Source organism: Vipera berus (assembly GCF_964194415.1).
Source record: "Vipera berus genome assembly, chromosome: 2".
Classification (NCBI taxonomy): domain Eukaryota; kingdom Metazoa; phylum Chordata; class Lepidosauria; order Squamata; family Viperidae; genus Vipera; species Vipera berus.
The window spans coordinates 55,236,040-55,296,987 of record NC_138203.1 but is presented as its reverse complement, the minus strand read 5'-3'; the positions used below and the strand labels follow the sequence as shown (position 1 = coordinate 55,296,987).

The following is a 60,948-nucleotide window of genomic DNA, read 5'->3' as shown; positions in this document are numbered from 1 at the left end:
ACATACTGTAATGTTGTTACTAAAATGCTGAAATGTAACCTTTTGGAATGCTGTATCAAAGTCTATTTCTTGGATGGTACTTATAGAAGACAAATTGGACTAAAGATCAAAGTCACAGAGCAGTACAACATGGCATTATCAGGATTATGATGACAGAAGTGCATCTTCACAACTGACCAAGGTTTTTTTTTTCCTATTCAGTGGTAATTCTACCAAAGCAATGCAGCTAAAGAGGCGCATTTAACTATGAACAAAGAAATACTGTATAGGATCAGACCAAAGACTATAAGCAAGACATGAGAGAAAGAACACTTGCCCATCCTGCCCATAGCAACTAATATAAAAAGGGGAGTTGTGCATACTATATGAAGTACACCCAAAGGTGCTTTTTTCTTCAAAAGGCAACTGGACTGTTTTTTTTTCCTTGAGGAAGAAGAAAATGTTTCATTTCTCATCTAAGAAGCATCATCGGTTCTGATGGATCATTTGAGACTGGATAGTGGGGGGATGGAAGGATAGGTTTCAATAGGAGGGGGAGGGGGAAGGATTATATTTCTTTGCAGTCATCTTCATTTGCACTTTTTTAGAGCTGTTGAGGCCACTTAGGGGTTTATCTGCACCCTCAGGTTCACCTGAATTGGTGCAATTGGTTGTGGAATTTTTTTTGGAACTGCTGCAAAGGCTACATTGTAAACTAGAGATCAGTGGTCTCTTATTCTCTCCCTATTTTGAGGGAGGGGTGTTCAATTCTAACATAGATTGATTCTTTTACCTCTCTTTCAAACCAATGGTCCTCTCTATCCAAAATGAGGACTTCGCTTTTTTTCAAAAGAGTGACTTTCTGACTTGCTATATTTTTGGGTTTAAAGTGTACATGTATGTTGTATTAGGGTTTTATCCTTGGGGTCGACAAGCTTCTGCCTTAGTGTATTCTTTAAACCAAGAATACAGTAAGGCAGAAGCTTGTCCATACCAAGGATAAAACACCCAGACTCCAACTGAGCAATTTGATATATGTAATACAACACAGTGAGACTTGTACAGATCTGTACATTGGTGAAACAAAACAATCACTTCACAAGTGTGTGGCACAACATAGGAGATCAAACTCATCAGGACAAGATTCAGCGGTTCATCTGCATTTGAAAGACAGCGGCCACTCTCGAAGCCAGCAAAGTCCAATTCTTAAAAGCAGCTGCATTTGGTGGAGATCTTTTCAACATCTATGAGGCTCAGAAGTGACAAACGGAACAAATTATTTGACAGCAGAAGGATTGTACCACTTTTGAAACACAGCAAGCAGAAAAGCCAACAATATAATTCTTTTTACCATTTCTAGAAATGGTTTTTTTTCTTTAAGTTTGAAACTGAAGAGGCAAAATGATGTACTCATTATTGGCCAGCAGAAACACCAGTTAGAAACACTACTTGTCCATTGGCAGGAATGGCAAGTTGTCACCAACCATTGATTCTTTATGAGTGAAATAAACTCAGTAAAGAAAACAAGCCCACTCTGATTATTTTTTAAACAATCAGGACAGCTTGCTGAAGTTATATTTTATTTCACAGGGCTGAGAAGACTGGCCTGAAGTCATCCGATGAGCTTCAGGGGCTGAGGGTTCCTGGTTCTTAACCTACGCCATCGTGAATCAGCTATTACCTATTTTCAAACGAACAGGTAAAGATATTTTAGTGATACTGTAATATGGGTTACATGGTAGTGAAAACCTTATAATAACACTTTGCAGATGTCTTGGATAGCTAAAGTAACCTGGTATAGAGCACTTGGCTACTTTTGCAAGTGAGACATAAGAGAGGATATGATATCGGGCCTCTGGGGGAATGACTAAACCTTGAAGAACCACAAGAAAGAGAATCAGCAGCAGTCCAATGAAAGTATTGGAGCTATAAGCTAAGTATACATTCTTCTGTTCTGCATCTTCTACAGGAAATGGTTTATACGTATTTTCAAGATTTTTATGATAGAACTCACCAGGAAAATGGGTCAAGCAAATAAGTTAATAAAGATTTCCCAGTTAATGTGGTTATCATGGCAGGGGGGGAAAAGAGTATTCAGTGAATTAAAGTCTAACAACATATCATTTGTAATTATATGAATGTATGGCATAATTAATTTCCCAAAGAAACGCATGCTGTATGCTTCACTCAACAAATTTTAAATATTTCATTTAACGTTTACTATTAAATTTATTCTTATAATGCAACTGATAATTTGTAATATGTGAAAATACTAAAGTTCTGCTTTCCTTTTTCAGCCTCCTTGACAAGTTAAGGGGAAATGAGGCTTGGAGCACACGATGTAAATAAAACATGCTGCTGACTGATCAGTTTGATTTTTACATGATAAATGAATAGTTCCACTACTAAATGGCTAGCTGACTATTATTAATTTGTGCAGGATAAACACAAAAGTAGCAACATGATTTTTATGTAGGCATAATTATTTTTTGGAGGAAAAGAAGAATTGATTCACCGTTCATATTCCTGCCAGCAGTTGCAAAACAAACAAACATTAATTATTTTAGTAATGTGAATGATTTGCAAAATATGCTTCATATATTTTATGGTCCATAAAGTCCAAAAGCTATTTTGCCCTTTATAGTTAAACTCCAGCATTTATTTATAAAGAAATAATAACATTTCAATTTTGACAAAAGTATGCTCCTGGGCTTTGTTTTGAAATTTATAATTAATTATGGTGCATAAGGAACTGGCCTTAACCAAGCTTTTGGTGATGATGAGGTATCAAAATACCATACCAGCAAATTCTCAAAGAAACACCTACTGGGAAAAATGAAACAGCAGCCAAAACAACTTCATAGAAATCAGGCACCAGAGAGCATTCTTTCCAAGTATACTTGATTATTTCCTTATCAAGATCTTCTGAAGCAGAAATACTTTACAAGAGATCATACATGAGAAACATGCTAAATCAATAAAAGCCTTTAGAAACATTTCAAAGGCAAGGTATTTTATGCCCCATACAGGAAAGTCCATAATCTAGAATTGGTCCAGATAGGAGTTTGGTTCAGTGGTATGTTGCTATTCCCCAAGAAAAACTACTTGCTGGCTGGACCCATAAATCACATTATGCCATAACCCAGTTTGTCTGGTTTTTACCTTACCTTAGCCAATATGATGTGTAAATCATAGTTTTTATCAATTTTTTGCCTTTGGGGGCTTCTGTTTTTATTTGTATTCTATTTCTCTTGCTATTAAGGCATATCTCAAAGATATTGTGTGTTCAATTCCAGTCCCCTACAATAAAGCAAATTGCAATAAAGTGAGTAACACATTTTTCTTTGGTTCCCAATAAATATAAAAGTTATGCTTACACTATACTATAGACCAGACATGTCATACTCATGACATCGCGCGATGTATCAGAGCTTTTTCTCCACTGCCGGCAATGGGGTGGGCACGGATTCCTGGTGATGCATCCGGCCCACGGGCCGGCAGTTTGACATCCCTGCTATAGACTATTCAGTGTGCAATAATATTGTGCTTAAAAATGTATATACCTTAATTAAAGTTAAAAATGGTAGTCATCATCTGGGCCTTCACTGAGTCATAATCTTTTTGCTGATAGAGGATCTTTTGAAAAATTAAAGTGATATGTGTGAAGCACAACAAAGGAAATGCAATAAAATGAAGAATGCCAGTATATTTTCATTTTTCATTGTTTTTCTACTACTATATGTAACTATATCACCCAGTGAGCCTCATAGTTGCATGTGTGTATTTCCTACTACTATATATTTCAACTACTAAATACATACACAGAAAGATGTGTGTGTGAGAGTGTGTGTATACATACATAGAGTGTACAGGTTTTTATAGTAAACTGGCTATGGTTTAATCAATAAACCATGATTAAAAATGAATTGCTTGTTATGGTTTCATATAACAAGCTTTTTTTGTTTCTTTTAACTCCTTCAATGGGGTGGAATCAGGGTGATTGCATGGAGTTGAGTGTTTACTGGCTGGATGCCCTTCTTCACACTTACGTGGAGTTCACAGCAGACAATTTACTCATGCCCAGAGAGAGAAATATCTGCCACTACCTAAAATCAAACTTACAACCTCCTGATTGTGAGGTGAGAACTCCACCACTAGGCCACTACACTGCTCACATAACAAGCATCATTAATGCCAACAAAACAGTGATGAACATCCCAAGAAGAGCAACAGTGCAATGTATAGGATTCATCTTTAATATAGGAAAGAGAAATGCTACCTAAGCCCCATACAGTAAATAGTTGTGACTATCAGGTTTAAAGCAGCAGTAAATCAATCAGGCCTATCTCAACTTCATAAATTCAGTCCACATTTCAGGCACACCTATCAGGCTCATCAGACGTGAATAAATTTGAAGGATGAGCAAGGGAAAATAACTGAGGGAAATGGTAGCTAGGAATTATAAGGCAAGAATCAGTAAGGTTTTCACAGAACACCATTGCTGATTCCAGGTTGTTTTCTAAATAATTGCTTCTTATCCTACCTGATCACAGCTGGCTCAGGCCTGGCTTCTTTGAGCAACTTACTGCAATGGAGCCTTGCCAGGTTTGCCTGAAGGCCAAACATTCCTGTGTCACCTTTTGATGCCTTCTATTTGGGGCTGGCAGTCTTAAGGACTGGGGGGAGGAGGAGATGGTGGTTCCTGGCCTGGGTCATTTTCCACTGAGTCCAGAGCCAGAATGATGAAGCTAATTGCGGATTCAACATTTGTATGACCTCAATTTTCACACTGAACAGAATGGCAGGTGTTCCTACTCCCCAAATAGCACATTCTGGGTCTACTTTCCTATTGTTTTTCAGAAGCCCTACCAAGAAGCTTCCTCAGATAAAAGAAATTATCTGACTAATAATAATCTGAAATATCCAAATAATTTCTATACCTTGGAAATTCCTTTGAAGGGAGAACTCAAGGTCTGCTTTTTCCCCCAAAGAAAAGTGCAAGAAAAAGCTCAATTGTCGCCAAAGGAGACAAAATGTCTGCTTTAAATAAACTAGGAGCCTTATTACTCAATCTGTATTACAGTAATTGGACCCTGAAACAAAAAAAATGGAAATACAGCTTTGTTTCCTTGTAAAATGAAATAAAGATGTTTTGTTGTGGGCAACAAATTGGCCACACACTGATATGTTTTTGCTAAAAGCATTAACATCTATAATATCTAAATATTTAAACCAATGGGTAATTATCCCAATGTAACTTAAGTGCGTTTTACAAAGTCTTGGATGACATGCCACAGAATAATAATGCAGGGCTTACATTTATATTTATTTATATTTTTCACTAAGAAAAAAAATAATTAGAACAACTTCAATAAAAGAATGCACAAATATATGACTGAATATACATTTCAAATTACATAATGAAAAAGAGTTTGGGGTACGTGGAACTTAAATCAGCTTCTTCAGTAATACAATTTAATCTGAGAATAATAGAAAGAAAACAAGGAATAACATAAGAATAGCCAAAAATATACAGAGACCACCTAATTAGCTCTTGAGACATTTTTTTTTCAAAGGTAGATATCCTTGAGCTGACTTTGATTCCCCTTGACTGCATGAATTACAACAATATGAAAATATTTTGCCATTCAATTTTTTAATTTCACTGTCTCATCTAAAATATTAAAAAGCATGAAATAGGAAAAAAACAGACAAAATACTTTTCTATAATAGGCATTTTATCATAAATACCGTATACATGTTATTGGAAAAATTGCAGAGAGTTTAACTTTGAGTTAGTGCTGCTAGTTATATTATACCAAAATGATGGGAAAGTTAAGCAAGTAATATTTTATTTTCCCTTCTTTGGCATTGTATCATTCCCTCGCTGTTTACCAGCTTTTCTCTCAACTTTCTGCAGAAACTGTTAGGATGTCTTTGTGCACTTGCACCATTACAATGTTATAGAATTCAACCGGGCATGCAATCATCTTTCTTGGCTCCCTGCTTTCTCTGACCTTTAACCAGATAAATAATGTTACATTTTAAAAGTGGAATAGTGGCATGCTTTAAAGCAAAATGCCAGCTTTCTGCATTATTAAAGCACTCTTCTAAAAGGGAAAATGGTGGGTGTTTGCACTCCAGTATTTCCTTTGGAAGTGTGGCCATAAACCTTTCTCTCCGCCCAAAAAAATCCAAAACAACTGATTTGAGTAAAATACAGTTAAAAGTATGCTGAAAGTAGGACGAAGCTTTCTGAAGAACATGGAAATGATGATAGGAATCAGATTGTGATTGGCTTTCCAAATTTTATCTGTCTCAGAGGTCCATATGAAAGGTTTTCCCAGCATGAAAATATAAGGAAAGCTTAATGTTACACATCTACCTGCCATTAAGTTGTTGAAAACAGGCTAGAATTGCAATTGAAACTGAAATCTTCAGTAGTTTTTCCATACTAAGGTCATGTCACATAATTAACAGGAAGAGTCAAATAATGCAAATATAGACGGTTGGTGTGTGTTCATTTAATTACTGGTAGAGATACATATACATATATTCTGGTTATGAATTTATAAATTTAAAAATAAATAGCTCATCCCAAGGAGGGTTTCTCTGCAATAAGGATCTACAACACTAAATAGAAAGATAATGTAAACACATTAGAGACTGAGTGAGGCACTTGGCTTCATTTCTGAAGATCGCTGAAGCTAAAAATAGCCTTCCCAGTAATCTTAAAGAAGAAAAGATGTTAAACCAAGAGGAAGGATTATTCCCTCCACCCTTCCAGAATTATATAGGGAGACGTAATGTGATTTGTTTGAGATGAGACCAAACTGGGGGGAAAGGGGGAAAACCTTTCAGAAGACTGTTACATATGGTATGTTTGTGGGGGGGAAAAGATGACTTATGTGAGACCGCCCAAACCAAGAGGGTGCTCCGTCGATTAAGTCTAAGTTATCACCCACACATTTGAAAATGGCAAAGCGGCTGAAAAGGAGACAATTTGGAGTAAAACCTTGGAGGGTGGGTGGATCCGACAGCTAGTACGGATGACCAAGGAATCTTCCGCAGAAAGTAAGCAGAGATCCCATTAAGGGATTTCAAGAAAGCATTGGAGAAACACCCTCGCCGCCCACTTGCAATGAAAATAATTATTTGTACACCTCTGTCGGAGAGGATGAGAAGGGCTTTAATAAAGCCCAAATGACCGGGAAGTTCACTTGCGCTGATTAAGCTTTTGGTTTTAATCCTTCCTTCAGCTCCCCACCCCGGTAGCCGTTTCGGCCATCTGGTTTTGGATGGACGTGCAGCTCCTTTGTTCACTTTGGTTAGCTGTGCGGGGAGTCCGGTTGCTAATTCGCATGTAAGCTGAGGACACCCACAGCTGTTCAAAACCGAAACGTATCCCTTCCCTGTGCGGAGACCAAATCGCACCTGCTGCTGCTTTTCGGGCAGGGCTCCCTTTCAGGATCTTTCCCGCCGCTCCAGTAAGTGGCGCTGTGGCTCTTCGCTCCGAAGACAAGAGACCGAGAGACGGAAGTGAAGCAAACAGGCTGGGCCGGCGGCGCTGCTTCTTCCCTCGGCTTCTGGGTCTTGCGTTCCGGGCATGCCCTCTCCTTACTCCTCCCGGTTGCTAAGCGGCGTCTGACTTGAAAACGAGTCGGAGGCGCGAAAGAGCTTCGGGCCGGCGGGACTGGAGGAGAGAGGCTCTTGGCGTCCGATATAGGAAGCCAAGCTTCGGACGTTACCAGCCGTGCTTTCTTCTGGAGCGAATAAGCCGTGAGCCAGCCAGTCTTGGCTCGGTAGCTGCCCGACCCGAATGAATATGGGCTCTAAGTCTGACCAGCTCCTCATTGTGGTCTCTATCTTGGAAGGTAATGTTTAAAGCAGTTCTCGGAGGATCAGCTCACCGAGTGTGTATCTGGGAGAGGAATTGGTGGGAAAAGCGATCGCACCCCTTTCTCTTGCCTGTGAATACCACCTAAATCAGGGGTCTTCAAACTTGGCCCTTTTATGACTTGTGGACTTTAACTCCCAGAATTCCTCAGCCAGCAAAGCTGGCTGAGGAATTCTGGGAGTTGAAGTCCACAAGTCATAAAAGGGCCAAGTTTGAAGACCCCTGACCTAAATCAACCCGGTCACTTTCAGATTTTAAACACTTATTGGCTCCTGGGGTTGAAGCAGACTTTTGGAGGAAATTATGAACCATCTTGGGTTTGGGGAGCGTTCAGGCATTAAATCTGAACAGCAAAGAGTAGTAGCAGAAACCACAATTGGTGCCGCTGCAGTGGCAGCAATAGGTGTTTCTTTTCTGAAGTGTATAGAAGTTTTCCAGTGCAATGAAATATTTTGAGGAAGCATGTGTGCCAACTGCAGATACTCCATATTTTTGCGCAGGTGGTAAGATCTTATCTCATCTGAATAAGCCAAGTACATTCTAAAGAATTATTCCTTGAGCTCAGTACCATCCTGAAGTATGTGTTATGTGAGGTCTTTATTTTACCCAGTCATTACAGGGTTGGGCTTAAATATTTAATAAAATAACCATTAATTTCCTACATAGCTCCTATGAGAATAATCTTTCCTTTCTCATATTTGTTCTGGAAGTTGTGAAATGGTTTCCAATGGTTAAAATTGTCCTCACATTTTCCACTTAAGGACACATTTCTGGTTAGTGAGTTTCTGGCCAAAAGAATGTGTACTATAAAAATAAGCCCAGGGTTAGGGTACATTGGGGGGGGGGGGAAATCCTACGAAAACACAATAAAGAATGAAGAATACATATAGTGTTGTTTTCAGATTATTATTTCTAGGGTAGCAAGAATTATGGGTCGGGTTACATTGTTCACACTGTAATTTTCTATTTCAGAGCTGATAAAATTGATGTCCTTGATTTATGGGAGATTATTCTGAAACAGACAAACTTTACTCAAAGCAATACATTGATTTTGTCATTGTATAAGCATGCTTTGAGGTCACACTATTTAAAATTTTAGGCATATATTTATTTGTCCAATTTTAGTTTAGTTTCTACAATAGAATTAAGCATCAGGAATTTTGGTTACATTATGGGTTGCTACAATCTGGTAAATTCATGCTTCACATTGTAGTTTTTGTAATAGCAAATGGTTTACAAATTTTCTGGTTATTACTCAAATTTTGTTGGTGGGTTAATCTGTAATGCAGTTATTTACAGTAGAGCTGAATCTGATTTTACATTGCATAGTATTTAAAATTTGAAATGTAACTATTGGAAAAAACCAAAACACAACTACAAGTTAATCTTCATACTATATGAAGATTATGAAGTATATTTGGTGTTAACTACATTTTGTCCTTGGCTTTAATTTCATTTACTAGCAGGTCACACGTGCATTGGAATAAACAATCTATCCATATTTACTTGCAAATAATTTTTGGAGCCCTAAATATATATAGGATTGCAACCATAGTATGTTTATTTGATCATATCATTTCAGAATTTCATAGTTTATGAAACTTGGCGGATGGTTTGGAATGCGAAAAGAATCTGTCTGATCTGTTTTAGTACATGTGTTCTACAGAATGAGAGCTGATGAGTAGAATAGTTGTAGCAAAAGGGCACCTTTTGACCAGAGAGAGAATTCCTCTTTCCTCTGCTCCGTAGATTACGTGCAGCCTGAAGATGTGTGCTGCCTTGCTTCCCAGCTTTGGTTGGCAGCTGATAAAACAGGAGAGAAATTTTAACCATTTTCTTGATTGACATGTCGGAAGCCCCATACCAGATAGATAGAATACCATGTTTACATTGGTTATTCTTATAGTTCTGTTGTCCTAAAATATATTATGAGGCAAGACTTATATTCTAGAGCACAGGTCTGCAACCTGCGGCTCCAGAGCCGCCTGCGGCTCTTTCAGCTGTCTCCTGCGGCTCCCAGTCCTCTGCCATGTGCAGTCCAAAAAAAAAAAGTGGGACTAAAAAAGTTCAACCAATCAATTCAAATATGCAGGGTAGGTGCATATCTTGCCTTGGCTCCACTCTTCAGTCAAACCCTGTTCTGCGTATGCTTGCGTGTATGCGCATGCGCACATATTTTTTGCGGCTCCCAGTTTTTCATTTTGTGAGGGAACCGGTTCCGAGTGGCTCTTTCACTGTTTCAGGTTGCTGACCCCTGTTCTAGAGTAAGCAAAAATAGACTGATGCTTTTCTCCTGCACGAACCTTAAGAGACTGTAGGACAATGAAGGTGAACTTTTTGGGCTCAGGGTATCAAAAATTTGGAAAATGCCTAACTTGACTCTGCTGGCATGTCCCATCCATGGGGAGAAACAGGCTTCGTCTCAATCCTGCCAAGACTGAGTGGCTGTGCATACCGGCATCTCGGGTCAACCAGACTATTCCATCTCTAACGATGGGGGGGTGAGGTGTTACCCCCCGTTGATAGGGCTCACAACTTGGGCGTCCTCCTGGATTCGCAGCTCACTTTTGAAGACCATATAGGAGCTGTGACCAGGGGGGCTTTTGCCCAGGTTCGCCTGATGCGCCAGTTGCGACCCTACCTGGACCGAGATGCCCTACGCACAGTCACTCAAGCGCTCGTGACCTCCCATTTAGACTACTGCAACGCTCTCTACATGGGGCTGCCCTTGAGGACCACCCGGAGGCTTCAACTGGTGCAGAATGCAGCCGCGCGAGTCGTGATGGGGGTCTCCCGATACTCCCATGTAACACCTCTACTCCGCGAGCTGCATTGGCTTCCGGTTGCCCTTCGGGTGAGATTCAAGGTGCTGGTGATGACCTATAAAGCCCTAAATGGCGAGGGCCCGGGATATTTGAGGGAACACCTGCTGCCAGCATCAAGTTCCCTTCGTCCAGTGCGCTCCCACAGGGAGGGTCTCCTCAGGGTGCCGCCGGTTAAAGATTGCCGGCGGGTAACACCCAGGGGTAGGGCCTTCTCAGTGGGTGCGCCTGCCCTGTGGAACCAGCTGCCTGCGGAGCTTAGGACTGCCCCCACCCTCCGTTCTTTCCGCCGGGACCTGAAGACCTGGCTCTTCGAGCTCTCGGGCCCAGGCTGAGAATATTTTTAATTGTAATTTTAACTGGGTTTTTAATTTTCTCAGGGTTCTATTTAATCTCTTTTAATTTGTTTTAATCTTTGTATTGACTGTTTTTTAAATGCCCTGTAAACCGCCCTGAGTCCTTCGGGAAAGGGCGGTATATAAATCTAAATAAAATAAATAAATAAATAAAATCCAATCCCCAAACAAAAGAAACCATTTTCTCTCTCTTCCCACCATTTAGGCCACCCTGAACAGTGGCATCCAAGGCTAGGCCTGAAGTAGATGTCTTTGACTTCTGTCCTGATGCCACTGCAGCTTCTCAGGCCACATCGTGCCCTTTGCCATGGCTCATGAGCTGTGTATCACCCTCAGGCAGTATTTACTTTCTGTTGAAAGGCCCACACTGCCCTACCTTAGGCTAATCTGGGTTGCATGAGGTCTTTCTTGAAGCAGCTTTGGAGAGTGCTGTTCTTCAGTCTCTGCACCCTGTTCTTGTGCAGTTTTCAAAGGCTGTGCCATTCCTCTGCACCCTTTGAAAATTGCATGAGAATGAGTGTGATTTCACAAATAGTTGTGTGTTGATGAACACTGACGCATCACCCAAAATATTGTGGCATATGACCTTTGATATGTGTGTCATATGTTTGCCATTACTGCTATAGAATATGAGTATGGGCTAGTCTAGCTGAGGGATTGGGGAGTACAGCCACATACATGCATTGGTTTTGATATATTGTGAAACACTCCATACTGTAAATTTTGTCAATATTTTCCTTAACAGGGAGTGGTTTTCTTTTTCTTTGTAGTGGCCATTTCTCTTAGAGTGTAATCTGGAGCCTTTAAGTATGTGACTGCTATAAACCTGGTCCTAATTGTATTTGTACTTCATTCTTAATTAGAATTCTGGCTTACTGTGAATGAATTTGATCTCTCCCACTTCTGCTAGCGTTAGTAAAGAAATGACCCATGAAAGCTTTGTGGTTCTTGTAGCAATATGCACAAACTGGAAAGATGAAAACCAGAAACTCCTTTTATTTGATAAAACAAACGAGGCAGCATTTCCTGTTAACATGTTATGCTAAACAAAATACATGAATTTCTGTGTTAGCTCAGCAGTAATAGAGAAATGGATTGTTTATGCTGTATGCTATAGCATGCTACCTACCTGTTCCCTTTAAGCCAGAATTTGGCTTAGCAGAATATGTAAATGCAAGCATTACACTTTTGAAGAAATCATCTGAGTTACCGTCCATTGCAGACACAATCAAGTTTTTTCTATAATTGGGATAAGCTGTTCTTAATTTATTTGAAACCAGTCAATGGAAGATGCAGTTATGCAGCGGTTAAGAATAGTTTTTGAATATTTGAATTAGCTTTGGCAATACATTTTGTGATTGATGAAATAAGTTTTCAGTTTTTCTATTTAAGAGCTTTTTAATTGTATTTTCCTTTTTTTCCCCCTAGGGCGATATTTTCCAAAACGTCCAAAGCGTATGCTGGTGGTAGAAGCAAAGTTTGATGGCGAACATTTAGCTACAGATCCTGTGGAACATACTGATCAACCAGAATTTGCCACAGAGTTAGCTTGGGAAATTGATAGGAAAGCACTTCATCGACACAGGTTATTACTCAAAAAGTTGTGGATTTGTAAATTACATTGACTTGCTTTACGTTCCTGAATTTGTTTTAATAATTATTATAGTGAGTTGATCTGTGATAGTGCTGTAAAATTCAAAGACACAAGAGATAAAAACCAGTTGTTGCCTACAGTTATTTTTTCAAAATACCTACACAATGAAAGAAATAAATGTAATGAAATATGTGATAGTCAACTATTATATTTATCTAAAATGAAAATAAGAGTTTCCACTCCGTTTTATTTTTCTTTTATTGGGAAGATTATCTTAGATTTGCCCAGAAAAAGTAATACAGGGATCTGTTCTCTTATAATTATCCTTTGGGGAAAGATTTTTAAATACTAGATTGTATTTCTTGTGAATAAAAAGTTTTTTTCTGAGAGAATACTTTTAATTAGTATAGTTTCTGAAATATGTAACATATTAAGATAATTGCATTCAAATTCACAAAAGAAAAAATCAAAATCATATATATATATATATATATATATATATATATATATATATATATATATATATATATATATATATATATATATATATATATATATATATATATGTAAATATATATGAGCTGTCCGGTGTGACTACTGCCTGTTCGATGGCCTTCAAGATAGGCTGAAACAGGAAATAAAGATTTGCCCCATGTTTGGGGCCTAGCAAGGTAATCTAAATAGTTAAGTATTTCTCTCTCTCTCTCTCTCTCACACACACACACACACACATGCATATGCATATGCATATGCATGTATGTATGTATGTATACGTATATGTATATGTATATATGTTGTTGTTGTTAGCTGCGAAGTCATGTCCAACCCATCACGACCCCACGGACAACGTTCCTCCAGGCCTTCCTTTCCTCTACCATTTCTGGAGTCCATTTAGGCTCACGCCTACTGCTTCAGTGACTCCATCCAGCCACCTCATTCTCTGTTGTCCCCTTCTTCTCTTGCCCTCAATCTTTCCCAGCATTAGGCTCTTCTCCAGTGAGTCCTTTCTTCTCATTAGGTGGCCAAAGTATTTGAGTTTGAACTTCAGGATCTGGCCTTCTAAAGAGCAGTCAGGGTTGATCTCCTCTAGGACTGCCATATATATGTTCTTGCATGTGATTTATATTTTATACAGATTACAGCGTACACCTGTCAAGTTGCAGTGCTTTGCTTTGGATTCTCTATCTGCAGCTAAAGAGATGATAGGTTATATTGTGCTAGATTTAAGAACTGCTCAAGAGAAAAAGCAGGTATTTGTAATTTTGTATCTAATGATAAAATAGGTTCATTTTTGTGTATTCCAGATTAATTTGTTTTAATTTGGATTAATAATGTATCAGACATAACTTTGAATGTATATGTTTGGATTACACCATTTCAGATTACTGGTGAGCTTTCAAATAATTGTTAATCCTTCATAAAGGGAAAAAAATGTAGACACAGGAAAGAATGTGTCTTGACTTTCTATCATTTAGCTTTTGTGTGGTAGAAACTTTCTCAGTGCAGGAGTTTGGGATTCCACCTGCAGTTATATAGCAGTCTAGGAAAGATACTGTTTTATTCTTCAGTGAAACTGGGCCTTATATTAACTAAATTACATAATGTACATGTTCATACAATATGTTACATAGTGGTTTAACCAGAGTTTATTGAAGCCCATAGCCAGCTATGTTCCACAATATCATAATAATATCTTTACGTTGCTTAATTGTTTTTGGCTTTGGGAAATTGAACTAAAAACTGATAGTACATAAAATAGATAAATATCTGCCGGTATACTGTACATCTGATGTTTTTTTTTGTTATGCAGTTATTATAATGAAAAGGGTTTGGCCACTTAGAAGTATTTGTTAATTTTATTTTTTGAACTCTTAAATATTTGTGCTTAACTGCTAATTTATCTTGCTGCACCTCAAATGTATTCTTTTATTGGCTGCTCATTATTGATTCTTTATTGTAAGCATATTATTTATCTCTTTTTTAAATAAAATGACTACAGCCACCAAAATGGTATCCTTTACTCAGCAATAGATACACAAAATTTAAGCCTCAATTGCAACTAAATCTGATGTTAGAAACTGACACCAAAGCATCCATCAATGGCTTTAAAGCAAGGGAAGCTCCTCCCAGAGAAATGGCAGGTTAGTAGTAAAATAAATGCTTCTTTTTTCATAGAAAACAGTAGAAATTTTGTGAATTGTGATAAATTATGAATATTTCTAGGTCCAGAAATGGTTGACAAATTTGCCATACAAATGTCTTATAAACTTGTTTATTATTTCTAGTGAACACATTATTTTGTGCCTAAAATGAACTCGTCAGCTTCATGTAGTAGCACTCTATTTTATTCATTTTAAATATATGTCCAATTTTATTATTCATTTGATTTTATTTAAATGCTGCTGGTGGACCTCCAGGTTAGTTTTTTAAGTAGACCCATTAAGCCAGAAGTCTGCTCAGTCCTATTGGAAAAGTTTGAGACCTTATTTCTGACTCTTTTCTGTTTATAAGTGTACAGTATTATATATCCAGAAAATCTTGCTTAATAACTTTTATTTAAAAGTTTATATACAGTTATATGTCTTTCCAAAATATGTTAAACATATATTTAACTTGTAAATTTATTTCATTTTTAATAATGTTGGTTCAAACACAAAATAGATTCCATGCCATCTCTTTTAAGGCTGGTTCTGATTGTCTCCTCCTATATGTCAATATCATGTTGTTGTTGTTGTTAGTTGTGAAGTGTCTGACCCATCGCGACCCTATGGACAACGTTCCTCCAGGCCTTCCTGTCCTCTACCATCTTCTGGAGTCCATTTAAGCTCACGCCTACTGCTTCAGTGACTCCATCCAGCCACCTCATTCTCTGTCGTCCCCTTCTTCTATTGCCCTCAATCTTTCCCAGCATTAGGCTCTTCTCCAGTGAGTCCTTCCTTCTCATTAGGTGACCAAAGTATTTGAGTTTTAGCTTCAGGATCTGGCCTTCTAAAGAGCAGTCAGGGTTGATCTCCTCTAGGACTGACCAGTTTGATCGCCTTGCAGTCCAAGGGACTCGCAGGAGTCTTCTCCAGCACCATAGTTCAAAGGCTTCAATTCTTTGGTGCTCAGCCTTTCTTATGGTCCAACTTTCACTGCCATACATTGCAACTGGGAAGACCATAGCCTTGACTATAAACACTTTTATTGACAGGGTGATGTCTCTGCTTTTTAGTGTGCTGTCTAGATTTGCCATGGCTTTCCTCCCGAGGAGCAAGCGTCTTTTAATTTCTTGGCTACAGTCCCCATCTGCAGTGATCTTGGAGCCCAGGAAAATAAAATCTGTCACTACCTCCATTTCTTCCCCATCTATTTGCCAGGAATTGAGAGGGCCGGATGCCATGATCTTGGTTTTCTTAATGTTTAGTTTCAACCCAAGTTTTGCACTCTCCTTCTTCACTCGCAACAAGAGGCTCTTTAGTTCCTCTTCACTTTCTGCCATTAGAGTGGTATCATCTGCATATCTTAGGTTGTTGATGTTTCTTCCGGCAATCTTAATTCCAACTTTTGATTCATCTAGCCCTGCCTTTCTCATGATGTGCTCCGCATATAAGTTAAATAGGCAAGGCGACAGTATACAGCCTTGCCGGACTCCTTTCCCAATTTTGAACCAATCAGTGGTTCCGTGTCCAGTTCTCACTGTTGCTTCTTGGTCTGCATATAGGTTTCTCAAGAAACAAATAAGATGGTCTGGTACGCCCATCTCTTTAAGGACTTGCCACAGTTTGTTATGATCCACACAATCAAAGGCTTTAGCATAGTCAATGAAGCAGAAGTAGATGTTTTTCTGGAACTCTCTAGCTTTCTCCATGATCCAGCATATGTTAGCAATTTGATCTCTAGTTCCTCTGCCTCTTCGAAATCCTGCCTGTACTTCTGGTAGTTTTCGATCCACATACTGCTGAAGTCTAGCTTGTAGGATTTTAAGCATAACTTTACTAGCATGTGAAATGAGTGCAATGGTGCGATAGTTTGAACATTCTTTGGCACTGCCTTTCTTTGGAATTGGAATGTAAACTGATCTTTTCCAATCCTGTGGCCACTGTTGAGTTTTCCAAATTTGCTGGCAAATTGAGTGTAGCACTTTTACTGCATCGTCTTTTATGATTTTGAATAGCTCAGCTGGAATACTGTCACCTCCACTAGCTTTGTTGCTTAGCTTTTCTAAGGCCCACTTCACTTCACATTCTAGGATGTCTGGCTCAAGGTCAGTGACCAACTCATTGTGATTATCAGGGACGTTAAGCTCATTCTTGTATAGTTCTTCTGTGTAATTTTGCCACCTCTTCTTAATCTCTTCTGCCTCTGTTAGGTCCCTGCCATTTTGGTCCTTTATCATGCCCATTTTTGCATGAAACGTTCCTTTCATCTCTCCAATTTTCTTGAAAAGATCTCTGGTCCTCCCTATTCTATTGTTTTCTTCTATTTCTTTGCATTGTTCATTTAAGAAGGCATTCTTATCTCTTCTAGCTATTCTTTGGAATTCTGCATTTAATTGGCCATATCTTTCTTTTTCTCCCTTGCCTTTCGCTTCCCTCCTTTCCTCAGCTATTTGCAAAGCTTCCTCAGACAGCCATTTTGCTTTCTTGCATTTCTTTTTCTTTGGGATGATTTTGGTTGCTACCTGTTGTACAATGTTGTGAACCTCTGTCCATAGTTCTTCAGGCACTCTGTCTATCAGATCTAATTCCTTAAATTTATTTGTCACCTCTACTGTATATTGAACAGGGATATGATTTAATTCATACCTGACTGGCCTAGTGCTTTTCCCTACTTTCTTTAATTTAAGCCTAAACTTTGCAACAAGAAGCTCATGGTCTGAGCCACAGTCAGCTCCTGGTCTTGTTTTTACTGACTGTATAGAGCTTCTCCATCTTTGGCTGCAGAGCATATAGTCAATCTGATTTCTGTGTTGACTGTCTGGTGATGTCCATGTGTAGAGCCGTCTCTTGGGTTGTTGGGAAAGAGTGTTTGCTATGACCATCGTATTCTCTTGACAAAATTCTATCAGCCTGTGCCCTGCTTCATTTTGTACTCCAAGGCCAAACTTGCCTGTTATTCCGGTTATCTTTTGGCTTCCTACTTTAGCATTCCAATCCCCCATGATGATAAGGACATCATTTTTTGGTGTTAGTTCTATAAGGTACTGTAGGGCTTCATAGAACCGGTCAATTTCATCCTCGTCAGCACCGGTGGTTGGGGCATAGACTTGGACTACTGTGATATTGAATGGTTTGCCTTGGATTCGAACTGAGATCATTCTGTCATTTTGAGGATTGTATCCCAGTATTGCTTTTCCTACTCTTTTATTATTGACTATGAAGGCTACTCCATTTCTTCTGAGGGATTCTTGCCCGCAGTAGTATACCTGCTGGTCATCTGAATTAAATTCAACCATTCCTGTCCATTTTAGTTCGCTGATACCTAAGATGTCGATGTTTAGTCTTGTAAATCTTGTTTGACCACGTCCAGCTTTCCTTGATTCATGGATCTTACATTCCAGGTTCCTATGGAGAAAAAATCTTTACAGCATCGGACTTTCCTTTCACCACCAGACATATCCACAGCTGAGCGTCCTTTCAGCTTTGGCCCAGTCGCTTCATTCTTTCTGGCGCTACTAGTACTAGCCCTCTGCTCTTCCCCAGTAGCATATTGGACGCCTTCCGACCTGAGGGGCTCATCTTCCAGCATCATATCGTTTTGCCTTTTGGTACTGTCCATAGGGTTTTCATGGCAAAGATACTGGAGTGGTTTGCCATTTCCTTCTCCAGTGGATCACGTTTTGTCAGAACTCTCTGCTATGAGCTTTCCGTCTTGGGTGGCCCTGCACGGCATAGCTCATAGCTTCATTGAATTACGCAAGCCCCTTCGCCACGACAAGGCAGTAATCCATATCATACTCAGACTAATTTACTTTAACAATTAAGACGTTAATCACACTTTAGAAGTATAAACTGGATTGCATATCTATTTTCCCTGCGTTGGAATTTTAATTTTTTGTTTTCATTACATTTTGTAATACTTATTGTTTCTCTAAATTAATCATTCTTACTACTGTTTTTTTAATCACTTTTCAGCATGTGATACTCTACTTAAACTTTATTCAACATTATGGTTTTACTCTTCATACTTTTAAATTCTTTGTCCTAAAGCTTTTTTATATTCTGTTGTAAATTTATGCAGAGTATAAACTTAACATGTACTGTATGTCATATGGTGGAATTTCTTTTCATCCGTATGCTTCATAACATTTTCTTGCAGCCTTTGTGTTAAATTTGTTTGATTTATAGACAGTTTGTATAACATAATAAAGCCAGTTTATTTAAACCCAGGCATTGTGCCCACTGTCTATGAACAGTGCTATAATATCTGTTTGTACTAATGATCTTCAGTTAAACTGGTATACTTTATTGCAGTCCTCCTCGGTAGTACACAGGAATAAATATATGGAAATGCTTTACAATATAAAAAATGTGATATTTAGGAATCACTTTCAATACCAAATTATGCTAGATTGTTCCAAGTTGATAAAGAATTGACCGATTCATATTTATTAAAAGATAGGTTTAAAAATTTTGTGTGTAAATGTGTGTTTACCTACCTATCAAAGAATACACACACACGTGTGCGCGCGCACACACACACACACACACACACACACATAAATATATACATAAATGTGTAATAAATTTATACAGTTTTATATCTACTAGGAAATGTTTTAGTTTTCTTGAGGCACAACTTTTATAAACTGCAGTGATCAAATTGGCATTGGTATTCACAGCATAAAAATCTATTACGTAATACTTCTGTTATCTACCCAACTTTTGGATCATTTTTTTTCAGAAAGTCCAAGTCAAATTTCTTCTTTTTTAAAGTATCTTTTCAGTTTCCTGGATTGGACCCCAAAAATCTTGTACCTGTGCTGAATGAAGAGGAAGGATATCATCAAATTGGACCAGCAGAATATTGTCGTGACTATTTTGTTTTGTCAGTTACTATTGCATTTGCTACACAGTTAGAACAGGTAATAATATTGATTCATGTTTTTAAATGGCTAAGTTCTTGTAGTGAATGCAAATTCATATTTGGTTACCATGTACAAGATTTTATAAAGCATGATCTTCACAGTGCATGATGACTTTGTAATATTATCAAACCTGGAATTGCATATACTCTTTAAAATTATTAGAAAGAAATATTTTGAACCTTTTATTTTTAATCCAATTTATATCCCGCCCTTTTCTGAAGACTCAGGGCAGCTTACAATCTAAGAAGCACAAATCAATGTGCTTAGCAATAGCCTTCATTCTATGTATATGCCTGCTTATTAGGGCTTTCGCCCGCCCCCCCAAGCAGCATTTTTTACAAAGTCAGCTTATTGCCCCCAACAATCTGGGTCCTCATTTTACCTACCTTGGAAGGCTGAGTCAACCTTGAGCCTGGTGGGACTCGAACCTGCACTAATTGCAGGCAACTGGTGTTACTTAAGGAGGCATTAGCCCACTGCTCCACCAAGGCTTTTTATTGCATAGCACCCATCTCTGCTCATTAAAGCTGTCCATATTTTTTTTCAGCTGTGACTGCTTTGTGTTTCATTAACTTTAATTGCTTCTTTCAGTGGGTCACATCACTTGCACAGAAACCTGGAATTAGACAAGCTTTGTTAATGAGTATTAGTGAGGGACTGGATTATGCAAGTTCTGAATCACTTCAAATTATATTTGCATTATGCATGGTCCTGTTATCTCTCTCTCTTTTTATTTCTTGCTCTAAAAACTAAAAATCTAAATTAACTGTATTCTGTCCTGATGAGAGTAGCTAAAAAAATGAGCAGGAGCTAATAGTTACTCTTATCTTCAAATCCTCTGATTTTATATTTGCTAAATATTTAAGTGCCTAAATAAATTTAGTATAATGTGGAAGAATCTTTATAGTGGAAATGCAGGTGAATGCTCATAGATCCAAATGATCAGTCTGAGGATGCATAGTCTGTTTTGTGTTTTCCTCTACATTCACAATAGTTAATACCTACCACAGTGAAAATTCCAGAACGACAGCCTGAATTCTTCTTTTACTATTCACTCCTTGGTAATGATGTTACCAATGAACCATTTACCGACCTGATGAATCCAAACTTTGAACCAGAAAGAGCATCTGTTAGAATACGCAGCAGCATTGAAGTTCTAAGAGCTTATTTTTTTGCTCACTCAAAGTTGCAGGTAAGCAGTTTTATCATTTTTGTTCGACAGTTTAAACCTTAATAGTTTGTTCTAGAATCTGAGATAATCCTGTGGACTAATCACAGTCCAGTCTGGCATGTGCACAAAGGTTTTGGCCCTACAGAAAAGCAATATAATTCAATAGGCTCATGCATCAGCAAAATTGGAGATATTCTTGTTATACTTTAATGGCAGGCAGCATTTCCCTCGGCTTGTGAGGTGTTTAAGTAGAAATGATCTAACATCTACATGTAATGATGAAGTCTCTGCACGGTTTAGTAGTACAATTAATCTCTGGATCAGTTTTGCTGTCCTTGTTTGGGTTGTGAGTTGTGACTCATGTCCTGTAATATGTTTATTTGAAGCTGCTGCTAAATTGTGACTTGAAGTATTAGGGATTTTGAGAAATACGATAATCTGAGGAAAATCAAAATTCTGGGGAATCCTTGCTTCCATAAGAAGTTAATCTATGATTCATTATGAATATTTGTGTATCATCTTTAGTGCTTGCATTTGGAGGTGATTGTGTAAGTTCTTGAAATATGACTAATCAGTATGATCTATTTGTTTACTTTTTTTCCCTAATAATGCTCTTCTGAATTCTAGATTCATCTTTGTTGTGGGGACCAATCTCTTGGAAGCACTGAAATTCTTTTAACTAGCTTATTAAAGAATGGAAGTACCGAAATTTGCCAGCATCCAGTAGCTATAGAAGGAGCATTTATTCTTGTTCCACCTAATAGAGCTCGGCAGAAACTGCCACCCTTGCCTTTGGATATGGCACCTACTGTTGGAGTATCGGTATCACTTCAGAAGGATGGCAGAGTTTGTCAGGTGCAGCTCATTTTTTGTTACTTAGTTTTTGTTACTATTTAAAGTGCAGAATACAATAAAAATATACTGATGATCATTTTTACATGAAAATGAAATTAATGCTAGTCATAAACATTGCTTTCTGTTTGTTCAGCCTATAATCCAATCAGCTGCAAAGGCTGAGACTGAAAATGTGAAAAAAGGTTTGTCCCCAACACATGATAAAGAAGTGAGACCTGAAAATGACTCCCAAGATATTCTACCTCAGACACAACATTCTCCCCCCATAAAAGAGGATGCTACAGAAAGTGAAGTAGAAAGTATTCAATATGACAAAAATCCAAAATTACAGAAAAAAGGTAATAATTGGACAGAACCTATATCTCATAACCCAAACTTATTCTTTCCTTGTATCTTTTTTATAGCAGCCTCATAGAATTTTTTTTTTACTCTGCACAATGATTTGATTTAATTTAAAACATTCTAAAAGCTCTGAATAGATGGAATTCCTACCTATGGAATTCCTTTATGTTTAGTTTGAGAGCATCATCTGTTTATGGTTGTAGGTTTCATATTTCATTTTAAAATAAACTGCTAGTATAAAAACACCAGTTTTTATACCAGAGGTCTCCAACCTTTCTCGGTTGGTGGACCGGAGAGAAAAAGAGGAGAAAGGATTTTACATGCTCACACACACAAATGGGGCTGCGAGCAGACATGATGCAAACGGGGCGGTGCTAGCCCCCGTGTGACACTCACTAGCGGCACCCTGTTTTCAGCTCACAGCGGCCCATTTTCGGCCCATGGCACCTCGTTTTCACAGTGGCACCCTGTTTTTGTCACATGGCGTTCAGGGTTCCCCATTTGCATGGCAGCGGCGCTAGCACGAGTAGGCGTGAGTACACGCACACGTGTGCGCGTTGGCCAGCCTAACCCGTTGCCCACAGGTTGGCGACCCCTGCTTTATATGGTTTTGTTTTTATATGGAAGCCTCTTGAAATGTGAAAATATATTTTGTAAATACTAATCTGCCAGAAATATTATCCTGAATATTTGTCTTCAAGATGCCACATGGAATATTTTTTATGAACCTATAATAATAGATATATACATATGGTTGAGAATTGTGTTTTTAACAAATAAAACTAGAGTAATAATGGAAAAAGTTTCCTCTGTCCAGTCAAATCTGACTCTAGGGGGCAGTGTTCAACTCCATTTCTTAGGCAAGGGAGCCAGCATGGCCAACGACACTTCAATGGTCTTGTGATGATTATATGCTGAGGTGCACAGAATGCTGTTACTTCCCCACCGAAATGGTACCTATTTATCTAATTGCACTTGCATCCTTTCCTACTGCTAGGTTGGCAGGATCTGGGGCAAATAATGGGAGCTCATCCTGTCATGTAGCACTCAGATCTCGAATCCGGCTGTCAGCTTTCCAGCTGACAAGTTCAGCATCTTTAATCACTGAGCCATCACACCACCTTAGAGTAATAGTAACTTACACTTATTTAAAACTATTGCTACTCTATATGGAGAAGCTTTTATTGGAAAAAAAGCTTAACACTTTTTAAAAAGTTAATTTTGTGTTTATATTTGCAGCTTTGAAAAGCAAACACCCTGCTTCTCAGACTCAACATCCCAGTACTTCTGAATCTACTACAGGACAAAAAATTGCTGTTCCTGCATCATCCCATCATTTTTGTTTTTCGGTAGATTTAAGAGCTGTACATAATCTGGATGCTGGATTTCCTGTTAATTGTATGTTAAGGTATGAAAGCTTTACATTGTAATGCATTGGGAAGGCATGATTTATTTTTGCTATGTAAAACAATGTAAAATCTTAAGATACAGGTCTAGATCTTAAATAAACACTGTGAAAAAACTATTTTATGGCATTTACTTTGGAGGATATTTTCTTGTTAATAAATACAAAAATCTTAAATACATTGTTTTCTCCTAGAAATGTTGAGATTCTTCGCACTCGTTCCTTTCTGATATATTGTAACAAATTATTATTTTTGAATACCAGTGTATCTTTTCTGGGATTCCAGACATTTTGAGATAAAAAGCAATAAATTGGCTAACCAGGATGCTAAATTGGAGATTTCCTGCTTAACAATGGAATGATATATAAGGAAAATAAAATAGTAATGTTTTAAGGTAAAGGTAAAGGTTCCCCCGCACATGCGTGCTAGTCGTTTCTGACTCTAGGGGGCGGTGCTCATCTCCGTTTCAAAGCCGAAGAGCCAGCGCTTGTCCGAGGACGTCTCCGTGGTCATGTGGCCGGCATGACTAGACGCCAAAGGCACACAGAACGCTGTTACCTTCCCACCGTAGTGGTCCCTATTTTTCTACTTGCATTTTTACGTGCTTTCGAACTGCTAGGTTGGCAGAAGCTGGGACGAGTAACAGGTGCTCACTCTGTTACGCGGCACTCGGGATTCGACCCGCTTTGGATTTGTCATACTATGGCAGAGTTTATTAAGCTAAATCATGATGTGCTTTTCTAGATTCTATTCTAGAATATTATATGTGGCATTATTAGTAGCAAAGTATAATTTATAGCTTAACTTAGTTTAGTTACTAATCTATGGGCGGCTTGTGGATTATTTAGTAAATTTGGTTTAAAGTAAATTATGGTTTAATATACTATGTGAATACAAGTGGTATTTATGTAAAAGTACCTATTAAAGAATGCAGATATTTTAGTTTCTTTTTGTAAACAGTTTTCCTGAAAGTTCCTCTTATTTTGTGTACTTTTTACAATTGAAAATACTGCTGTAGCCACTTAGTTTCTAGGTAGGGCATCACTAAGTAGTAATGGAAGCATTTAATTTTTGTCTGGACCTCTTTTAGTATTCTGTCGTACATGATGTGATTTGGAATATGATCATTCTATTAGACATTAAATACCCCTTGGGATACAAATACAGGGAAGAATGTTTTTATAGGAGAGAAGAAAAGTCCAAATGAAATATATCTCCCCTGAAGTAATAATAATAATAATAATAATAATAATAATAATAATAATAATAATAATAAGAAGAAGAAGTTGGAAGGGACCTTGGAGGTCATCTAGTCCAACCCCCTGCTAAGGCAGGAAACCCTATACCATTTCAGACAAATGGCTGTCCAGTCTCTTCTTAAAAACTTCCAGTGTTGGAGCATTCACCACTTCTGGAGGCAGGTTGTTCCACTGGTTAGTTGTTCTAACTGTCAGGAAGTTTCTCCTTAGTTCTAGGTTGCTTCTCTCCTTGACTAGTTTCCATCCATTGCTTCTTGTCCTGCTTTCAGGTGCTTTGGAGAATAGCTTGGCTCCCTCTTCTTTGTGGCGGCCCCTGAGATATTGGAACACTGCTATCGTGTCACCCCTCACCCTTCTCTTCATTAAACTACACATACCCAATTCCAGCAACTGTTCCCTATATGTTTTAGCCTCCAGTCCCCCAATCATATTTGTTGCTCTTCTCTGTACTCTTTCTAGAGTCTTTAATATTAGACCGAATTGTGATATGCACATTCAAAACTTCACTATATATTTCCTGTACAGACTTAAATTTGATCTTGTTTTCAACCTGATAGAAAATCCACTACAGATGGTGATGCCATCAGATGCTGTTCTAGATTTAATATGTTAATGTTTTAGAAATAGCCATCAGCAGCAAAAATAAGTCTTTAGTACGAACTAAATAATCCTTTTTAGGAGTCCCGTCCCATTCATGTTGGAAAAACTGAGGCACTTCTGGGTTGAAAGGATTAGCCACTGACATCACCGTCGCCCAGGGGATGCCCAGTTGAGGGCTTCTTTTAATGTCCCTGTTAATGAGCCCCATTTAATTGGTACCTATTTATCTACTTGCACTTGCATACTTCCAAACTGCTAGGTGGGCAGGAACTGGAGACTTTTTAGGAGTGAGAGGCTTTAATCCCACTCTTTTATAGGGAGATAACATCCCTTCAAAATACTGCCAAAGATCACTTTTATGTAGACTGATTTTATATGTCTGATTCCACCATGGTTTGTTGAATAAACCACAATTGGTTAGTTTTATCAACAACTCATAAACCTTGCTATGTTTGATTGAAAGATCACATCAGATCAAAATCAGATAAACTGCATGGCTTGGCATGATGTCAGCCAAAACATTCTCCTAATCATGTCTCTTCTGATAAATCATCTATTCCCAGTTCTCCTCTGCCTTTCAGTGTCTCTCATATGCACACACATATTCCCCTATTTGGACTGGACTATAACTACAAAAAGTATTTGTATATTTTTAGCCTATTCCACAGAAGCAGAAGACCTTTGCTTGATTAGTAGAAGCAGTTTTATTAGTTCCGTGGGCAATATTTTGAGATAATTTAAATTATTTTCATTTGAAATTGTATTAGGCATGAGGTTATTTTGATGGTATTAAATATAAGTTTCCACTTTTGTCTTATAAAAAATGATCTGGGACTGTTAAGATAATACACAAGATAGGCCTGTTCATTTGAGGGGAGGGGAGGAGATCACTGCTGAAAATAAGCTGCAAAAACTTAATTATTCAGTGATCTTTGGGAAAACTGTGTCCCTGGTAGAATGTAGACTTCCCTTTTCCTCCTCTTTTCTCCTTTTCCTTTCATTAGTTTTTCTTACCCTTATTCAGATAAATTTAAAAAACTATCCCAAGTTTTTTTTTGTTTGCGATATCAAGGAATCCCCATTTCATAAATAGAATTCTGCTCAATCTTCTCTGGATGTATTGCAATAAAATGAGACCTACAGATGTGTAGTGAGATTACTATTACTTCAGTCTCCCTGACAGATTTTATAATTAATACTGCACTTTGCAATTTTCAAGTTCAAAGATGTTATTAAGCTATTAGTACTTTGAATTTAAATTATATTTCCTGAAATTTGCTTAAAATTACTGATGGCCAGATTGATTTGATATTATTTTTTTCTTCCTCCATAGGTATTCATATCCATTTTTTGGCAGCGCTGCACCCATTATGACAAATCCTCCTGTGGAAGTAAGAAAAAACATGGAAGTATTTCTTCCACAATCTTACTGTGCATTTGATTTTGCAACTATGCCCCATCAGCTTCAAGATACCTTTTGCAGGTAACTGATGTTCTGAGATATTGTTTTAATAATGGATACATTAATATGTTCACATCTATGTAAACTACCTTTCCTGTACTAAGATGTTTACCGTTTAAATTTGTTCTAAATCACTTTTTTGTTCAAATAGCAAATGTATCTTGTCCCTACGTTTGTACAATGTTTTTTAAAAAAGAAGTTCTGGTTGTTTTAAAAGTATGTGATCCTACCTTTTTATGAGGAGTAGAATTTACAACTTTGAATTGACCTATACAAATCATAAGGGACGTGGTGGCTCAGTGGGTTAGGACGCTGAGCTTGTCGATCAGAAGGTCGGCAGTTTGGTGGGTCGAATCCCGAGTGCCACGTAACAGAGTGAGCGCCTGTTACTGGTCCCAGCTTCTGCCAACCTAGCAGTTCGAAAGCACGTAAAAATGCAAGTAGAAAAATAGGGTCCACTACGGTGGGAAGGTAACAGCGTTCCGTGCGCCTTTGGCGTCTAGTCATGCCGGCCACATGACCACGGAGACGTCCTCGGACAAGCACTGGCTCTTCAGCTTTGAAACGGAGATGAGCCCCTAGAGTCAGAAATGACTAGCACGCATGTGCGGTGGAACCTTTACCTTTACCTTTATACAAATCATAGATTAACAAGCAGAAAAAAATAGATCAAATTGTCATCATAATTGCCTCAGAAATTTGTGATATTACTTTTAAAACTAAGAACATATATGCCACTGCAGGAACTAATAGAGGTTGTTAGTTTTGTAATGCTACAGTGAAAATGCAGAACAAGTATTGAATTTAATAATTGCATTTATTTATTTGCTAAATTTATAGACTACCCATCTAACCTAAGTGACTCTGGACAGTTTACACTATTGTAATAAAACCATATAAATACATGAATAAAAGCATAAATTAAAAACAATGAAAAACAGGTAAAATTTCCCAAGCACAGATCAAATCAAGGTACAAAATTCAATTGCACCAGCTGAAGCTTCTGAATGTTTTTCAAGGGCAGCCCCCTATAGAGCATGTTACAATAATCTATTCTGAAGATGGCCCGGGTATGAGTGACTGTAAGTAGAGCTTCACATTCCAGGAAGGATCACAAGTGATACTTAACACGAAGCTGTGCAAAGTAGGAGTTGTGAGTCTAGAAGAAACCTGTGTTGCACACTAGATCCCTCTGGGGCAGTGTGCCACTTCATCCAGTACCAAAGATGGTAACATCCCAGAAGCAGAAAGCCCCCAAATCCAGAACCACACAGACTTGCCAGATTTCAGCTGAAGCTCCCCATACAAACCCCTTCAAGTTCCCACTCTGGGACAAAATGTCAACCACATCACTCCACCACAGGTAGAGATATATAACCGAGTATTGTCAGCATTCCTCACCTCATGGCAACAGATTATTTCACTCAGCTTCATGTAGATGTTAAAAAGGACTAGAGAGACTACTACCAAACTCTGCAGAACTCTACATAGCTATGGACCTCTGACTTCCAATTAAAAGTATCATTAGTATGCGTCTCTTAGCATTGTTCCAGTAGGCAGGATCAAATAATTTTCCTTTGTATCACTTAGGAGGCAGTAGAGAACAATGTCCTAGCCAGTTTTTACTCTTCACTAAATTTACACTTTCTTATTTTTTTCTATATCCATAATTTAAATATCAATTTCTCTTCTTTGTGGGTCTGTATGGACCTCTTGACAATCCAGGAAGTCCCTGACTTTCTGATCAGATCAGAACAGTCTTAAATGGCTAGAATTGCTATTTCTGTTAAGTCCTTCAAGCACAGCCTTATTGATAAACATTATCCACTTTATTCCTCATACTCATGCCAAGAAGTTTTTTTGTCAATTGCCTAGGAGGAGGCAGGAGCCACGTGGGCTACTACCTCTGATTGATAATGTTAAACCAAATAATCTGATGAATCGTAGCAGCATAGTGGAGAATATTTCCCTCAGCATGAGATTGGTGGGACCACCGTCCATCTGTATTTCTGTTGCTAAATCAGACAAGTAATCTTCACCGAATCTCCCTCTGATCCCAGTATTCTTTCCCTGGGAATCTGAAAGGCAATTCTTTTTTCTTCTCTGAAAGCCGTACATGTTAGGCAGATGATTGAACAGGACATAGGTTCAACATGAATCTTGGAGAGCAGATCCTCCAAGGCTACTGTGATCACCATGAATGTGTCAGACTTTAAATAGACCTCTTTGCATTGCTAATCAGCTGCAAGTTGCCCTAATTCATTTCCTGATTCTTCAAAAAAGAAGCATTAGCCTAGGATGCTCTAAACATAAATTAGCAAAATATCTACACATCTTCTCATCACTCCCCTTTCTAAAATATCTGGAGAAGGTAGAAATCGTCCTGGTGGCTTCCAAGTGGCCCAGAAGACTTTTATATTTAATTACAGCAGCTGTTCATGGGCTCTCCTCATCAGGCTGGATCTTCTCAATCAGAGATACTGTTTCACCTAGATCAAGTTTAGTTTTAGCAGTTAGGCTGTAGGTTGATTACAAACATTGTGGACTTTAGGTTGCAATGCAGCCCTCATTCAAACTGTTTTAGCTTCTTGTACATGGTCAGATTGTCTGGATTCTCAAAACCATTAAGCACATCTTTTTGTTGTACTTTTTGCCCCTGCCCTTTGCAATTTCTCAAATAACGATTTTAAAAGCAAACCTAATTTAGATTTTAGATTTAGATTTTATTAGATTTATATACCGCCCTTTCCCGAAGGACTCAGGGCGGTTTACAGGGCATTTTAAAATCACATCAATATAAAATACAAAGTTAAAAGAGAATTAAAAGATTAAATTATCCCTGAAAATAAAACCCCAGTTAAAATTCTCAGCCTGGGTCAGAGAGCTCAAAGAGCCAAGTCTTCAGGTCCCGGCGGAATGAGCGTAGGTCAGGGGCAGTCCTGAGCTCCACGGGCAGCTGGTTCCAGAGGGCAGGCGCACCCACAGAAAAGGCCCTCTCCCTGGGTGTTATCCGCCGGCAATCTTTTACCGGCGGCACCCTGAGAAGACCCTCCCTCTGCGAGCACACTGGACGAAGGGAACTTGATGCTGGCAGCAGGTGTTCCCTCAAATATCCCAGACCCAAGCCATTTAGGGCTTTATAGGTCATCACCAGCACTTTGAATCTCACCCGGAGAGCAACCGGAAGCCAATGCAGCTCATGATTCAAGTTACTACTCATATCTGCATAGAGGTATTTAAGAGTAACTTAAACACATCTACTTGTCAAGGGATTCTTACACAGAGTTTCAGGCTCCATAGCAGAAGCTTCCTATGCATACAATCCAGTGCAGGTAAATAAAAATCTGTATGGTATATTGGAACACAATGTTTCTCTGTTAACATGGTGTCCCTTATAGCCATGTTAGTTTAATTTTGGCACTTTTTTTCCTGCTGCTTCAACAGTTTAATGGACATTTGGATTTGTGCTTCTAATCTTGGAGAGAGGAGGTTTTGGTTATTGACATATCAATACTACTATTCTTTGGTGCTGTTACTAATATTGTTCATCAGCCCCTTAATTGGTTAAAAGATCATTCTTGTTTGTAGCCACTAACAAGGCCTTTAAAAAAAAAGGTTATTCTTGGGAGGAGCATGTCAGGTAAGGAAATTCATGGTGGAAAAATAAGATTTCATTATATGTCCAGTATTCCAACCTTTGCCTGCTACTGTCATGAAAAGGATTCTGTATTTTATCATGTAGTGACCCAGATTAAACAACTGAAGCCTATAAAACTAGCAAGGCTTATTTTAAACCAAATGTACTTTTAGAAACTAATACTTGTCAATTGAAAAAGTAAATATATCAGAGCGTGTTTATGAACACTGATAGCTGTTGTGACAATGCAAATGTGTTACAATGAGCTTTCAAATATCAATGGAAATGGAATGGAAAAATTAAAATAACAACTGCGTTGAAGTTCCAATCTAGAATTGCCTCCTATTTTTAGAATCATAAAACATAAAATGGCAGATAAAGTCTAAAAATATATTGTAGTACTTTGATTTCTTTTAGGATGAATTGACATATCATTTGAGTAAATCACAAATATGTGTATCTTTAAATTTCAGGTGATGGTATTTTTAAAGCATTTACTTAGGCTTATTTGTTTATATTAAAAGCAAAACAATCTAATATGTGCTTATTTCTTTATATTAAATGCTAAACAATTTAATTAAAATACTTTAACTTGTAGAAAAATATATAGTTGTTTACTGCATTCTTCCATTCTTATTGTGTATAACCAGGTTAGAGTACTTATAGTTTGCACCTTAATTCCAAGCAAAGTGACATTTGAAGAATAAAAGGTGCATACTTTCAGTGAGGAAAAATAGGGGAAGACTGACAAAAAAAAGTAGTTTCTAGTAAATTACCTATTTTCTTCCTGTATTTCAGGTTACCACTGCTGGTGGAACTGTGGCATAAAGATAAAACAACTAAAGACTTGCTTCTAGGAGTTGCAAGACTCCAGCTTTCAAAGATTTTGGCCATGGAAAAAACACGTTTTCTAGGAGGAAATGGCGAGCAGTGTTGGCGTCAGACCTTCAGTGAAACTATTCCTTTTACAGCCGCACAGGGGTAAATATTTTGAAAAATTGGGATTCCTGCAGTACAGCCAATTCTTTTTAATACTATAGATCAGTGTTTCTCAACCTCAACAACTACGATGTACGGACTTCAGTTTTTATGTTGGCTGGAGGAATTCTGGGAGTTGAACTCCATACATCTTAAAGTTGCTAAGGTTTAGAAACACTAGCATTGACACATTCTGTATTATACAGGTAGTGCTTACTTAACAACTTCCCTGCTTAGCAGCTGCTTCATTTATGAGGGCACTGAAAAATAACCTTATGACCGATCATACTTAAGACTGTTGCAACATCCTTCAGGTAATATGATCGAGATTTGAGCCCTTCACAGTTGGAAGACATTTATAGTTGTCAAAGCATCCCCAACTGCATGATTGCCATTTGTGTGCTTCGCAACTGGCTTCTGACAAGAAGAGTCAATGGAGAAGCCTCCCTTGACTCCCTTCACAACTGCGGGCAATTTGCTCAGCCATCACGGAAGTGAAGTTGTAACCTCATTACTGTGACATGATGTCTCACTTAATGACGGTAGTGCTTAGCAATGGAATTGGTGCCAATTGTGGTCATTAAGCAAGGACTGCCTGTAATAAAAATGCAGAGTTTAGTTTTATATAGATTAGAATGAAGAGTTTACTTTTCTCTTTTTCAACTTGACAAATCTGTTTTTAATGATGTAATATTTATTAACTTATTTCATTACTTAATACTCATTTAATAACTTAATATAATGCATTAATACTTTGTACACCTTTTTCCATTTTAGGAGAATATATTTGAATTCCAAATTGTATTTGATCATTTAGATTTGATATTTCAGTATTGCTAGAAGATAAATCATGAATCACTGTGTAGCCAAATATAACAGCCACTAGATGGCACTGCTTCAAATCTAATTAGCTTTAGCCCCTGATGCAGGGAAATATTTCCCTCTATTTTCTAATGTAATTACACTAGTTCTCTGCTTAGGTTGGACTATTTCAGTTATGCTATTTATATTTGTTTTTCTTATATCTAGGTACTCAATATTTTATTGTACTTGCATAAGGAATTATTAGGTATTAATGAAAATGAGTGGGAAATGTAAACTGTAAATAAAGGTTTTGCCGAGTGAAGATTTCATTTTTTGACTCAACCAAAACAATTAAAAGAGCCTATAATTCATCAAGACTTGTCAACCTATATCCATACTTTCAGATTTTACAAGGTGTCAAAAAATTGGTTTGGATTTTTAAACTGGTTTTCCTAATTGTTCAGGAAAAGAAAGAGTAGTTTAAAAGGCTGACTTTTGTTCTTAAAACATTAGCACTCTTATATGGACTAATTAGGGTGTGGTGCTATACAACTGAGGTACATATGAATATATCTAAGATAAATAGTAATAGGATTTGAGGACATACTTGATATACTATTAAAAGGCTAGCTAATATATAGGATTAATAATCATCATCTCAGTCTCCTGTTGGAGCATGGGCCAGCAAATCTAATGCAAAATAATTCTCTGCTTTTTGTTTAAATGAAACACATCTTTTAAATCCTGTTGGTCTTTCAGCAGGTACCAAGTTATCTCAATTTAAAAAAAAATCATGTCAAGATGTAAAGAACCTGAGCTTTTAGAAGAGTCTGGGAAATTCTGGCAATCTTAACAATAGCAATATAAAAGTATGCATTTTTTTTAAAAAAACATACTTCCAGGATTAAGAGGGAAATCCTGTTTAATGTCAAGATATGATAGCTATGTAGTTTTATAATTGAAAAATGTTTATCTCTCTCTTTATTGTTTGTGCAAGAACTTTCTTTTATAGCTGAAATGTGTTATTTGCTTTATAGGCCAAGCAACAAGATTGCAGATCTTTCATATATTGTGACTCTAGAAGACTATGGACTTGTGAAAATGCATGAAGTTATAGTGTCTGATTCTTCTCAGGTAAATGAATATGTATCGTTTCAGATTAAGAGAGAAAGCATTCCATTAGAAATCATTTGAAAGTATTTATTTTACTCCATGTTTAGTGTTTAGGTGCTGATGAGCTACTAGGAGTTCCTAAAGTACAGCCTGAAGTCCATACTGAACCAAGAGAAACACTGGAATATAAAGCAGCACTTGAACTAGAAATGTGGAAGGAACTACAAGAAGATCTTTTTGAGAATCAGGTTATTTCATAATTTTTATAGCTGTTAAACTGTGGATCTACTTAGATGAGTGAAAGAAAAAATAACCTCCAGTCCTTTAGCTACATCATACAACTGCATTTGCTGTAATGTTGGGCAAGCACAATGAATGAATACTTCACATGGTTTGGAATTCTTCAATATAAAAAAATCAGGCTGATACATAAAAGGTAGCCAAGTAGGATAAGCAAAGAGGAAAACATTAGTTGTGGCAATACCCAATGCAAAAGGCAAGTCTAGAAGCAGAAAGCTCTTTATGCAGCCTTCCTACCATGTTTCCTCAAAAATAAGACCTGGTCTTTTTTTTTGCCCCCAAATGAGGCTCCAGGTCTTATATTCAGGGTTGTCTTTTCCACTCACATCGCAGCAGCGGCACTGACAGCCCCACCCAGCCGGCCCACTTCTTCTGTAGCCAAAGGAACAGAATGGAGCTCCGGCCTGCATTTCACCATCAGAGATCTTCCAGAAAGGCCTCTGCATCCAAGAACTGAGCTAAGGATTAAATCCATAGCTCGGTTCTCTCCATAGCTCAAGTCTCAGCTGCAGAGGCCTTCCGGAAAGGCCTCTAACGGCCAAGTGCAGGCCGGGGGATGCTGCAGAAGAAGTGGACCATTGAGAGGCAGGCTGCAATGGTAAGCGGGTGCAGGGCACGTGGGGCAGCTCCACCCACCCCGCCCTAGGGCTTATATTTGGTGTAGGGCTTACATTAGGCCCATGCCCCAAAATCAAGCTAGGGTAGGTCTTACTTTTGGGAAAACATGATATAAACAAAAATCAGAAACATCAAATTGTTCCCAAAGTCTGTCAATACTTAAATGTAGAGTAATTGCAAAGTAAAGGTTAAAAGCCCAGAGGAAAGCCAGTGTGGTGTTTTGGTTAAAGTATTGGATTAGGACCTGAGAGAGAAAGAGGTTTAAAGCCATCTTCAGGCATTGTAATTCACTGGGTGATACCACACATCCACCCACTAAAGCAGCAGATTGCCTTTTATATTATCTGGCAGTGGAATGTGCAGGATTCTACTGCTTTTTTCAGTATAAAAGGCAGTCTGCTGCTTTGGTGGATGGATGTGTGGTATCACCCAGTGAATTGCAATGCCTACATCCAACCTAACCTCCAAGATTTGTTGTGGGAAAAATAGAAAATATTCATGCATGTCATGAATATCTCTTAGACATAAAGCAAGGTGCAAGTCTAATTAATTGAATGTAGACATAACCAAGGTGTGGTAAAACAAAGAGATCCATGATTGAGTTCTAGGGTATGAATAAAAACCTTTTAGGTCACTGACTACTTCATTAATGTGGAGTAAAATTACAAAAGCTATTATTCCAAGAGATAAATAGGCGGGAATACATAAAACAAAATGACCACAATAGATATTCAAGTAATGTTTACTTGCTATTTCTTAAGGATTTGACCAGGTTTTAAATTATCTAATTTAAGCTATTCTCATGAAATGCTCAACTAGAGTGGGGATTTAGACGGGCAATTTCTCTTACAAATCATGATTTTCATTACGATATATTGGAAGTCCAGAATATTACTGTTAATGTTTTGATCTAGCTGCTCAGAATCTCCTATTCATGGACTTTCATAATATTGCAAAACAATATTATCTACATATTAAACTTAAGTACCAGGAGGAAACCCAGAAAAATACAAATTATATAGTGTACGTGCACATGTACTTGTCAGTAATGACTCTTTAGATTTAGTTTTTCACCTAAAGGAACTATCCATTGATAATGGATCTTCAAATATAATGTAAGTATTCTTTGTTATATCTGATAACCTGGACTGTACATGATACAATAAGTGGAAGCTTTAATGATAGAACTGTGTACGTTGCCCTTTTTTTTCCAAAATAAAACAAAACAGTGCTTTTTGTAGTTGAAGAAGAAGGAGTTGGCTCATATGCAGGCACTGGCAGAAGAGTGGAAAAAAAGGGATAGAGAAAGAGAAGCCTTGGTAAAGAAAAAAGTAAGTGCTTTAGAATTCCCATATGTCATTGTCTTCTGAAACCATTTGCCATGATAATCTTTAAACAGGAGCAGTACCAAGAATTTTCTGTAAATGGTAAATTACATAAAATACCATAGGTAGCTCATTTTAAAAATAGAACAGAATTTATTACTATTCACATGTTAAGCTGCATTATTTTTTATTCCTCTTAAGTGTATAAAAATGTCTATTTTCTCTAAACAATAATACAGGTACAGGGAATCCATTTCATTCATTTTATACAAATGGTTCACCAAGTCTGAAAGACTATTAAATAAGTCATACACAGAGTTATAGTCTAGGTCTAGGAACTTTGGGGGGTTTTTTGATTCAGAAATTAAGGTAGTCTGCCATTGTTAGAAAAACAGAAAATTTATATTGATACTTCAGAATTCAGTATGTATAGCAGAGCCTAATTGTGCATCTTTAATCATTCATTTTCTTGGTTTTCCGTGATATTATTAGTTTTCCTCAACAGAGTTCTGTCCTGTTTCTTCAAAAGTTTGAGTATCAAAACTATGAGCCATTCAACTAAAAGGACAATATTTAGGTTAAATCTTTAGAAATATTTCAATATTTCCCATTTGGTCTACTTTACTTTCTTCTATATACACCTTAGGTTGCAGAGTATACAGTTTTGGAAGAAAAACTTCAAAAAACTTTGACCGACTTAGAAAAACGTGAAAAACAGCTTGTCAATGCTGAAACTGAGGTAAATGGATGCCAAACTATGCTATCCATTGTACAGTACATTAAAAAAAACCACAGTCTTTTTGTCACAGTGATTTCCAGTCATTTTAAGTATTTTTGTGTTATACTTTTTGCCAGCAATATGCATCTGGATTTTTTTCTTGATAGATCCTTGAAAATTGGCATAAAATGCCATATTTTATTTTCTGTGTGTAACTTTTGCTGATTGACAAGGTATATCTTTGCAAACTTTTATCAAATGTTTTAAGATCTATTTCAAGCTCTCTGGATAAAGATAACTGGATAAAGTGATAATGTACAGTAGTTTATTAAAAAAGTTAGTTAAAGAGTTACGGTAACTACATGCAGTGATTTTTGAGAGTACAGAGAAACAAATGGACTCATTTGTAATGGACTCATTTGTAAAGTAATGCCAAATACTAAGTTGTTCAGATGTGAATGTGTGTTTTCAAATTGCTTTTATAAAAACTCATTTTAAGCTCCAGCGGTTAAAGAAGGAGCTCCAAGCAGAACATGAACGAAATCAGCAGGAAGTTCAAGATACAATACGGCGAGTCAGACAAGAATGTGCACACCAGATTGAGTTGGAAAGGGGGAGAATTAGGCAATTTGAGGAGGATAAGATCCGTGCACAAGAACAAGTACGTGCTGTTTATATTTTCCAACTTAACTAAATTATTCATTAATTCTAGAAATACATATAAATTTTAAAAGCAAATCTACTAGTGCTCTCAATTCGATTAATAAATGTCTAAATCACGGGTCTTCAAACTTGGCCCTTTTATGACTTGTGGACTTCGACTCCCAGAATTCCTCAGCCAGGCACGCTAGCTGAGGAATTCTGGGAGTCGAAGTCCACAAGTCATAAAAGGGCCAAGTTTGAGGACCCCTGGTCTAAATTATCTAAGAATGGCATTGCTACTAAAGCATCCCTTTCTTTAATCCTGAAGATCAACTATATATACTTAACACTGGTTTCTCAATTGTTCAGTGTCAGGCTTTGAAGGGTCTTGACATTAAAAACCTCACGGAACAGCATTTTTGTATCTATTACGTTTGTTTCGGTCATGTGGATTTTATCCACATTTTTCATTTCCTACAGCTTTCCTCTGTGTGTGTGTGTGTGTGTGTGTGTGTGTGTGTGTGTGTGTGTACGTGCACGTGTGTATTGGGAGTTGCCTTGTACATTCTTTGCCTATAGGAATTATTTTTTTCCTAGTCATATGTTGTTTTAAACTTCATTACAGCCATTCATAAGTAAAGCCATACATTTTGTTCATATTCAGTAATTAAATTGTTAATATAAAATGTAAGGATAAGACAATACAACATCAGCTAATAGTAACACAAAAAGATAAAGGCAAGCAAAAAGCAGTACATTTTATCCTCTGCCGCCACTTGAAACAAGAGCAGAAATCCGGCATATTTTCTAAGAAAGAACTTCCACACAAAGACAACGTTAAAAATTGTTTTTAATGGTCAAGCCAAACATCTGGCTGTACTATCCCTAATAGAGACATTAAGTTAACTCCCACATTCTCACCATAACATTTTTATCCTCAAATATTTGCTTCCTTTTTTTTTACATACTAGGGAAGTTTTGAAATTCTCTGATTTGACTTCAAATGTTCTCCCAAAATATATTTAATAGCTTTCTAAGTTGTATTATGAAGCTGGTGTCTTTTTTGTACATTTGGAAACACAACATATGCTTTATATGAAAATAAGACACCTCACTACTAGTGCAGAAACTAAACTATAACAGTGGAAGTTAATCAAAACTGAGATTGATAAATAGTTATTAAAGCCATTTTGTATTTAATTATCCTCAGTGTTGTTCTGTGGCAGAAAGTCCAACAACATGTATACACATCAGCCATCCACACAATCTCCAGATTCTGTTGAGTTTAACTTGAAGTTAATTAACTTTCATAGGCAAGGTGTATGTATTGTTCCCAAGAATGGTTTTATTCCACCCAGTGATGAGCGAATCAAAGAGATAAATCCATGTTACCAGAGAATTGTTATTGATACACTTTCTATTTTCCCTCTAAATCTGTTCTTCTAGAGGACTTCGGAAGTTCTGGAGAAGTTTTGGGAGCTTATGAGCATATATTATAAATGTAATATCTGTTATGTTGGCCAAAAAAATGTTCCTCTCAGCTCTGTGTTATGGACCCTGCAAGTGTTAAATCCATTCAGATTATTTGTTTCTGAAAACAGCTATGCCAGGCAGAAAACAAACATAAGGTTCTGGAGAAAGAATTTCAGCAATATAAGGAGCAACAAAGTAACAGACCGGAAATCCGAATGCAATCAGAAATAGGCATTCTAACTTTAGAGAAGGTACAGCTATCAACTTCTAATCCCAACTCCTTTTCAATTGTATTTATTCCTAAAGCACAGCATGCATTAATAGCATTATAACTCACTTAAGAAAAGCAGGAAATCAATTTTACATTTTAACAGCAGCCAAAATGTGGATAAAGCAAAGTAACAGGGAAACAGCCAGTGATAGTATCCCTCTGTAAGCCGTGGTTTATTTATTAATTTATTGGTGCATTTTTTTCAAATTATTATTGATAACTAAAAAATCATGATTCATTCTAGGTCAGAGCTTTATTTTGATGGCTTAGTACAGAGGTCCCCAACCTTTTGGGCCCCAGGGATGGGTTCCATGGAGAAAGGTTTTTCTGTGGATCAGAGGGTGCGTGCTGCCTGCATCTCACGGATGGGGCTTTGCTTGTTTGTACGAACCAGTTGCTGGCATACCGCAGCCTGGTACTGGTCCATGGACCGGGGGTTGGGGACCCCTGGCTTAGTACATTAGTACATTATTAACCTAATATTAACAATATAAGGTCCTAAAAGCTACCAATAGTATAATAGTATACTAATAGTATACCAATAGAATAATTCAGTTTTTCATATCTAAAACAGAAGTAGGTTTAAGAATGGACTATTTTAGAAGTCCAAATGGCAGTATTACTATAAGAAAGAAATCAAAGAGTATACTATTTTCTGCTAATTTTGAAGGCAGGTAGTCATTTATTACAGAAATGTGATCGTTCATATTGAGGATTTAACCTTACAGTCTGAGCAAATGGAAAACAGACATTAACTACAATTCACTGATAATATATACAAAGACACTTCATATTCAGTTAAACTAAAAAAGAATGCTAATGTGCATTATACAAAATTAAATGTTATCTAATCCTTTGAAATGTTTAAAAACTTTATATGAACTGTCTTGGAGTACAGATTAATCTAATTATGCTTTGTTTGAAAATAAAAATAAGGTTCTCACTTAAATGAGAATATTATGTCACAATATTTACATTAAGTTGCATAACAATTTAATGGTGCATATTGTACCAAGAAATTTTTGAAATCCAAATTCTGTGTATCTGTTTATATAAAGAGTCGTTCAGGTTTTTTTTAACTGTACTATATATTGATAAGATTATATTTTTTACTAGGGGGATCTTGAAAGAAAATTGGAATCGGCTACTAAAGCAAAACTACATTATAAGCAACAATGGGCACGAGCTTTGAAGGAACTAGCAAGGCTAAAACAGGTGTGTAACAAAAATAAAGTAAATGAATGCATAAGGAATTTCTCCATAAAGGGTGGTAGGGATTGCTGGACAAATCTAATAATTGATCTAGTTAAGCATCCCTGCTATGATGAATTCATAGAGAGCACATCAGATGTCTGGCTGATTATTCTTTTCATCAGCTTTTAGCTTTCACACACTCTGGAATGAAAAGCTTTATTAAATTGTACTTCTAATAAAAAAAAGTTTTATTAGATTCTACCTTTCTGAAATTCCCCATTTTATGTTTACTCCTCTGTTGTATACATTTCTCTCTAATTTCTGCTGTAGAGAAATTATAAGGGGTAGGATGTAAAAAGTGGTGGCTAAAGAAAAGATGGCTTGCCATTTTTATTAATTAACTGAATTTATGAGAAGAAATTTATCCAAGAATAGATATAGTTGTGCCTCTCAAAATATAAAATTTTAAATTCTAAAGAAAAATTATGGACATAAGTCTTGATGACATAACAGTAGCAAGAACATGTTTTCCGTCATATTGGTGGAACCAAAGCTACCGCTCCACAAAATTATTTTTTGAACAAGTTATGGTGATACAGGTTATCCTCGACTTACAACCACAATTGAGCCCAAAATTTATGTTAAGTAAGACATATGTTAAGTGAGGTTTGCCCCATTTTACGACTTTTCTAGCCACAGTTGTTAAGTGAATCATTGCAGTTGTTAAGTTAGTAACACAATTGTTAAGAGAATCTGGCTTCCCCATTGGCTTTGCTTGTCAGAAGGTCACAAAAGCTGATCCCAGAACACTACAGTTGTCATAAATATGAACCAGTTGCCAAGTATCCAAATTTTGATCACATGATCATGGGGATGCAACAGTCATAAGTGTGAAAAATGGTCATAAGTCACTTTTTTCAGTGCCGTTGTAACTTTGAATGGTCGCTAAAAGAACTGTTGTAAGTCAAGGATTACTGCACTAGCAAAATAATGTTTCAAGTGTCCCATTAGATTTCATGGTTGGAGAGAAGAGAGTGCCTATTAACGTGATCTGTGCCAAAACTCAACATAGAATGGTGTATTTTTATGAGGTAAACTCTAATCTGGAGTATTGTGTCACTCATGAGATGTTTTGGTTACAATTCATATTAAAGTCAATTGATATGTCCAGGGCCATGAAATATGGAAATTGAAGAATGCTATGTTATTATCCTGACTTGAAATGTAATTCTGATGTGCAAGTGGACTTTGTTGCCTGCAATTTTGTGTTTCTGCACTTGTTAAACAAAGCAGACTTTCTTATCTGTGGTAAACGTATCTATCCTTTTGGAGATTATTTTATAGATATGCAAAATAGTGAACTGAGTTTTGCATATAGATTAGTACTTCAGTACTCATCGTTAATTGATTCTGGAAGGCACACTGAGTATCAAAAACAATGAATACCAAACAAATTTACCATAAGAAATAATGTAGTGAATCACAAGCCCGCCAACACCAAATAATGAGTACCGGAACAAAACTTTCATGTCAAAATGGCATTGAGTACCAAATTTTATGAGTTTCAAAGCAGTTGAGTACCGTGGTACCACTATATATATTATTAACTGTCTTTTTATCTATGGCCTTATTACTCATGGTTGTTTGGCTGGACTAGAGCTGCAAATAATGAAGGCCACTTTTTTTAGAAATATTGCAACACTAATTGTCATTGGGTGTGTTTGTGAAATACAATCTGGATACAGTGCTTACATATTTAAAATGCTGCATTTTAGAATAATAGGTTTTGAGCTACTGCTCTCTTAATTATTGAGGGATTATAGTACACATAGAACAAGTGAGCTACTGCTTATTTTGTAGTGTCTTGTCTGCAATAATGTGTACGGATAACTAAGGTTTATGGGATGCGGTGGCTTAGTGGGTTAGGACACTGAGCTTTTCGATCAGAAGGTCGGCAGTTTGGTGGGTCGAATCCCGAGTGCCGCGTAACAGTGAGCGCCTGTTACTCGTCCCAGCTTCTGCCAACCTAGCAGTTAGAAAGCATGTAAAAATGCAAGTAGAAAAATAGGGACCAATACGGTGAGAAGGTAACAGCGTTCCGTGCGCCTTTGGCGTCTAGTCATGCCGGCCACATGACCACGGAGACGTCCTCGGACAAATGCTGGCTCTTCGGCTTTGAAACGGAGATGAGCACCAGCCCCTAGAGTTGGAAACGACTAGCATGCATGTGTGGGGGAACCTTTACTTAACTAAGGTTTATTAGCTGCAGAGGAGATTCTCTGGTTCCAGTAAGCTTGTTAGCTTTATTTCAGCCATCAGTGCCTGAAAACTGCATTGCGTGAGCTGTTATACTTAAGAGGGTTTTTTTTTCTGGATCTAGTAGTATGCCTAATACCAAGATCCCTAACCCCGGAGCCGCAAACTGGAAACGGGCCACGCAAGCAGTGAGTGAACGAGCGAAGCTTTATCTGCACTTGCTCAGGATGTAGGTTGTGTGTGAAACCATCTCCCTCTCCTTCCCCAGTCCCTGGAAGACAATTTTTCTTCCAAAACTAGTCCTTAGTGCCAGAAAGGCTGCGGGCCACTACCTAGCACAATAGTTAGCCTATTTGATGTAATTTTAACATGCAAGAGAAAGTGCAGAAATATATAAATATTTGTACGCTTAGCCAATTAAAATAAGTTTTTTAAAACTTCTGAGCATACTTTTTTTCCCTTTTGAGTTTAGGCTAAAGTTAAGCTTAAAGATTCTTCTATTATTGAAATTCAAATGTTGTGGATCTTAAGGAATATTAAGCCTGCTTAAATCTTTATGATTTGTGCCTGTGTGTTTGTGTTTAATTTGGTTTAATATTATTACTTTCACACTGATTCTCATGAATAGCCAGCAATTTTTGCCAAAAATGTGTCACTCCAAAGCTCTCTGGAGATTTGCACAAAACATTTGTATAGTGAGAATTAGAAACAGAAAACAGTATCTTCAATTGTTAATAAATATTAATGATAAAACATAACTGACAAAATTTTGGAAAGGGGATGAAATGCTTTGAGGCCACTGCCAAAGAATTGTTTAGAAAGATTTCTAATAAAAATGACAGGCATAATAAAGATATGAGTTACAGGATCATGTAAAATATACAAGTATTTTGCATAATATCCTTCTACTTAATTGCTAATTTATATTCCCAATTTTCTGTGCTGAGGTCAGTAACAGTCCTTTCTGATGGATATATTAAAATATAAATATAAAAATTTACATATTTCTACTGCAGAAATATGTAACATAATGCTAGTGCTAATTTAGGCAGAATTACAGCAATTGGTTTAAACTGGTGTCAGTTCAATAACTATAATCATCTGTAATACTGAGACAGGATTTTAAACCTTGATTTATTGAACAAGCCAAGAACAAACAATATTATGTATGAGTCAGAGCAGGAGGTAACTGATATACAGGTAAGTGTACATTTTCTGACTGGAAAACTCAGATTGCTCCTATAGAGCCATGTTAGTTTATAGCATCTTTTCCAACTAACAAATGTTATTAAAATGTGTAAGCTTTTGAGAGCTGCAGATTATTGTAATGGATTTGATGAAATGACCTGAAACTCTTAAAAGCTTGTCTTTTAATTTAAAAAAAAGTTGAAAAGGAAGCCACCAGTCTCCTGATAAGATTGCTATAGAATCGCAGCTACTATATCCTTAAGGATGAGAATGACATCAACAGCACACGGAATAGCTCCCATATTTGTTTTCTCAAATTGAAGACTTCTAGATGTATTGTGGTGGCAACACTTAGAATTCCCAACCAACATTGGACTACACAAGTTGGAAAAAGCCTAGTTGTTTAATGAAATTGCACTAGCAAATTGGCATGGCGTACATGATCGGAGAATGGGGATGGGAGTTTGCATAAGCTTGTGGAGAGTTTTCAAGGATGTGGAACATAGTGGGCCTTGGAGTTATGATCTAGGGCTTGCCATTTCCTGGTGTATCCTCACAATTGTAGTGTATTAATAAAATACAGTGGTGAACTGACGTGGTTCTTATTCAAGAACTACAGTCTGCTCTAGACTAACTTTGGGGGAAATTATAAGATAATAGATCAACAGCAGTTGGCCAGCAGAGTAAGGCTGGAAAATACAAAAAGAACTTGCAGAAAAGTTGGTATTTAACACAATTGTGCAAGATATGGCAAACTTCCCCTTTCAAACTTTGCATGTTCACACCACATAACATTGAGGAAAGGTGATTTGATTTGCAATTTGAATCTGTAATCTTTACAGCAGTTGCAGAAATTACTATTTTTCTTTACATGATGTTCCTGTATGTATAATGCATGTGAATTCCTGCATAAAAGGAACTTCCATTTAGAATGTAAAAAGAGATCCTCAGATAATCAAAGCATGTATGTCAATTACTTATTACCAACTTTGCATAACCAAAATATAATGGATTCTCATATGCATGTTAATATTCCAGTTTGAGCTTTTGTCAAGAAAATTACTTATATTTGTTAATATAAGAAACCTTAAATTAGAAAACTTATAGCATATTGCTTTTGAAGTTATAGTTAGAAAGAATGTTGCAATCCGACTTGGTGATTACAGAAGGATCTGTCTGGATCCTGAATGTTTCTGTAAAAACTCAAAGTATGTACTTTTGAGATAAGTGGTTATTAAAGAGTTTTCATGCTATATGGGGGATTTGTCTGCAGCACAACCAGCACATTTGTTTTAAACAAACACAGACTTTATTGGCTGACACTGTCTCTATCTTGTCCAGCCTCCTGCTTATCCTCTCAAAGTAATTAATGTGATTAATTTACAAGTAATTTAGCCAAGAAGAGGATGTAAATCTTTCCTTAAAAAAACAGTTAGAAGTCCAAGTCTTAGTTAAAAACTGTGTCTTGAAACCATCCAGACCCTCCTACTAACTTGTCAGCTTTAGGTTATTTTCAGAAAACTTGAGTTGAGTTGCTGCGACTTATTTGTATGGGTTTTTTTCCCACAGATTTTTTTTTTGGTATGTGAAAGTGGGAGAGTGAATAGTCTCTGCTATTTAGCCATTGTTTAGTCTAGTGTATGTATGTTTACATCTTCCCTCTGGATGTATAAGCTGCTACAAAAAAAATAAAGATCATTTTCGATTGATTGAAGAATTTCTTAACTATGGCACCTGGTAGCATGCAAGAACTGTTTTCTAGACTGTTTTTTTAATATTAGTAATTTATTATATGTTTGATTTGTTGTTGACATACAGTCTAGAGTCCAAATGAGACACAATTGAGATAACATTAAATATCTTACTTTGTAAATTTGTAAATTTACTGGTAGTTAAATAGAAAACATGAGAAATATAACAGAAGTATAACAAAATATTACTCTGCTTCTTTTTATAGAAATAAAGAAGTAGTATCTAGTTAGCGTACTGTATACTTTCCTACAGATTTTACTTTATTCTAACACAATAGGGTAATGGAGAGAGAATGTCTGTTGTTTAGGTATTCAAGTGAAACTTGTGATTACAAGGCTTCTTTTCTCTGTTCAGTCTTTTTGCAACTGATATATACCGTTATTGAAAGAGTTTTTCTGTAATATTTTCTGTCAGGATGATACACGTTGTTGTAATGAGAAGTCTGTGTTTAAATATGTATAACAAACACCATGCTTCTGCTTTCAAAGAATTTATCTGGTGTTTCTACAGACGTATGTTGACAATGCCACTCAGCAGTCTCATACCAACAATTATTTCCATTCTTCACGTTCCATTCTTCATGTAATGAAAATGAAAATAATTTCTTTCTTAGTGTTTTAAGAATTGCAGAAGGATCATGGATTATAGTTCTTCAGGGTTATAAATATTAGTGGAATATCAGGTGAAGAGTACAGCAAGGTTCTCAATGAAGGGCAAGATATCTCTGGAAAGATGCTAGATCAGATCTGATAGCCTTGCATGTTTGTCTAAAATGTTATTGAAACAGCAAGTTTTAGAAAATGAGCATAGTCAATAAATATTTTCTGTCAGTATGTGATTAATGAATGCGTATTTTTAAAATTGTATTTATTTATATCCTGCCTTTATTATATTTATAATAACTCAAGACAGTAAACATACCTAATACTTCTTCTTCCTCTTATTTTCCTAACAACAACCCAGTGAAGTGAATTGACTTAGAGAGACTGATTGACTCAGTCACTCAGCTGGTTTTCATGACTAAGGTGAGACTAGAACTCACAGTCTCCTGTTTTCAGGCCTGGTGCGGGCCAGTTTCTTCATACCAAAGCTGCGCCCACCCCATTGCCAGTAATGCAAAAAGAGTCGCAATATATCACAACACGTCACGTGATGTGGCAAGTTTGACACCCGTGCACTAGAGCAAACGCTGTCATGAGATCACTAAAATGGCTTTTAAGAAGTCATTAGTTCAAGCACTAATGTGTGTATAAATACACTGCATATATAGGTAAAGGTAAAGGTTCCCCCGCACATGCGTGCTAGTCGTTTCCGACTCTAGGGGCCAGTGCTCATCTCCGTTTCAAAGCCGAAGAGCCAGCGCTTGTCCGAGGACGTCTCTGTGGTCATGTGGCCGGCATGACTAGACACCAAAGGCGCACGGAACGCTGTTACCTTCCCACCGTAGTGGTCCCTATTTTTCTACTTGCATTTTTACGTGCTTTCGAACTGCTAGGTTGGCAGAAGCTGGGACGAGTAACAGGCGCTCACTCTGCTACGCGGCACTCGGGATTTGACCCGCCAAACTGCCGACCTTCTGATCGAAAAGCTCAGCGTCCTAACCCACTGAGCCACCGCGTCCCTATACACATATAGGCGCGTACTCAAAATGAGGAAGAGAAACTCTTTGTTTCTTTGTTTCATGTTCAAAACAAAATAGCCTCATTTAGAATATTCCAATTGGACACCATTCTAGCATAGGATACAATGGCAATTTGCAACAAGATTTTTCCTTTTTTTTCCTTAGGTTCTCAAAAATAGATAAGGTGGTAGTCCATATCTGACATCCCCTTACAGAAAATTGGCCCAAAGACCAAGTTTTTTTAAAAAAAAATCGTAATTCAAACAAAATATTTTAATATTTTTATTCCCATTTTGCAAACAATTTGAAGAGATAAAAATTCATTCTTACAGTTGCCTGAATGAAGAATCTGAACCCAGCAAAGAAACAATAGGCATGGATTCACTTCAAGAAAACCTTAAACAACATAACAGAAAAATATACTTCCTTGGTGATTGATTTGAGGATTCTTCCTAATACACATAGAATTACAATTGACATTTTTTTTATATTTGGAAGCCTCCTTGCCAGATTAACAGACAAAGCAACATTATTTTTATACTGTGCAGTTTGAAAGTTGAATATCGTAAGGGCGCTTTTTTGTATTTGACAATGGAAACAAAAGCCTAGCATACATAAAATGACAATAATATTATGTGATAGACTATGAAGTCTAATTTCCCCATACAAGAACTTTAAAAGCAGCAATAAATATATACCCAGGAATGCTTAGTGTTGCTCAATGTTTACTAATTAACTTTTTGCTTAACTCACATTCCCTTGAGCAGTCTGCCTCAACTAATATTGGATGGTGCACATTCTAAATCTCTATGAAATAGGGTTTTGTTGTTGTTTTTAAAAAAGCTAGTTGCAAAATATTAAAACAATTGAAAGGGCAACAAACTAGCCTTCTTTTGTCCCAAGAGAACACAGATATGTTTTGTCCAAGCTTCAAATAAAATAGCCTTTCCATGCTTTGAGTGCTTTGCACATCCTTACCATAAATATGTGGAAAAAATAAACCATATGCGCTTGTGCAGTTAGATTGTTAAGACCTTCATTATTGGTAATCTTGTTGTGGAAATGTATACATTGCTATTTAGAGAAAAATTGAAGTGCATTTCAAGTACTTTGAATTGTTGTCCATATAATTAGGACACTTGGCTAGCGTGGCTGTAAACTTTCAAAAATACCCAGAAGGGGAACGAAAGTTGTACAGGCAGACTGGAATCACGGAGATGGTTGGTGCAGTTTTCAGTTATTTAAATAGTCATTAAAACATTAAAATATGGGGTGTTTGTTTTCTGTAGTATATTGTGTGAAGCGAAGGTATCTGAAAAAAAAACTGCTGTAATGGCTCTCACTTCAGTACCAAACATGGATAAAAAATCTTTTCAACCAAAAATCTGCCTTACAGACAGTTCATTCTTTTTATAAACCTCTACTCTAATCATCATAAATCATCTACTTCAGACATAGTCTGGGAAGTTTAGAATGATTTGGATCCTACAGTCCTATCAGACATGTAGAACTTTAAAGTTGAAAGCTGGCTAATTACTTTTGCTGTTTTAACAAGAATGTAGCATGTGCCTAATATCATGTATCACATGCTTTCTAAGAAAATTATTTTAATCCTTATAAGGGCTTAAAGCACAGGCAATTTGTATTTGGCTTATTCAACCTTTGAACAGACATAATATCTCAGATATAAAAAACAAAATTTTGTTTGGATTATTGAAAGAAAGAAGACCAGTAACACATGTTTTTAATCCAAAACCAGATACTCTGTAATAATTTCAGCAATGCAAAACTATTCAGTACTAAATCCTATTGAGTTCAGTGGAATTTTCTTCCATCAATGTATCCATAAGTCTGCAGCCAACCTCTGTGTGCGTATGTGTGTGTGTTGTGTACTAGATAACCCATGACCTGTTAGATCATTGTTCCAGAGACATTTCCTTACAGATTCCACCGTTTCCTTCAACATTGACAGGGCTTCTAATGTACCTGAAAAGTTCTTAAACATTCAGAGAGATTTTTGGAGATGTATCTGCCTTGAAAGTAGTCCATGTTGAACACTTGTAGCAGTTTCAAACATCAAGAATTTTATGTTTTATGACACTTTACATCATGGCATAAAATGCTTTATGATAATTTTTATATCTTGAATTTTTTTAAATTAAATTTGCCACATTTCAATTCCACAGGAGTCAGGGTCCCCAGATTATGGGCACACTATGTAAGGTAGCTCATTTGAGGTATCTTGGTTGAAAAAGTTTTGCCCTACGATGCATGAGTTTAAAAGTTATAGCCATGAGAATTTTAGTAGATTATAGAAAATTTCATCCAACTTGTATTTCATTACAAGTAGTCCTCATGTAGCGACTACAATTGGTACAAGCAATTTGGTCAGTAAGTATTGCTGTCACTAAGTGAAACTGCTACTGTGCTTATGATCTTTATCATTCCTTTTTCATCACCACATAACTGTGATTGATCACTAAACCAGGCTATCACTAATTAAGGGCTATCTGTATATTCTTTCTTATGTTACCAGTTCTGCATCATTATCCTCATCATCACAAGGGCATAAATCTACCTAGTTTATTTCCTTCATCCTTTTCCTTGGAGATTTAGGAAAATTTAAATATGCTGTTTTAAAGTACCGTATATACTTGAGTATAAGCCGAATTTTTCAGCCCACTTTTTGGGCTGGAAAAAATCCACTTCGGCTTATACTCCAGTGAACAAAAAAAAAAGAACTTCCACCCCCCAGTTTGGAGAGCTGCTGCTTTCATCAAACATGGACGAAGGCAGCAGCTCTCCAAACGGGCTGCGGCGGTTTGGAGAGCTGCGCGCGCAGCTCCGCCGCCACCTCTGCAAGCCTCCGCTGAGAGAATGGGGCGGTGGAAGCTTGCCACCCATTTTCTCGGCGAAGACTTCTTTCGGGGGATGCAGCCTCTGTCACCCCCTTCTCTCAGCTGGGCAGCTGAGAGAAAGGGGCGGCAGAAGCTGCATCCCCCGAAAGAAGTCTTTGCCGAGAAAATCTCAGCGCCCATTTTCTCGGCGAAGACTTCTTTCGGGGGATGCAGCCTCTGTCACCCCCTTCTCTCAGCTGGGCAGCTGAGAGAAAGGGGCGGCAGAAGCTGCATCCCCCGAAAGAAGTCTTCGCCGAGAAAATCTCAGCGCCCATTTTCTCGGCGAAGACTTCTTTCGGGGGATGCAGCCTCTGTCACCCCCTTCTCTCAGCTGGGCAGCTGAGAGAAAGGGGCGGCAGAAGCTGCATCCCCCGAAAGAAGTCTTCGCCGAGAAAATCTCAGCGCCCATTTTCTCGGCGAAGACTTCTTTCGGGGGATGCAGCCTCTGTCACCCCCTTCTCTCAGCTGGGCAGCTGAGAGAAAGGGGCGGCAGAAGCTTGCAGGGCTGACAGAGGTGGCGGCAGTCCAGCGTTGTTTCTCCCCCTCGTGCGTGTGTGTGTGTGTGTCAGACCCGCAGGAATGGCTAGTAAAGGTGGCGGCAGTCCGGCATTTGCGTTTCTCTGTGTGTCAAGCCCCGTGGGCCCGACACACAGGAGGGGGGGGACGCCGCTTCCTTACCAGCCATTCCCGCGGGTCTGACACACGCACGCATGCATGAGGGGGGGAAACGCCGGACTGCCGCCACCTCTACCAGCCGTTCCCGCAGGTCTCACACACACACACACACACACACACACACGCACGAGGAGGGAAACAACGCTTGACTGCCGCCTCCCTAGCAGACCTTCCCTGCGGGATGTGCTGCCAAGAAGCCTGGCAGCCTGATGAGCGGACCCTGCGAACCGCGGCCGAGCCAGCTCCGGGATGCTGCCAGAGTCAACGAGCGGCTCGTCGTGGCACAGAATATAGATATGTTGCTAAGAAGGGGCCAAGCTTATACTTATACTCGGCTTATACTCGAGTCAATAACTTTTTCCAGTTTTTTGGGGTAAAATTAGGGGTCTCGGCTTATACTCGAGTCGGCTTATACTCAAGTATATACGGTATATTATATACATTTTCCAGAAGTGGTGTGTATTCCAATGAGAGACATCATTATTTGGGGTGTATAATTAGTCAAACTATTGGGATGGTACATGCTTAAAAAAACATAACATTTGTAGCTTATGATGTTTTTAATGCATAGGCAACTGAAGGGGCAATCACTGAACAATGAAGTATAGGCCACCTCTGTTTTAATCTTTTTTGCTGCCCAGAGATATGGAGGAGTGGGTGGCCCTAGAAATTAATTAAATTAATCATCATTTATTTCAACTTTTAAATAAATTAGTAAAAGAGGGAAAATGTACAAATACATGGGTTTTAAGTCTCTTTCTGTGTATCCCTATTTCTGTATGTAACTCATGTAAATGGTTTCAGCACTTTTCAAATAGAAATGTAGATGGTGGTTTTTATGATGCTTGCTAAGTACTCACTTATGGTCTGTCTCACTTGCATACGCACAAACCAAATCCGCAGTTCCTGATTAAATAAGATAAGCTGTCAAATACAGTGGAAATATTTCTGTAAAATTAAATGCAGTTGGCTTTTCCTTAGCGTGAGCAAGAGAACGCTATGGCCCGTCTTAAAAAGCAGCAACAAGAACTTGAACACATGAGACTTCGGTACCTTGCAGCAGAAGAGAAAGAATTAGGGAAGACACAACAGCAAGAGCTAGAGGATATCAGAAATGAGCTGAACAGGTATTGTACCATTTGCTGGATTTTTACTTCTGCTGCTGAATAGGTGAAGGTTCAGCTAAGTTAAATTTAATTGGCTGTCAGTCCTGTAAAAGAACACAGCTTTCTGTCCCTTAGGTAATATTTGCCCATTTATAAAATGTAGCAACCTTGTTTTATAGGAAATCTATGCCAAAGGCCACCAGACCTAGTTTTTTAATCTTGACTCTAGCAAATAATACAGCAAGATATTTTTTTTACCTCCTGTTCTAAGCAAACCTGTTTGCTGCATAAAAGACATATTAATAGTTCTCACATCTCTCATGAGCATAACACTTTCTATTTTAAATGGCCGAGTGCTTCCAATACCTTTAAACGATGTATTTTTGAATGTTTTCAGACAGTTTAATTCTTAATAAAGATCACTCAAATTTATACACATGAGAAAACCACTTGTGTCTTCCAGCAGAGGGCTTTTGCAATCAAATTAGCATTGAGACTCTTCTAATTAGATAATAGTGTCTGTTTCTTTTCATTTCGACTAATTTCAATAGAAAGCTGGCTCTGAAAAAGCAAAAGAGCAGAATGTAGAGTACAACTCAGTGTATTTTTCCTTTTAGATTGAAACAAGAAGAAGACAAGAAAAAGTCACAAGATACCCAAGAGTTATTGGGAGTCCAACTGCAAAATTCTCACACTGGGAAAGGAGATGAGGCTTTGGATGACTACCTTGCACGTCTAATAGAGGAGAGAGATACCTTGTTGAGAACAGGTGTATATAATCATGAAGATCACATTGTAAGTGAGCTTGATCGTCAAATCAGTGAAGTGCTTGCAAAAAGAAATAAAAGCAAGTAGCAGGATTCAAGAGAATTAGTTATAATTTTTTTTTTAACTTCCAAGATTCAGTTTTTAGCAAATAGTAGATTGAATCAGATTTTTGAAGGATTTGTGTATATACTCCTCTGTCTCCCAAGACTTACTGCTATACTAGAACATCACTACACTACTTCTAAGAAATGGGAAGAAGCATTGACTACTTCGATTATTTTATTATTATTTTTACCTATTTATTTTTGTCAATTGGTCAGTATTGCAAAAGCTTTCATTTACACAGTGGAAGTATTTCTTGTCAGAATTTATTGCTTGCTTATTTTATTACATGCCTGCTTTTTTAAAGAAATTTCAATAAAACTGCATTTAGGAAAATGTCCTACAGTAATTTGTAGTAACTTTTAAGCAAAATTGAGATTACATCGCAGCTTGACATTTTAATACTTTTCCTTATATGATAGATTTTGCTTTAAACAAACTACTTATTCAGATGATGAATTGTTTAACAATAGGTTGTACAAATAGGCTCTTATTTAGGTTGAAAAGCACAATTCTTACTGACAAGTAGCTGAATCCTAAACAAGTTATGTTAATCTCTCAATTCAACTAAGATCCATCAAGCAATGGCACCTGGTTTAACTGGGCCACATTTGTAGTGAAGTAAATGGTGGAAGAGTAGTTGGAAAATTTGGTAGCAGATAGCCAAGCTTTTAAGTGCATTCCTCTGATCTGTAAAAGGAGATGGCTTACTTAATATTACATCCAGTTTATAAACACTTTGCATATCAAATAGTTGTCAGGATAGATTAATGTTTTCCTTACACCAATATTATTTTCATCCATATATTAAAATTGTACGGAATTAAGTGAGGGATTATCTGTATATCTGGAAGCTATTGCCTACATCAGTTGTCCAATCCAACACTAAGCAAGGGCACAGTTGTTTAGATATTACTATGCCTGCATCTTACTACACAGTGATTTTACATGTGTAGGATTGTTCAAGACAGATTTTGCGATATAAATAATCTAGCATATCAGGTTATGGCTCTATGCTTAAAATTAGAAAATAGAATGGTTAATTCAACAGTGTAATTTATTGGATTTAATTATTTAATTAAATTTAATTATTAAATATCCATCTCTCTAAAGGATATTTTAAAAGGTGTTGGTAACTTGGGCTATACTCAAATAATTTATCTCCTATGTGATATGTAATAGACACACACACACATTCTAATCCTAATTCTCACTTTATCGTGATTACCATGTTTTCTTTATATTGTTTTACTGATTTTCCTGCTTGATCATTGAAAGTTGGGCAACATACAAATTTAATAATATTATATTCACCACCAAGTAAAAAGTAACAGTGGAAGAAAACTTCAACATAGAATTGATTTTTGACTCAAAATCATATCATGCAGTTTCTGCCTGAGTTAGCTATATCAACTTTGGTGATGCATAATTCTCAGCAATATGTTCAGTGTGTGCTTTTTATGGATGGAGTGTCAAATGTGCATGTGAAGTATGGGATTGTTTTATTGTATGATTTGGATGGGAATCTGCATCCTAAACCTTTAATAGTTACTAGCCTGAATGTTTCCAGGCCAGAACATTTCCTTTGTGCCTACAACTGAAAACATTCAGCAGGCATTTTTCCTGAATAAGGAACTTAGTTTATCTTTTATTTTATATCCATAGTTTAAAATGACTGAGGCTGCAGCATAGTCTTAATCAGGTTGGTGCCAGAAATGATAGAATTCCAGATGTGATGATGGGCAGAAAGAAAATGGGAAAACATCACTATCACCTAAACACTGGACAGTGTGTCTTCAGTAATAGGCCCCTTTCCTTTTCCTGTCTGTTATCTAATGAGAAACTCAAAATAACCTAAAAGATTTGTGACTTTAAATGTTGTAATTTGAACACTGGAGTGTTTTTTTTTCTGATGATAGAATTTTATTTTTTGCCCATAAACTTAAAATATGTTTACATTCAGAATTGAATATATGGAAGTAACGTGAAAGTTAAAAAAATGTTTTTAAAAAATGCTGGTGATGAACTCCGTTTTTCAGTATTTTGAGACAAAATACACACATTTGTATTTTCCACACACATTCTGTTAGAATAGTTTCATTACACTTCAAATCTCACTTCTACACTGAACACCGTATATTTTATGTTATTTGTGGCTTTGTTTGTATTACAGGATTTTAAAAGGTATTTTAAAATGTATTTACGTTGTAGATCTATTCACATTGTAAGCAACATTTGTGCTGATTATTCTTTTAAAGGACTGAAACAGGAAGATATTTTTTCTTCAAGTTAATTTTCATTAACTGTACCACTTGCATTTAAAGATTTTGTAATGTTGAACAGTTTACTGCTATATGTGATATATTTTCAATAAATCGCATTCATAATTATCATCCTAGAATTTAAATAATGCAGCAGTGAGCAATTATAATTTGTAAATAATTTAATTTATTACATCGTTAACATGTCATAAAAGAAAATGCCAATAAACCTGAAATATTCTTTTATGTTTCATGCAGTTAAATTGTATAGGTCTAAAATGTAAATCAAACATTGAGTTTGCAACTAACTCTCAAACACTAGAGGGGGCCTTAACATTAAATAAAAGGCCTTTTTTCAATCTAAAATGTATTTTAAGGTTTGGTGAGCATGAATTCAACACAAACCTTGGAATGTGTATTATTTAACTCCTTTTAAAATAGCATTAAACACAATTTCACACACATTCCTTTAAAGATAAAATATACAAATGGAATCCACTACACTTTTTAAGTATCTTTTTATGCATATCTGTGAAGCTTATGCAGCACTTGATGCTCTGCAGCTCCAAAGATGGCTTTTCACAAGGAATCAGATAGCAAATCAGCTTGTAACAGTTACCACAGGAAAAGTGAGCTAGTGTTTATTGGTCTCCAATTTATCTCCACAAACATGATAAATATGGATATATTTGGTTTCATTGTTAATTTTTCTTTGGTCTAGAAGAGATCCCTATCTGTGCAGAATGGAGCATTATTTAACACATTCCACTTCCATTGGAAGGTTTTGACACTTCTCAATAGTCTTTAGGAGAGCCAGTTTGGTGTAGTGGTTAAGACATCATGATGGAAATCAGCAGACCATGGGTTCTAGTCCCATCTTAAGTTACAAAGCCAGCTGGTTAACCTTGGCTTAGTCTCTTTCTCTCAGCCCTAGTAAGAAGGCAAAAGCAAAACACTTCTGAAAAACATTGCCAAGAAATCTGCAGGGACTTACCCAGGCAGTCTGCTGAGAATGCGACACAAACATAAGGAAGCAAAAAGTCTGTAATAAAACAATTATTTATGAATATATTCTTAAATATTTATAACATTGCTTTACATCCTTTATTGACTTGATTTTCATTCCAAATAGCAAAACATCACCTTAACTCATTAGTCATTATCTAATTCATTTTTTCTACCTTCATTGTTAATAGCTACACAGAGATAAATAGTAAGAGAAATTAAGCAGTATAAATAGAGGCAATAGAATCTATTTTTTTAAAAAAATGTATTCTAGGGTAGTCAAATAAGAAATCCCTGCCTGCCCTTTGGAATGATTTACCTGTGGAACTCTGGACTGCCCCCGACCTGCGCTCATTTCGCTGGGACCTGAAAACCTGGCTTTTCAATCTATCCGGCCTGGACTGAGGGGGGGTTTAGTTTTAAATTTTAACATTGTTTTATTGTTGGGCTATTATTAATTTAATTCTTTTTAATTCTATTTTTATCTTAATTTATATTGTCTTTTAAATATTGCCCTGTAAACCACCCTGAGTCCTTCGGGAATAGGGCGGTATAGAAAACTAATAAAATAAATAAATAAAGTATAATTATTTGATTATATGTGTTGATTCAAATAATGTCTTATTCCCTAGCAGAAGACATTGCTGGCAAAATAATTTATACTTCATTTTATTTTACTACTGCTGTTTATAAATAATCATGACCTACAGTATCTTTAGATTGGGAAGCCCCAAACATGCAATTGTTCAGGGAAAACCCAGAAAACAACGTCTCCATATGCTTAGATCTTATTTCATTTACCTCTCTGGAGGCTTGCATTTCTGTTTTCATTAGAAATGTTTTTACAGATGTTGGCTCTCCAGATATGAACTCTCTGGTGGAGAGGTGGTAGGATATTTGGCATCTAGAACAAAAATGAAAAGAAATCAGCTCTGAAAGCCTAATATAGTGAGAAATAATTTACTGTCTTTATGATGTATAAATATATAACAGCTCTACAGAGGCTTTAAGGCTGAGTAATTGAATTTGAGCTAATACAGAAATATTTGCAATTAGTCTTTTAGAATGAAATATATCATTCATCATGATAAAGGACTAAAAAAGCAGCCATAAATAACACTTCTGGAAAAATTGTGCCCACTAATTTATATTATTTTCCTTTTCATGTGAAATAATTATATTAATCTGGCTATATATCCAATAGTGTGTAGTGCTTTGGCCTATGTTACCAATGTGGCGATATTGATGTATGTCAAATACTTGAACCCAGGATACACATCATTGGGAAGAATATCTTTTTTGTGGCAATGTTTAATTTTACTAAATAATCAAACTGGAACAAACATCTCAAATAGTGATGGCATTCAGACTAATTTGAGCTGCAGCAAAAAGAAAGCATATTTTGAAAGGCTTTGCACAGGAGGATTTTGACTTTTCTGTATTCTGTGAAGTGATGACATCTATTATTCAAATTTCACTTGTCTTATTTCTAACTGAAGCAGAAAACTTACATTTGCTTTGGATAGAATAATGTTTACAATTTCAGATTCCAAAACTATTAGTGATACCAAATATTGTGTGAACATACTAACTTACCATCAGCATTCCAACTCTCTGGAGCCAATTTGTAATTAGGGGAAGTTTCAGAGATGAGAAGATGGAATCTGTATACCAACAGGGTCTCTTCCACTGGCCAACAGAAACTGAATTTTATTGCTTAAAATAATAAAAATGAGTTAAATATAACTCTTAAAAACATATCCGGACCGTTGTCATGGTACTTTTATGGAAGTGACTTATTGACTTCTGTTAAGACAATTTTCAACATCCTAGTCTACCAACAACCATGGAATTCTTATGTCTTAACTATGTACCATACTTAAAACAGAAGCATGATTATAGTTTTATTCCCTATTTTTGCTTATTTGAGACTCAGGATGTGCAAGGATTGCTTAATATGTTTGTGGCCAGCTACGAACATACTCCAGATCACCTTATATTGGTCTGCAGTTGGGGAACAGATCATCCCAATTTGTTTCTGATTCTGGTATTCTCTGTCTTTCCAGAATCTAATATGCAAAATATAAATGTTTAATAGCTTCTATAACTTTATTAAAAGAGGATGAGGTTTTCAGGAAAGTTAGAGATGAGCTGATTATCTGATCAGTAATTCATGTAAAAAAAAAAATTTTAAACCGCACAATCATTCGACCATAGCATGTACTTCTATAAGACTCTCAGTAGTCCAACATGACGATATATGTAGGGACTTGGACAATCTCTCGAGGGTCAGTGCCTAATCAGAGCTAGAAGAGGTAATTTTTTCCTAAGAACTATAGGTATGGTTATTATATTATTTACAGTTAAAAATAGAAGCTAATGATGAGAAGAAAAGATGAATTAGGAGAACTAGGTAAAAGAACTACTACATTTTAACTGTTTATTTTTCTAAATTAAATGCATGAGTCTTCTAATTTGTAATGGTTATATAAAAACACATCCACTACAATGAAAACAAAGAAGATGATAATAGCTGCCTTAAAAAAAGTTAAGCTATGTAAACAGGGAAGGCATGAGAAAAGAGATAGGAAAAGCTACATCAACTGAAAAAAGGATTAAATGACAGTGGGAATGAGGATAAAAATGTGACTATTGTTTGCAAATAGTATTGCTGGGAGTACAACCATACGAACAAAAAATTGAGCCACACTCAATTTTGTGAAGGCAAGAGTGAATATGCATCTGTCTTTCTCTTAGCTGTTCTCCTCTCCACAAAGCAGGGTAACACTGTTTCAGATCAATTTGAATTCAGTACTCCTGACTTCCGGTTTGCCGATGCAGCCATCATAGACGCCTGGAAGATGAGCTCCGTCTTCTTCATCCAATTTCGCATTCCTGGGGGACCCTGAAAAGGGTCGAAGGTTGCCCTGTAGGGGTGGCCAGCAAGGAGAAGCCCTTGCTGGATCACAGGAGAGTGGAAGCTCTCCTGCTAGAGTCGGTGCAACCCTCCAAACCAGCAGATGAAAGACCGTCCATAGTAATATGGCCCATCACTAGGCTGCGGATAGCCGAATTCACATTACCATGAGGCAACTTTAAAGCAGCATGGAAGACACTGGGTGAGATCTACCTCTCTTAAATCCTAACTACTTTTGTTACCTGCATAAGCTACTAAAGTATTTTTCCCTCTGTGGAGAGGGAAGGGAGATTTTTAGCCCTCCCTCTAGAAACAGTGGTGACCTATTATTCAGGGGAGTTTAAAATGTTAAAAAAATAACGATCCCAATTGGAATTTTATTTCCTAAAGTTTGTGGACTAAAGGATTTTCTATTTTCTATTTTTTACTTTTTATTTTTACTGAAGATTGGGTTTTTTTCTTACAAAATAGAAGCAAAACTGAAAAGATTAAAATAACCTTGGGATTCAAAGGAAAACTTCAAATGGTAGGGGTGACATCTTGTGGCTAAACCTGATACTTCAACTTGTTATTGTTTAAAAGAGACTTGGCTGACAGCCCAGAAAATAGATAAGACTCATGTAACCTTGAAATACCCGCTGTGAGAAGTTCAGCTGTGCTCCTTACTCAGTGGGGGGAAAAAACACCTTTCTTTCTGGATTCCCTGGTTGTAAAGCTTCTAGTCTAACACATCATTATGGAAGAAGATCAAGAACAGATTTTTCCAGTGGATGAAGATCAGGAACAAATGCTTTCTATGTTGAAAGCAATTTATCAAATCCTCCTTACAGCTGGTGATGAAATAAGAGCCTACAGAAAAGAACAAGAAAGCAGCCCGGATATGCAAACTCAAACTTTGACTGCAACTAAAAGATCAACTATACAGAATACAACAGAAAAAGTGAAACAATTAAATATTATGACAGAAGATTTAACTGCTCAACAAACACAGATTATGGAAAATCCAGAAAAGAAACTGACAATATGGAAAAAGGAAAAGAACCTGAAGATCAAGAAGAAGAACAGAAGATAAACAGTTCAGGACAACTACGTTGAGATGGAAAAATAAAGGGTAGACCTGCTAGCCCTCTCAGAAAAATGGCGACCACATGGTTTTTTCAACATCAAATAATATATATAACAATAAAGGAGATTTGTTTGACAACTCAAAAGGACGGAAATGGAAGACAACTTAGCAAAGAAAGAAAGCTAGAATATGACTGAAGAAGATGGGGTTTTGACCTACTTACAAGAATTAAAATAGAATATACTCAAATAGATAAGATATGTAGTTTGAATATAAGATATTGTTATGAATGGAGATAAAGAAAACCTTGGTCATTTAAAATTTAGAAGTATAAATATTAACAGTTAAATTTGAATATTGATTTGCTCATAAAGGTCATGTAAAGGTGAATAAAATATTTGTAAGCTAAAAACATTGATGAATCTAATAAATATGTCTTGACATAGCGGTAAGAATGAAAATTATTAGCTTAAATATGAGATAGTAGATACAAAGAGGAAGAGAGAGGAAGTATTAATCGTTGAAATAAAAAATTGGTTACTAAATTTAAGATATTTGGAAATTATTTGAAAATTAGTATATTATATTGTATTATTAATTTGTTGATGTAGATGGTGAGAACTTAAATAGATAAGACGTTTACCCTGAACCCAGATTTTGTGAGGAATTGTGATAAAGGGAATTGGGGTCATTTAAAACTTGGAAATGATAAATATTAAATTTAAATATTAATGGAAAATTAAAATTGGGAAAAATTCTCTAGGTCATTGATTGTCTAAAAGATTGAATGTTAAAATAAGATATATATAAACTAAAAACTTGATAAATGTAAGAAAGTTATTTTTCATTTGATTGATAGAATGAGAAGTGTATTGATTTAAATATGAGACAGTACATATTAAGAGGAAAAGGGAAGAAATATTTACTGTAATAGTTGTGAGATTTGTACTAATGATATTTGTACGTAATTGAATTATTACAACTCAGCTGCCACGTTGCTTTTGAAAGATATAAATGTAACACTAGAAAATCAATAACATTTTTTTAAAAAAATGAATTCAGTACTCCTTACTTCCACTGACAAAATATGTGGTTGGGCTTCTGGAGAAAGAAATGGTGGGCTGAAGGCAGCTCCATGAAAAATGGAGTTGACAACTGCAGCAGAGAACAAAGAGCCAACAGTAGACTGGCTTTTCAAACTTCTCCAGACAAAGAGGGGATGGGAGATCACTCACAAGTACTCCAGAGAGTTGCTTTTCATGAAGTAACTGCAAAACAACAGTTTGCAGCGGACTTTAAACATGGGCAACAAGGGAACAGCCATCAATTAGAATGCACCAGGTGAGTCTGCCTTCAAATCTTAATGAAAGAAAATTTTAATTACAAGCTTAAAAACTAAAAAAAAACCTAGGAAAAAGCTAATGAAGACTTTGATTCTAGAAGTTATAA

The 60,948-nt window shown here is 36.8% G+C and overlaps 1 protein-coding gene across 1 annotated transcript; it reads left to right on the top strand.

The window, feature by feature from the left end:
• Positions 1-7,529: 7,529 nt before the first annotated feature.
• CEP120 (centrosomal protein 120) lies at positions 7,530-54,835 on the top strand. Its single transcript, XM_081321766.1, has 21 exons — positions 7,530-7,853; positions 12,483-12,639; positions 13,784-13,898; positions 14,648-14,789; positions 19,566-19,714; positions 20,712-20,909; positions 21,516-21,743; positions 21,877-22,081; positions 23,325-23,493; positions 26,684-26,833; positions 31,248-31,430; positions 33,269-33,365; positions 33,452-33,592; positions 35,504-35,593; positions 36,234-36,326; positions 36,805-36,966; positions 38,549-38,671; positions 39,808-39,906; positions 51,256-51,401; positions 51,998-52,175; positions 53,916-54,835. Exons 1-21 carry the CDS (start codon positions 7,799-7,801, stop codon positions 53,940-53,942), a joined length of 2,907 nt encoding a protein of 968 aa, XP_081177892.1. The 5' UTR covers positions 7,530-7,798; the 3' UTR covers positions 53,943-54,835.
• Positions 54,836-60,948: the final 6,113 nt, after the last annotated feature.

Bases quoted from the DNA above. Each gene is read 5' to 3' on its own strand.
- CEP120 (XM_081321766.1), top strand. From the start codon at position 7,799: ATGAATATGGGCTCTAAGTCTGACCAGCTCCTCATTGTGGTCTCTATC. The intron at 12,640-13,783 runs GTTATTACTCAA...TATTTTATACAG, and splicing joins AAAGCACTTCATCGACACAG to ATTACAGCGTACACCTGTCA. The intron at 33,593-35,503 runs GTTATTTCATAA...TGCTTTTTGTAG, and splicing joins AAGATCTTTTTGAGAATCAG to TTGAAGAAGAAGGAGTTGGC.